This window comes from Cibotium barometz, chromosome 1 (genome assembly GCF_041138505.1).
Source record: "Cibotium barometz isolate CiBa-2024 chromosome 1, ASM4113850v1, whole genome shotgun sequence".
Lineage (NCBI taxonomy): Eukaryota > Viridiplantae > Streptophyta > Polypodiopsida > Cyatheales > Cibotiaceae > Cibotium > Cibotium barometz.
In genome coordinates this window covers 8,887,254-8,959,342 of record NC_141046.1, presented here as the reverse complement: position 1 = coordinate 8,959,342, position 72,089 = coordinate 8,887,254, and the positions used below count along the sequence as shown (strand labels likewise).

Genomic DNA, 72,089 nt, shown 5'->3' with positions numbered 1-72,089 from the left:
AGCACACACACACACACTCACAAAACCCTAATAGAGAACACACAAGGTGAGAGGCTGAAAATCTTCTTCTTCTCTACTCAACACTCAACACACCATATACAAGATAAGAGTACACACAATATGAAAGGTACTCAACCAATACATACACGGGTTCTCTATAGTGTGAACCCGACTAAATGAGCTGGCGCTATAACTATGCCAGTCTCTAGAATGGCTGTCACACAGCCTGTCATCCCACTGGCCGCATATCACCCAAGATCTCACCAACCATGCCAGTGGTGTAAGTGCGGGGCCTATCCCCCAGGCGGGTCATCAGTGTCCACCGCCTCACTAGAGCTCGATATCTCAACACTAGGGGGTCTGGGAACTCTTTTCCTCCGTACCTGGGCAAAACATAACCAAATTTTTATAAAGGAATCCCACCAATACAGTGGTTGCACAGTTAGCTAACCCATGGGTCAGTTGGGGTTAGGCTGGATTGGGGGATTCCTGCGATACAAATAGTTACCATTAAGTTACGTTAGCTAGATTAAGTCCTAGGAAGACCCTTGTTCTATAGGAGGGAATTAGCGGGCGGATGTGCCTCGCTAAAGGGGAAAAAAAGCGGTGATTCTATGGACAACACCATATTAGTTGTTGAGATTCAAGCTCGATGTCAGTGTGAGCCAGCTATGCTATGTGCTGGCAGATTAGGTAGGAACATGTGTGAGACATAAATGACCGTGTGTCCAGCTGGTCATAGTGTGTGGACATTAGCTAGGGTTAGTAGAGTGTGGACACATCTCATTGTGTGTTGTGTGGATTATGGATTAGTGCATTATGCTTTGTGTGAGAGTGGACATGGCTTCCCTCTATGGTTAGGGTTTGGAATATACATTAGGGTTTGCTCCTGTGTGTGTGTCTCCTCCTCCTCTACCGTTCTTTCAACATGGTATCAGAGCCTTGTGCTATTTATTAGGGTTTATGAGTGAGTGAGTGAAGAGGGAGAAGAAGAAGCTGCGAAAAGAAGCTGTGAAGCTGCCATTAGAGCTGTGAAGCTTGGAGCACACCGAATCTTATCAGATCTGAAAGCTAGGGCTACCGGGTAAGGTCTTCTAAACATCCTTGAGCGGATTGCAGGTGAAACAGGCAAAAGCAAAGCATTTTAGAGCAAATCAAAGCAAAGCAAAATTCTGGTTTTTGAAGCTTTCCATTAAAGCTTGACAACATTGATGTATGGTGGAAATACGTGTGATTCTGGCAAAAGACATATGTATTTGACAAAGAGGGATGTATTGGCAACCCATGTGCAAGCCTTGAACAAATTTTGGAGCAATTTGGATGTATTTGATTGAGTGAAAATTCTGGTTTTTTGAGCTCTCACAAAACAGTGAAAAAGAAGCCAAAAATTGATCAATTTGGAGCATGTATTTGACAAAAATCCAAGCATTGATGGGTTACACACATGCCTAGGTGTGTTGGGAACCTATAGGCATCTTCAATTAGCATCAAAAACTCTTCTAAACCCCTCTACAGCAGGTGGCGCAGCCCATACAGACAAAACAGAGCATTTTTCTGGTTTTTTCACCACGAGGAGGTCGATTATCACTCGTTTGCTTGATATCTTCCAGAACTCTCTTAGCAATTGGATGCTTTACATCTTGGAGAAGAGGGCTATGTGATTTGTTTGGTCAATGATGCTTAATTGAGCTGGGAATGAGCTGATTAAAACAGGCTGTCCACTGGTTGGGTTGCAGAGAAACAGAGCATTTTAATCGAGCAATTAATCTTTGGTGTTTTACAATTGGACAAATTCCTCTTACATGGAGTTGATGGACACTATTGCTAAGCCAATGAATGCCTGGTTGCTCAATTTGGTGAAATATTAAAGAAATTAGAGCAAATTTTCTACTGGTTTTTCTGGTTTTTCTGGTTTTTCCAAAAACAGAGAAAGGGGTTTTCAAAAATTGATAATTACACATGTCAAATGGAGTTGATACTCAACATTGAGGTTCATTAGGTGTCAATGCAAGTTGCCTATACTTGATTGCACCATTACATTGCGATCTGGAGCCTTGGAAGGCGTGTCAATTCAGGGTATCCCGCACTGCGTGAGAGTTCATCTTGGATGATTACAGGTTGATTTCCTACATCAAATTTGGAGTTTGTTGGCTACCTTGGAGTATCTGGAACATTAATTGGAGTGTGGTTGAGCTGAGGAAGGCTCATTTACAGATTTGAAGTGTGCGGAAGGTGTATGCATTGAGCAACATGTCGGACAATCCCGTTCAGATTGTTGGTGAAAAGCTGGATAGGAAGAACTTCCAGGCATGGAAGTACAGGATAAAGAGTTTCTTGAAAGGGAAAGGATTTTGGAATCTCATTACAGGTGCTGAGTCAGAGCCTGAGCTACCTCGGTAACCTACACAGCAGCAGCTTATTGCTCATAAGCAATGGTTAGAGAGAGCATTCAAAGTGCTGCATTATTTGTCTATATGTATATCTGATGCTATGCTCATACACATTCAGGATGCTGAGAATCCCAAAGATGCATGGGATACTTTGGTCAAGATGTTTGATACAGATACGAGTGCTCACAAGTCTCAATTGCGACAGCAGATACACAATGTGAAAAGGAATAAAAGGAGCATACATGATTATGTGCAAGAAATCAAGAAGTTTGCAGATGCATTGGCCACAATAAATGCCCCCATGCCCGATGATGATTTGGTGGATATTACCTTGCGTGGTCTTGGCAAGGAATACAAATCTTTTGATACATCTATCTCAGTGAGGAGTACAGGTCTACCCGACTTCGATGAGTTGGTTTCACTCTTGTTGGTTGAGGAAATCAAGCTCAGTGATTCATTTCTGGATGCATCTACTAGCCATGATGATGGCAGAAATCAGGCTTTCTACTCGCAGAGAGGTTTTAGAGGCAGGGGGAGATTCGCATCACGTGGACGTGGTGGTAATGGTCGTGGATGGCAGGATAGACCTCCACAACAGAATTTTCAGCCTTCATATGGTGCTCGAGGTGGTCGTGGATATGCACCACAAAGAGGCAGAGGTACCCCCTGTGGTAGAGGACGTTGGCAAGGCCAACAAAATTCTATGCAAGATGTTGAATGCCATTATTGTGGCAAATATGGTCATATGGCGAGAGATTGCTTTCGCAAACAGAATGATTTGAGAGGGGGAAGAGCACAACGTGGTGGTCATTATGGTGGAAACTATGCACAACATGGTGGCAACTATGCATCAAGTAGCAATGATGGAACTGCAAATCATTTGTTTGCCATGAAGCATGTTGTGGGTTCTATGACGACAAATGCTGAGAATGATGATACATGGTACATGGACTCAGGAGCATCAAACCATATGACGTGTCATGGTGAATGGTTTGAGCACATGAAGCCAATGGATGTCAAAGGCTATGTGGAAAGAGGTGATGATACCCAGCATGTCATTACACATGCTGGAAGTGTACCATTGGTCATGCATAATGGTCAGACAAAGTCTATGTCAGATGTGCTGTATGTGCCTTCGATCACTAAAAGCTTGGCCTCAGTTGGTCAAATGGTAGAACAGGGATTACAGGTTAGATTCAATGAGCATGGATGCTTCGTTGAAGACTTCAAACATGGATGTAGAGTGATTGCTAAAGGCAAGAAAGAAGGAAGATTGTTTAAGCTGGATGCTGGAATTCCTGAGCTAAAATCAGCCATGTTCTCAAAGAGCAGGAATGTGGTACAGGATATTGATATGTGGCATAAGAGGATTGGACATGTCAATATACAGAGATTAAAGAACATGCAAACAAGAGGCATTGTCAATGGATTGCCTAGGTTCAAATATGATGGACATATGCATGTTTGTGAAGCCTGTCAGTTTGGGAAGCAGGCAAGATTGAGATTTCCTAGAGAAGGAAATATGAGTAACAGGCCACTTGAGATAGTACACAGTGATGTATGGGGTCCTGCACAAAACCCATCTATCAAAGGCAGCTTATACTATGTTACATTCATTGATGACTTTAGCAGGATGACATGGATATACTTTCTCAGGGAGAAGAGTGAAGTATTGGAAAAATTCATGGATTTCAAAGCTTTTGTAGAAAAGCAGTATGGCTGTTGGATTAAATGTCTGAGGACAGATGGAGGTGGTGAATACACCTCAAAAGCTTTTGAGCATTTCTTGAGGAAGCATGGAATAAGGAGACAATTGACATGCAGGTATACACCTCAGCAGAATGGTGTGGCTGAGAGAAAGAATAGAGTTATATGTGAAGTGGCAAGGGCGATGCTTAATGAAAAGAGCATGCCAGATTACTATTGGGCAGAAGCATGTGCTACTGCAGTATACATATTGAACAAAACACCTACAGCAGCCATTCATGGAAGCACGCCAGAGATGCGGCTCACAGGTTACAGGCCAGACATTGGACATCTTAAAGTTTTTGGATGCATAGCCTATGTGCATGTGCTTGATGAAAGAAGAAGGAAGTTGGATCCTAAGGCAGAGAAATGTATATTTGTTGGATATGCACAGGATCGAAAGGCCTACAAGTGTTATAATCCACAAACTAGACAAGTGGTCATCTCACGTGATGTGGTGTTTGATGAGCTTGCTAGTTGGTACAAGGCAAAAGATGAAGGTGTTATTGAGTCACTTGAGGCTGATGTACATGTGAACCTGCCACCACAAGCAAGTTCTAGTTCTACTACTATGTCTGGGCCAGCAGCAGAAGCTGAGAGTAGCAGTGTACGTCCATGGTCAGGACGTTTGAGGCATGAGAGTGTATGGATAAAGGCAAAAAGAAAGTCGAAGGAATTGGAATCACAGGATATGAGTCATCCAGTTCTGAAAGTTTGGATGAGGAGCTTGGCATACCTGTTTTACGCACACCTACTGGTGCTAGACAGGACAGATATGTGCCACCACATGCTAGAGTCACAGGTGTACAGAGTGACCCGCAGGCATTGCGGAGATCCCAGAGAGTCAGATATCCTGTTGACAGATTGACATATAGAGATTTTGCTATGCACTATGCATACATGACATCTATGGTGAAGCATGTGGAACCTACATGCTATACAGAGGCTATTGGAGAGCATGTATGGGAAAAAGCAATGGATGTGGAGATGGACGCATTGGTCCATAATGATACATGGGATTTGGTTGCACTACCAAAGGACAAGAATGTTATTGGATGTAAATGGGTTTACAAAGTGAAGTGCAAATCTGATGGTTCTATTGAGAGACATAAAGCTAGATTAGTAGCAAAGGGTTATGCACAGACCCATGGATTAGATTATGATGAGATGTTTAGTCCAGTGGCTAAGATGGGCACAGTGAGAGCAGTCATTGCTATGGCTGGGAAATGCATCAGATGGATGTTAAGAATGCATTTCTGAATGGAGATCTACAAGAGGAAGTATACATGGCACAGCCAGAAGGGTATGTACACCCTAGATATCCCACTCACGTATGCAGGTTGAAAAAGGCATTGTATGGTCTAAAGCAAGCACCACGTGCTTGGAGTGATAAGATGAGCAGATATCTTATCTCACTTGGTTTTCAGATTTCTATAGCAGATTCTTCACTCTATGTGAAGAAGACACGGCATGGGATTGTTTTACTAGTCATCTATGTGGATGACTTGATTATCACAGGTGATCATGGTGCAGATGTGATGCATGTCAAGAAAGCTTTGAGTGGGCAATTTGACATGAAAGATCTTGGTGAGTTGAGATACTTCCTTGGCATTGAAGTGGTGAAAGATCATGCAGGTACTTGGTTAGTACAGCGCCAATATGCATTGGATATGTTGGCAAAGTATGGCATGACAGGGTGTAAGCCTATGAGTACACCATTGGAGCAAAATGTGAAGTTGCGGGCTGATTATGGCGAGGAATTGGATGATCCTTCTATGTACAGGAAGATGGTTGGTAGTCTCATATACATGACTATCACATGCCCGGATTTGAGTTATGCAGTGGGGCTAGTTAGCCAATTTATGCAGAGCCCCAGGAAACCACATTTGGATGCAGTGAGACGCATCATGAGATATGTGAAGACCACAGCACATTATGGTCTATTTTATGAGAGTGGTAAAAGCTTGGACATACATGGCTACACAGATGCTGATTGGGCAGGTAGCGCATATGACAGGAGGTCTACGAGTGGATATGCTTTTAGACTTGGAAGTGCTGTGGTGAGTTGGAGTAGCAAAAAGCAACCTACAGTTGCTTTATCCAGTACAGAGGCTGAGTACAGAGGTGCAGCCATTGCTACTTGTGAGGCTATATGGTTAAAGAGTCTCTTGGCAGATTTATGTGAGCCTCTTGATGGGAAAGTTGTCATTCATTGTGACAACATGAGCAGTATACAGTTGGCAAAGAATCCAGTATTTCATGCGAGGACCAAACACATAGAGGTCCATTATCACTTTGTCAGAGAGAAGGTGCTAGATGGTACAGTTGATCTTCACTATGTGAAGACTGATGAGCAGGTGGCTGATATCTTTACGAAGCCACTTAGCAGGGAGAAGTTTGAGTACTTCCGGACTATGTTGGGAGTACATGGGATGAGCTTGAGGGGGAGTGTTGAGAGTGTTGATATCCCAAGCTCATCTACATCTTCATCGGCAGTACATCATGAGCTTGAGAGGGGCTGTTGAGATTCAAGCTCGATGTCAGTGTGAGCCAGCTATGCTATGTGCTGGCAGATTAGGTAGGAACATGTGTGAGACATAAATGACCGCGTGTCCAGCTGGTCATAGTGTGTGGACATTAGCTAGGGTTAGTAGAGTGTGGACACATCTCATTGTGTGTTGTGTGGATTATGGATTAGTGCATTATGCTTTGTGTGAGAGTGGACATGGCTTCCCTCTATGGTTAGGGTTTGGAATATACATTAGGGTTTGCTCCTGTGTGTGTGTCTCCTCCTCCTCTACCGTTCTTTCAACATTAGTGAATTTGGGAATTTCCCAATTCCCATTTTTGAATACTTAAAAAAGGGGACAAAAGGGGACATGGATAACATGTTTGTAAGTTTCTCAAAACCCTATCATATGACCTATCGTTGGAAAGCGCTTGAAAAATGGAATCTAAAGAGCTATAAAGCGCTCATTTTGGATTAGTGGTGTTCAAGTTATGGTTAATCCAAACTTTTGACCACGTGTCCTAAACTTGTGGGAAATTCCCATATTCCCCAATATGGTGTTGGACCAAGTGCAAGTCTCTTCCTTGATCTGACCATGTGACTTTCAGGTTCGGTCGGATCAGTTTGGTTAGTTAAGACTTTGACTCGTTAGATCAGGTCTCCCGTTAGATGATTTTCCTGGTGGGATCTCCCGCGCCTTCTCGCGAGGGAAGTTTTTTTGGGTTTGGTTTCGGAGGAACCGCTGGGCTAGTCTCTTATCCAGATATTTGTGGGCGAGGCCCCGAGAGTGTGGATCCCTGCCCCGTCGTGAGAGGTTGACGCTGCTTCTGCTGCAAGCGCCCTCGGAGGGGGCGAGGGTCTCACAGTTGGTATCAGAGCTTTGTGAAAAGCTAATAAGGAAAAACGAATTCTTCTAAAAAATTTATAATAAAAAACTCAGAAAGAGCATTTACGTATTGTATTTTCATTCCTTAAGCTTCATTAATGAAGATTTTTAATCAATTAATTTGGTTTTATAGATGGTAGTTCCACGCTTATTCGGTATTCCCGATCTCACTCAATCATAGGATATGACTGCCTTTGCCTTTGAGCATATCGTCTCCTTTGCTCTATGACTCAAACGAGCTGAGCCAGACTCGTAAGCCATTTTTGAGGATTTATATTTCCCAAATCTAGCAGAGAGACGACATCACAAGTGGCACGGAGGGCAATATTTCCATGCCTTCTGCAACCAGCATATGATGCTGAGAATATCTTGTTGGCCATGGTCCTGTTGAGGTTAAAAGTGATTCATGGTGGTATTCTGTATCACCCCACGCCTTGAGATTTTAGACTTTCTTGCCATATCTATAGACTTCTTAGATGTTATATAAGTGATTGTTTATTATATGATGAATTAAAGAAACAAGATCTCTAATAAGATCATTTATCTTGTTTAAGCAATTATTTTCCAAACCTCTTAAGTATTAGGATCTTGTTGACGAAATCCAAATAAAAATTTAATAATGTATCATTTTTTGTAGAGTCATGAGACGAGCGAGAACTATGGCGAATAGCCAGATCCTTTCACTGATGAGGAAGAGCTTGACCCTGACGTTCGCAAGGCCCTTCACATAACTCAGCCAGGTCCCTTCAAAGGTGAAGGGGAGAACTTGGGCAAGGCTGTGGAGAAGTGGGTCGAGGCCATGGATGAATATTTTGATGTCATCGAATACAAACAAGAGGAGCAAAATGGCTCTCGCGAGGCTGAAGATTGTGGAAATAGCTAGGGTGGCATAGGCGATACCAACCATTTGGATAGGAACACCCAGCCATGGAATGATCTCAAAGCTTATCTAAGGAAGAGATTTTGTCCCTCGGATTTTTAGAAACCAATATGAATGAATTCTTAGAGCTAAACACCAGGGGAGTAAAACTATTGATGAAGAATATCACCAGGCATTTGCTCTTCTCCTCAAGTACTCACCTAGCTAGATGAAGAGCAACTCATGGCCAGGTTCATTCGGGGAATGAACGAACCTTTAGACACCGTGGTCAAGAATGCCAAGCCAGTTTCCATGGCTGAAGCTATAAGGATGGCGAAGGACTTTGCCAAAGCCTTCATCGTTCAAGTCCCGCCACCAAAGCTAGCTCCCTTATTCTTCAAGAGATTCAAAACATTGGGAAATTCTTCCAACCTTCCGCCTCCAAAGAGACACCAAGGTCCCAATCAGAATCAGGAGATAGGAAGTTTCAGGAATGAAGGAAGAACTTTTCCTCAAAGCTCTTTCTTAGGAACTCTAGCTCTTTCAAGAATGCAGAGGGAAGAGCTTCGAAGTGAGAACATGTGTTTCGGATGTCAGGGGACTGGGAACCAGCTCCTTTTGTGGGCCAAGGAAGCTAGGGTCCCAGAGTTCAGAGACAGACTCCTTCATATTAGTCCAATCAGGGTCCCCCATGCCAAAATAAGGGCAACCCTAGAAGAGTGCCAGCTTAGCTTGCAGCCTCCATGCAAAGTAGTCTCCGAACTCCCTCCCAAAATTGGGGAATCCAAAGAGAGAGAGTTCCACCTCAGGCTGTTTAGCAGCTAGAGCCATCACTATAGCTGAGGAAGTGGAGGAAGAAAAAGGACAGATCTATGTCGTGATTGAGCATCAGGGGTAGAATCGTCAATTCTCAGTCCTCCAAACTCCAGCAGAGTACCAGAGTAAGCAATTCAAGCTTTTGATTGATTCAAGCAGTACTCGTTCTTTTATTTTCCCAGGATGTCTACGTAGGTTAGTCCTAAATCAAAAATCAAGGAAACCTATGCAAGTGGAATTGGCCAGTGGAAAGATTCTTTTCACACACCTTGAGACAGATGGGAAAAGTTTAACATATTTTGTTTGTTTCTCATTTTAGGATAAAGAAAGGTTGAAATTCTTAATGAAGAGAAGGGGGAAGCCTTTCCATCAAGGCATAACATCCAATTTCATATTTAAAAAAGATAAGAATTCAGAAAACCATAGAATAGAATTAAAAAAAATAGAATTTCTAACTTACATGGAGTTTTGTGAGCTTTCCTTTGGTTTGAGGGATTGAGGGTTCTACTCTTGCTTGGATCAAGAGTGGCCACCAATTCTTTGTAGAGGGTTTAGTAAAAAACAATTGTTATCAAATGAATTCAATGTTTTTGACTCTGTGGGGAGGAGTAGAGTAAGAGAGCATAAACACTATTAAGCTTTTACAAAGGGGGAGGCTTCTATTTATAGGAAAAAGTGAGCCTCTAATCGACAAACTGATTCTAGAATTTTCCAGATTAGTTTGGTCACTTTTTGACCATTTTTAGGTCAGTTTAGCTTACTTTTTGGAACTAGACTTGAATTAGGAGAGAGGAGAGATAAAATATCTCATTTTATTGATTTAAAAATGGAATGCAATGATTAGAAAAAGGCGCCTCCTTCATGAGGGGGAATCTCCATTTTGAGGTGACAAAAATCAGTTTTTTAATTGTTTTCCTTGGTCCTTAGTCTGGTCCTTAGTCCACTCTTTATCTTTTGTGAGTATTTACTCATTTTTGGGGGGGTTTTCTTTATTTCTTCAATTTATCTTCTCCCTACATTTGGATTAATCTTATTGGTCCATAAGAACCTTAATCCAAAATTTTTAAAAAATCTGGACTCTCAAGATAAGGTCCTTTTTACCTATTTTCAATTAATTCCAATTACACATTGGAAAGTTCTTATTGAATTTCTATTTTAGGGGAAACCATTTTAAACACTAGGAGGATTTTTATATCTAAAATTATCTTAATTTAGAATAACCTCCCTCTAGACATTTTCTCTCTCTAGGCCAAAGCAGGGTAAAACAGGATCTTTCTTTTATTTCAAAGAGGGGAATAATTACAAGATCAAAAGGGGAGGTTCTTACACTTGTACACCTCAAAAGCTAGAGGGAGGAATCTTACATCCTACCCCACTTAAAAAACGTGGGATGTCCTCATCTCGCAAAATTAGAGGCTCTTTTCCTTAAGATCCAACTGATTCTGGGGTTCCTTATAGTCTGGTTAACCCAAGAGAATCCTAGGATAAAGATCCCTTATATAGAACTCATCATTAGGTAACATTTCACTCAAATCATACCATTTAAATCCTTATCTCAATAATGATCCGTTAGACCAAACTTTCTATTTGAACATTTCTCCATGGGAATTTTCAATTATACACATTTTTAATTTGACATCCCTTAACTTGATCCACTGGGTCAAATGTTAACAGCAGTAATCTGTCAACACAATCCACTAATCTCATAGTGATTCGCTGAAGTCATTAACGTCATTCCGGTTATGAACATCATCACACAGGGACTCGTCTCATTCATCCTCATTATGGTTTGGTCAGCTTATTACATTTCAACCAAAATTCAGGAATCATCATTTTTCAATCAGAATCCAAATCAACTCATCAATTATCAACGAGAATTTAAAAATCATATCAACCACATTCGAATTCATCATCTGGATAGCATTTAGGCTTATAATTTCAAGTCTTAGATTTACTCGTATATATTGCCAGTAAAGAGCTGCAATTATATCCGCGATATATACAGGTAGTCACGGTCCTTGGAACTATAAGGTAAATACCATCATGTCTAGGTCTCAAGCAAGTCAAGGATTCCATGCAATTGTGGTACTTCTATCTGAAGACCCAATCACTAATTTATGAATTTGAGTTTGAATAACAATTTGTATGAATTTTATCACGCAATTACAATCTTTTACTGCTTTTTCCTAAATTTTTGACATATTTGGCTTCTCGCTTGATCCTCATTAGCCAATTCGCTGTGAGATCCCAGTCCCCACCGCACAAAGAATTCAGGGGTGCTAGTAGTGGAAGTAGCACTTCTTGCATGAGGTAGGGTCCCACGCTCCGGGCCTCGCCCCCACGGATATCTGGACAAGAGACTAATTCATCTATTCTTTCAAAACCGAACCTAGAAAAACTTCCCTTGCCCGGAAAGCACGGGCGATTCCTCTAGGATAAATTTTTCTCTAACGTAGTGAAAAGCCTTAACTAACTGAACTGATCTGGCCGAACCCGTAGTATCAAAGTCATAACAAGGAAAAGATTGTACTTGGATCATAGAGACCAACGCTTGTTTCCTCATTGAGAGGCAGAGCCGTTGATTCTTTTCCATAGAATAATTTTTATCCGGGATTTACTTCATCTATCGTACCATAACAGAATTGACTCTCATTTTAGGGATCCATCAGTCCAACCTAACCCCATTAATCCGTGGGTTAGCCAACCGCCCAACCACTATAGTAATGGGATCCAATTAAGAATTTGGTTAGGTTTTGTCTCGGGTACCAGGGAAAAGAGTTCCAAGGCCCCCTTGCCGGATATTCATGCAAACTTAAAACTAGTCACACCACTTACACACCCAATATGAAATTGCTTTTTTCAAAGAATCAGCTATCTTTAAAAAACAACCTTTTAATGAAACCATTGTGTCATTGATCATAATCCTCAAAATCTTCAGTTGAATTCCTATTTCAAATCATTCCTTCATCCGTGTACCTATGACATCACAACCAGAACGCTCACCACCTGTCCACTCAGGGGTCTTTTCGATAGTTCCTAGCTTGTAGTAACCGGCAATATATTCACATAGCAAAATGGAATCTCCGTTGAAGATCACCAAGATCAACCAACAGATCCATCTAAAAGAGCCATGGACTCATCCGTTGAGGACCAGCAAGGTCAATCAACCAGATCCATGCCCGAATTCAAAAAACAACTCTTACTCCTTGTTCCAATATCTTCCACGATGCACGTGTGGGTATCATTGAAAACCGAGCATCGTATGGTCAGCACCCTCTAGGATCCTTCACAGGTGACCATACGATGCACTTCACTCATAGGCCGCTTCCTTGGTCCCTCGTCCACCGTACCAGAAGCTCACCATTTTAATCAAACCAAGGCTGCTCAAGACCTCGGTTGACCTTGCTACACGAGACGTCCTCCATTGACTCTCTGTCAGCTATTGCAACTATCAAATAAGGTCTCCATGACCTCATTCACAAGACAGTCAAAATGCTTCTCCAGCATTCTTGACATAAAACAGTCATTTAAAAATAGTTCAAAAATACAGTTTCTATAATGAACTCTCATCTTTCCACATTTTCTCCACATCAACCCACATTATTTAATTCCACAACCATTCCATAAGGATTCCTATTCTTATTCAATCAAATTATTTTCATCTCATCTCATCTTTCCTCAATTTAACCTCATCAGATCTCATCCACTCACATCTACCCATATTCACATCTCATCCACTCACATCTATCCATATTCACATCTCATCACATCACATTCATTCACATCTCATCCATTCAGACCACATCACATTCACTCACATCACATCCACTCACAACCACTCACATCTACCCATATTCACATCTCATCACATCACATTCATTCACATCTCATCCATTCAAACCACATCACATTCACTCACATCACATCCATTCAGACCAAATGGCTATCCATTAGTATACAGGACACCATGATTGGGCACATTCAGGATGCTAAGTCCCCCAAGGAGGCGTGGGACACCTTGGTAAAGCTTTATGAAACAAATACCAAGGCACGTAAGATACAGTTAAAAAATGAACTTCATACTGTGGAGAAAAAGAGCATGTCTGTGAATGATTATGCGTTGAAGATAAAGGGTATTGTGGAATCCCTTGCATCTATTGGTGTGTCAGTAGATGATGATGATAAGGTGGAGGTCTGTCTACATGGTCTCGGGCCACAATACAAGGCGTTCAAGACGTCTATTCAGACTCGAGAAAACATTCCCAACTTTACAGATTTGGTGTCTATGCTGATTATCGAAGAGAAGAACTTGGGTGAAGACCAACAGTCTTCACAAAGTAAAAACAGTTCAGAGCAACAGGTCTTCTACACGAGTTCAGGAAGAGGACGAGGTAGAGGAGGCCGTGGACGCAATCAAGGAGGTGGCCGAACAGGTAATCAAAATTATGGCCAGCAGAGCAGCAGCAACAACAACAGTCCCAGAATCAACAACAACAACAACATGCAGGTGGAAGAGGCAAATTCAGAGGCAGGGGGAGTCAAAGAGGCCGTGGAAATTGACAAAGGCAATATAATGATGCACGTGAATGCTATTATTATGGTAAGCCTGGACATGTGCAGTCAGAATGTTATAAGAAGCAGGCTGACATGCAAAATGGGAAAGTGCAGCAAAATAACTATGCATCCTCAAGCAGAAATAATGAGGATAATGAAAGGTTGTTTGTTATGCAGCATGTTGTGAATGCCATGTCTGAAAATGTTGATGCAGCACAAAAAGATAATGTATGGTATGTGGATTCAGGTGCTTCAAACCACATGACGAGTCATGGGGAGTGGTTCAAGGAGATGAAAACCCCGGAAAGACCAGGTTTTGTGGAAACAGGGGATGACACTGCTCATCCAATTGCCCACGTTGGAGATGTGCCATTGTCTATGCAGGATGGCAAAGTGAAGTACCTTGCAGATGTACTTCATGTACCAAACATAACAAAGAATCTAGTTTCAGTTGGCCAAATGATTGAGCAGGGTTTGCAGGTTCGGTTTAACCCTGATGGGTGTTATGTTGAGGATTTCAAAGACAAGTGCAGGTTGGTTGCAAAAGGCAACAGAGTGGGCAGAATGTTTACATTGAATGTAGACATGCTTAAAATGAGTGCTTCGATGTTTGCAAATGGTTCAGGAGTTGTTGCAGACATAGACATATGGCATAAAAGAATTGGACATGTAAATGTGCAGAGATTGAAGTCTATGCAGACAAAAGGAATTGTGACAGGTTTAAAGTGGAAGGTATGCAGAAAATATGTGAAGCATGCCAATTTGGGAAGCAAACAAAGCATGTGTTTCCATGTAACAGATATGTGAGCAGAAATGCACTAGATGTTGTGCATTCAGATGTATGGGGTCCTACGAAGACCATATCTATGGGAGGTTGCAGGTATTATGTGGCTTTCATTGATGACCACATGAGGAAAGTGTGGGTATATTTCATGAAGGATAAGAGTGAAGTGTTCACTCACTTTCAGAATTTCAGAGTTTTGGTTGAAAAGCAAACAGGGAAATATGTAAAGTGCCTAAGGTCAGATGGAGGGGGAGAGTACTTCTCCAATGAGTTCTCTGAATTTTTAAAGAAGAATGGTATTCGGAGACAGTTTACATGCAGATACACTCCACATCAAAATGGAGTTGCTGAGCAGAAAAACAAGCACATTGCTGAGATTGCGCGAGCATTGATGGAAGAGAAGAATATGCCGCATTGCTATTGGGCTGAGGCTGTTTCTACAGCAGTATACATCATGAATAGGACTCCAACTGCAGCCATACATGATGTAACTCCACCAGAGGAGAGGTTTACTGGCAGAAAACCAGATTTGTCTCATCTGAAAGTCTTTGGATGCATTGCATATGTGCATGTGCCAGATGAGCTGAGAACTAAGCTGGATCCGAAAGCTGAAAAATGTGTGTTTATTGGATATTCCCTTGAGCAAAAGGGATACATGTGTTATAACCCTACTACACGTGAGTTGAGGGTAAGCAAGGATGTTGTCTTTGATGAGATGAGCAGCTGGTATGCTGTTGAAAAAGAAGCTGTTGGGGCTGATGTGAGTGGAAGTGTGGTTGCACAGAATGCAGGTCAGCAATCACAGTCTTTGAGTGGACCAGGAGAGTCCTCATCTAGTGGGTCTATTGATAGACCATGGAGTGGCAGGCTGCGTCATAATACCAGTCCTGCAAATGTGATTAGTACATCACGTAAAGGAAAAGAGAAAGTGGTTGAGCCCCTTGGTGTGCCTGACATTTCTGCAGGGCATTCTCATGTTGATGGAGAGTCTGGTGGCTCAGATATGAGCCTTGATGAGGAGCTTGGGATCCCAGCTATGAGAACACCTGGTGTAAAGAAGGCTATGGAAGCCCCCATGAATGAGAAGCTGCGAAGATCTGGGAGAGTGAGAAATCCTGTGCAGAGATTTACCTATGATGGTTATGTGACACATCACTATGCATATATGGCAAAGGTTGTGCAGGTTGTTGAGCCCACATGCATTGATGAGGCTGTTGGAAATGTGTGTTGGGAGAAAGCTATGGATGAGGAGATGGATGCACTATATGGAAATGAAACTTGGGATTTAGTGCAATTGCCTGAAGGCAAGAAAGCCATTGGATGCAAGTGGGTGTACAAAGTTAAACATAACAGTGATGGAAGCATAAACAGGTACAAGGCTAGATTGGTAGCCAAAGGATATGCGCAGACATATGGGATTGATTATGAGGAAACTTTCAGCCCAGTTGCCAAGATGGCAACGGTGAGAGTTGTGATAGCAGTGGCTGCGTCAAAGCAATGGTCTTTACATCAGCAGATGGATGTAAAGAATGCATTCTTGCATGAGGATTTGCAAGAAGAGGTGTATATGTTGTAGCCACCTGGATATGAGGATGTGGGTCACCCCGAGCATGTTTGCAGGTTGAAGAAATGCCTTGTATGGCTTAAAGCAAGTACCAAGAGCATGGTCTGACAAGATTTTTGAATATCTTGTCACTATTGGCTTTCATGTAGCCAATGCAGATTTCTCATTGTATGTGAGACATGGTGATAGAGGAGTTGTGCTTGTTGTCATCTATGTAGATGACTTGATCATTACGGGGGACCATGATGCAGAGATCTTTGATGTAAAGATCTTGCTAAGACAGAAGTTTGAGATGAAGGATCTGGGGGAGCTCAGATATTTCTTGGGCATTGAGGTGATTAGGTCACCACATGGTATTGGATTACTGCAGAGACAGTATGGCTTGGACATGTTGTCCAAGTATGGTATGACAGGCTGTAAGCCTATTTCTGTGCCATTGGATCAGAATGGCAAGTTGAGTGCAGATTTAGGAGAGATCTTGGAGGATCCTACTATGTATAGGAGCATAGTAGAAAGCTTGATCTACATGACGATCACCAGACCAGATTTGAGCTATGCTGTTGGGTTGGTGAGTCAGTTTATGCAGGTTCCACGTAAACCGCATTTGGATGCAGTGAGACGCATACTGAGGTATGTGAAGTCTACTTTGCATTGTGGACTATTCTATGAGACTGGGACAGAGATATGTGGGTACACAGATGCTGATTGGGCTAGTAGTATCTCAGACAAAAGATCTACCAGTGGATTCATGTTTTCTTTGGGGAGTGCTGCTGTTACTTGGAGTAGCAAGAAGCAGCCTACGATTGCTCTATCGAGTACAAAGGCCGAGTACAGAGGAGCTGCTATGGCAGCATGTGAGGTAGCTTGGTTGAGAAAGTTACTTGCAGATTTGGGTCTATCAGTGGATAGACAAGTTGTCATTTTCTGTGACAACATTAGCAGTATACAGCTGGCCAGGAACCCAGTCTTTCATGCTCGTATGAAGCACATAGAGGTCCACTACCACTTCGTCAGAGAGAAGGTCTTAGCAGGAGACCTTGACCTTGTTTATGTCAGCACAGAGGATCAGGTAGCTGACATCTTCACCAAAGCATTGGGTACAGAGAAGCTCCGCAGATTTAGAGCTTCACTTGGTGTACATGAGATGGAGTTGAGCTCGAGGGGGAGTGTTGAGATATCGAGCTCGTCTAGTGAGGCGGTGGCCACTGATGACCCGCCTGGGGGATAGGCCCCACACTTACACCACTGGCATGGTTGGTGAGATCTTGGGTGATATGCGGCCAGTGGGATGACAGGCTGTGTGTGACAGCCATTCTAGAGACTCGCATAGTTATAGCGCCAGCTCATTTTTAGTCGGGTACACACTATAGAGAACCCGTGTATGTATTGGTTAAGTACCTTTCATATTATTGTGTACTCTTATCTTATATATGGTGTGTTGAGTGTTGAGTAGAGAAGAAGAAGATTTTCAGCCTCTCACCTTGTGTGTTCTCTATTAGGGTTTTGTGAGTGTGTGTGTGTGCTTGCAAGAGCTCAATCTCTCTTCCCCCCTGCATCTTTTCACTAACCAGGCAAACTGATTCTAGAATTTTCCAGATCAGTTTGGTCACTTTTTCACCATTTTTAGGTCAATTTAGCTTACTTTTTGGAGCTAGACATGAATTAGGAGAGAGGAGATGAAATATCTCATTTTATTGATTTGAAAATGGAAAGAAATGATGAGATAAATGTGCCTCCTTCATGAGGGAGAATCCCCATTTTGAGGTGTCAAAAATCAGTTTTTTAACTATTTTCCTTGGTCCTTAGTCCACTCTTCTCATCTTATGTGAGTATTTACTCATTTTTGGGGGGTTTTTCTTTATTTCTTCAAGAAAAATAATCATCAAGTTGGCTCAACCATGCGAGTATGATGTGTGCATCCTTTTTGCCATCATAATCCTAAAAAGTAGAGGCATTCCTATTGATCTTGTGTCCCTTTCGAGACTCTTGAGCTCTGAGAGTAGCTCGCATAGTCCTTTGGAATGGGGTCCTCCTCAAAATCCAAGAAATGGGATTCTGAATATGCACTTGTGCGAGAAAATTTCTACTTGAGACCTTCTCTTTAATTATGCTTAGTGTCGAGTTGATCTTGAAGTGCATTTAATTAATCTTGGATAGTTGGCGGTACAGGATAGGTTGCCATTGTAGAAGCCGCAAGAAAATTATTGGCTTGATGTCAACAATTTGGAAAGAAGCTCGTTCAAAATCGCTTCAAAAAATCTTCAAAAATATTGTTGAGAAATAACGCCAAAAATATTTGTTGCAAGAGGTTTCCAAATAATATGAAGAAGTTTGTGTGATTTTTTGCCCTCAAAATTTTCCTTTGAGTTGTGTCCCTTTTCTCCTTTGAAATCCTCAAATTCCTTTGGAATTAATCTTATCAATTAAGCTTTTTAGAACGATTAAAGATTTAAGTTTTAAAGCTTTAAAATTTAAGATTCATTCAAAGCTTAGTAAAGCTTTGATATAAGCTTATCAAGGCTTGTAAAAAGCTTCACAGCTAGCAACCCGTGAAACAATGCGTTGATGGCTAGCCACACTAGTGTGCCACGCTGTCGTGAAGTGTGCGGTACAGCCAGGAAAGTACGAGACTTCTAGCTGTGAGAGTGAATGTCAAATCTAGCAAGGAAACTCACGCACAAAATTTCCCAAGGAGTATTGAATATCACTATTTCCATTGACAAGTACATGTGTTCATTCACCTCAATACATCCTTGAATTCATCCTGATGATTGCACAAAATTGCATGAAATCCTTTGAACCATTCACATGTAGGCATAACAAGGTCTTCCAATTTTTCCAATATACATGTGACCAGTTACATCCTTTACATCCAGTGCCATCAAAACCATTATTTCGAGATGCACTTTATCACCTAAAAACCTGCATTAATATTCTAACATTTCACAAGCAAAAGATAGCATATGGCATAGCTATTTCATGCTCATAATTTCCGAAACTCAATCAAGCAGAAACAAGGCCAACTTCCCGTGATTAAATGTGCTTTGGATTCCTTTTTCCCGCAAAACATCAAGTTCTAAAAAAAACAACCATTAGCTTGTTTACCAAGCTTTTCTCAATTCCAAATCCTTTAAGGATTTATGGGTCTTACCCTTTTCCTAAGTCTAATAAAGTGGTAAAAAAAAGGCTTATCTGAATTACACTTTGTTCTCTTTATTTGTGCTTGTCTCAAAAATCACTTGAACGCTGATTATGCGAAGAGAAGCGCGGGAGCAGCATAGCTTGAGTGTTGATCTTCAAAATGGATTTTCCCAAAAGTATATCATCATGTAGTATTTAATTTACTCTTTAATTCTAACACCTACAAGACACAAACAGCGTGTATATTCCTGAAATTAAAAATACTGGTAGATTTCGACGCTGTTCCTCTCTCTGTAGAATTTTTCCTCATACTGGTTCGCCGCCGTCTGCCTCCGGTTCTTTTCTCTTTTTCCCGCGGAGAACTCGGCGCCCCTTACCATCTTTTGCAGCTATACATGCGGGAGTTTCCAATGAAAAAGGCTGCGCTCGCATTTTTCTCCATGCTATCTAGAAAACTCGCAAATAAAAGAAATGCATTTTCTTTTTCCACGTATGCTGCTAGCCTTAGTGCTTTGTTTCTAACCTTAGCATTAAGGTTAAAATTCCCAATGCAAGGCATAACCTTAGCGCTAGTCCATCTTTCACCACACTATTCTTGTCTTTTAGGTATGATGTTCCCTTCTTTTTAATGGTCACAACAATTTCCTCAAACACTTCAACATGGATTACTCTTTGTGTTCTTGTTGCTTCCAGAGGGTATATAAGAAGTTTCTTGTCTGGCCCCCACATGACATACATTCACCCATAAGGCATTTTAGCCGATGATACTTTGAATTCTCTGCTTTGGCACAAACACAAGATTCCCAAGGCATTCTCACACCTATGAAGACATGCTTACAAGCCCCATGTTTTCTATCTCCACATTAGATATACATAAGATACATGTACCTCTACATGATGATCCATGAAGTCCAAGTGTAGTTTTCTATCTCCACATTTCCCCAACATTCAATGAACTCTTTGGCACTGTGATGTTCATTAAATCTCCATTTCTCTTGACACCTTCATAGTTTATAAATCATCATATCGGCCCATGTGATTTATAGAATCCCCAATTGCTCATTCAAGTATTTCTCCATCCCTTCATAAATGCATTCCTTTGTGCATTGGTATGCCCTCATGCCATCATATATAACTGGATGCTTCTAACTTGCCCATGGGCTCTGAGTAACAGCAAAAACATCATCCTCCATACTCATATACAAAAAACTCCTAAATCTGACTCAGTCTCAGCTTGTCTTATTGAACCTCATATACAATATGAACATATGTACATGGCATCATATAATGACTCGTCATGGCACTTAACCCCATGCATCTGGATGTGTATTTGATGGCCTCACATGCACGGTTTCACATCATAGACGTGCCATGGCACGACATCCACCCCCTCTAAACCTGCACATCCTCTGGTATGTGCCAAATCATCATCAAGGTCCACATATAACTGGATGTCGTCTTCATCTTCTGCAGTTCCAGGAAGATCATCCTCTTCCTCTTCAACCATATCCATACTACCACTGTCAAGCCTCTCATCCTGAATCTCTTGTGAATCAAAAGGATCATTATCATGCCTTCTTTTAAATATCTTGATTCTTTTGCCAGCCACAAGATTCTTTACTTCTGTTCCATCAAGCTCACACAGAGTATACGTAGCAGTTCCATGCACATTCTTGACAATGTAAGGGCCAAACCATCTTTTTGCAAATTTTCTTTGAATAGTGAATTGGTTGTCAAGGCTACTATCATACATTAGAACCCAATCACCTTCTTCAATAGGTTTTGGCCGGAGTCTGTGTCTACTATCAAATCTTTCTTTATTTTTCAACCTTGCATCTTTCAAGCGAGCTTTAGCAAGCTCTATATCTCCAGGCCTCCTCTCCAACTGTCTTATTCGCAATGCAAGGAGGTCATCTCTGCTCAATCCTTCGACCCAGGGCAATACATTCCAAGTTAGAACTACTTCTTCAACTGGCATCACTGGCTTCTGACCATACATCAATTCTGCAGGCATGTATCCTGTCACTGAGCTATGAGTTGTACGGTCAGCCCACAAGGCATATGGTAGCAGCTTTGGCCACTCTCGCATTCTTTCTCTGCATGCCTTAGCCAAAGCTTTAATGATTGGAGGATGTCCTCGCTCACTTTTTCCATTGCCCTCAGGATTGTAAGCACATGTTAGGGACAGTTTGATACCAATTCTAGAGAAGAATTCCCTTGCTTCTTCAACATCTAGCTCACCCCTATCAGCTGTTATTTTCCCAACACAACCATATCGGCAGATCACATCTTCCAAGAGAAATTTGCATACTGTTTCCGTACTCTTTGTTCTAAGAGCACGCCCTTCTACCTGATTTGTCAAATCTTCTCTTGCAAGTGCTATATACCGCATCTGCCAAATTCCCAAAGGCATTGTAACTAGATCCACTACCCATTTGTAGTGCACGGTAGGTGGGTAGGTTGGTTGCAAGCCATCACGATGCCGCACATTTGAGTACATTTGGCATACTATGCATGTTTCCACATATTGGGAAATATCCTTGTACATTCCTCTCCACCAATATTTTTCCTTTATTTTGGTAAAGGTGGCCCACACACTTCTATGCCCAGCCCAGAGACTCTCATGGAATTCTTTCACAAGCTTTCCTTGAGTCTCTTTATCACATATGACTCTCTGTGGCATAGCATTCCTCTGTTTAGGATGCTTCCAGAGATACCCATCCTTTAGAAAGTAACCATATGCTTTTCTGCGGATCCTCTTAAATTTAGAGTCAGACCAATTTTCTTGACACCTTCATAGTTTATAAATCATCATATCGGCCCATGTGATTTATAGAATCCCCAATTGCTCATTCAAGTATTTCTCCATGCCTTCATAAATGCATTCCTTTGTGCATTGGTATGCCCTCATGCCATCATATATAACTGGATGCTTCTAACTTGCCCATGGGCTCTGAGTAACAGCAAAAACATCATCCTCCATACTCATATACAAAAAACTCCTAAATCTGACTCAGCCTCAGCTTGTCTTATTGAACCTCATATACAATATGAACATATGTACATGGCATCATATAATGACTCGTCATGGCACTTAACCCCATGCATCTGGATGTGTATTTGATGGCCTCACATGCACGGTTTCACATCATAGACGTGCCATGGCACGACAACGCGAGTTGGAGAAAAGGAGGAAGAGAAGAAGCCTGATGTCACCCATGTAGAGAAGGAGAATAATAATAAGGAAAAAATGAAATTTTAGCTTTTTAATTCTTCAATTTCCTGCAAGTGTGAGAAAAAAAAGTAAATTTATTCCATGCTTGTAATTCACTTTTGAGCCCACCATAGCCATCCATTATAGAAATCGGATGTTTCCATTGGCTTAGCAATCCAAGAATTAGACCAAAGCCTCCTTGTCATGCCAGTTTCATCTGTACAAACAGATCAAGAAGAGGCTAAGAATCCATGAAAACCACTTCTGGTTGAAAAGGGTGGGTTTTGGGAATCCATGGATGATTTTTTTCCAAGGTGGCTTTCTTCCTAGCCCTTGATACAAGTCTTCATCCAATGGTGCATAAAATTCACATAACCATGTCTTCTTTTGCCCCCAGGTCTTCCACAACTTCTCTTCCTTTATCTCTTGGATTTTTGAGTGAATCCTCTCTTTGTCCAAAGCCTTTGTACCCTTGCTATAGTTTCTCCTCTTTGTCCAAAGCCTTTGTACCCTTGCTATAGTTTCTCCTCTTCCCGTGAAAGTATTTTGAATTTATTAAAAAGCCTTCAAATTTTCTCCAAACCAATAACCTTTGAGTAAAAATCAATTTCTTTATTTTTCTTCAAGTCTCCATGACACAAATTCAATCCTTGACCCAAGTCTCCATGACCCAAATTCAATCCTTGACCCAAATTCAATACTTGAATTTGCAGTGCTCTGATACCACTGTTACAGGACCATGGTACATGGATATTTGAATATTCCACAAAGTAAATAATAGAAGAAATAAACCATGGACAACATAGCATAACTCAAGAGTATCAAAATAAGAGAACATAAGATTGGGTGCAATCTCCCTCCCTCCCTCCCCCCCACGAGACATGTGTGGCTCCACTCCCACACGCGGTATTTAAATCATATTATCATAAATTTAGCCCTTGGAGCCATAAATAGCATATCTTTTTCAAAATTGGGCTTTTACAAAATTGAACCATAGTCCAATGCTTTTAAAGTATCTCATAAAAAATAAACCTTGTCCAATATATGTATGTAATGGGCCAAACCATACAAAATGAAATATTTATCACAAGTGCTCGGCCATATTATCTCGTCCAATGTTCAATGCTTTTAAAGTATCTCATAAAAAATAAACCTTGTCCAATATATGTATGTAATGGGCCAAACCATACAAAATGAAATATTTATCACAAGTGCTCCACCATATAATCTCGTCCAATGTCCACCTTGGTTGTTTCGAACTCATGATCTATACTCAACATAGTACACAATGTTAGATCACAATTACTTTGTAATCACTCATAAAAATTTAGCCCTTGGAACCATAAATAGCATAGCTTTTACAAAATTGAACCATAGTCCAATGCTTTCAAAGTATCTCATCAAAAATAAACCTTGTCCAATATATGTATGTAATGGGCCAAACCATACAAAATCAAATATTTAGCATAAGTGCTCGGCCATATAATCTTGTCCAATGTCCACCTTGGTTGTTTTGAACTCATGATCTATACTCAAGATAGTACACAATGTTAGATCACAATTACTTTTAAATCACTCACAAAAATAATTCTAACAAATGGAAATCACTTTCTACTATGCTTCACACATAAACCATGCATCACACATAATTAATCAGATTCACTCCGCATTGGATTCACTCACAATGTCCTCACACTATGTGAAACATAATTAATTGGATTCACTTGCACATTGGATTCTCTCACAATGTCTTCACATGAATTACACATGTTCAAAGAGTTAATCGTATTCACTGACAATCACACTATGTGAAACTTAACTAATTGGATTCTCTCCCACATTGGATTCACTCACAATGTCTTCATACGAATCACACGTGTTCAAAGAGTTGATCGGATTCACTCACGATCAACATAGCTTGGACACATGTCACACGTGTTACCATTGATTGGATTCATTCACAATCAACTTGACCCAAGATATTCTTTTCACTTATTGGGTCACCCAAAAATTAATAAATTAATTACTGTAACACCCAATCACCTCGGCCCAATAAGTGATAGTCTTAAGCCTAGTGGGACCCTTCATCCAATGGGCTATTGATGTCCCCATGACCAAACTATACACCAAGTACTTGGCTCAATGCTTCCAGGGAGAAGATCTGTTTGGTACCCGGATTCTCCACCTCTACAAGACATCGTTAATTGACTCGAGTAGGAGAACAACCCCCTCAGAGAGAGTAGGTGGCGTATACCCAGATGGAGTTGACCGTGTGGCGAGGGAAGCTGAAAGACGAGCTGCCAACCACTTCATTCGCTTCCTTAACTCACTGCCCTGAAAGATAAAACCCAAATCATCTTCCTAGACACCCATCTCAAGGCCCACACCCCAGTACCATCCGACACTCTGCAAGACGACCTAAATCGTCTCTAGGACCAGCTTATGGTGGATGACTGCTCATGGACGAGCTCCACCTGCTCCTCACCGACCAATGCAAGCAGCTGACAATCGGCCAAAAGAGGACACCGGCTCAGATGATGAAGGGGATGCTCAATCCGAGAAGCACTGAGGAGATGAATGCCCACCCCATAGTAGTTGGTTATACCAAGAGCCCTATAGCTCCGCGACCTAGTCCCCACCCCCAAGAGCATCAACCTCCACTGTTGCCCATGAGGACCTCTTCCTGAAGATGGACCAACTAGAACAAGAGCTTTCCTGCTACATAAAGAGCAGAACGCCAAACTCACTGCTCTGGGAGGGGGGAGCCACATGAAGCTTCTAGCTCCTCATGCCAGGCACACAATCATATAGAAGTTTCTACATGCTCTACACCTACTCTTGTCAACACCCAACAAAAAACCGATGAGTCTACGTCTCCCCTTGTAATAGTATCGTCGGAAACCATTTCCTCCATTCGTCAATGGGAGCGTACACTACCATCTCTACAATTGGATGTGGCCACAAGGGTCATAAAAAGCTATCTGCCCACATCACAACCTATGACCCGCTGGACAAATTGGTTCCAAGAGGCTGCAACATCATTGCAAATAATATGATCTACCCAAGGAAAGGGGGAGCATGTACTCACGCTCGACATTCTAATGCTTCCTCCTTAACCTTCTCCCCTAACCATGTAATTGCCAAATTCAAGGGGATGTATATATATAGCTTCATACATAAAACAAAACAAAGAAAAGAAAATAAAAAAATAGTAAAAAGAGCAAGAGCACGTTAAGAGCAGAGATATCCGTATACAATCAAGAACTAGATTGACCTGTCTCACAAACCTACTGATGCTATATCTGTGTTTGCAGATATGGCAGATGCACGATCATCATACACTTCATCCACTCCCGCCTTTGATGAGAGGTATCATTTGTACCTTTCTCAGATATTTCACATGTGCTATCCTGTAATTGAAACTGAATGGGATCATATAGATGTATTAGCCAGAGAGGAAAATGTTGAGGAATTAGAATGGTTAATTCGCCTATTAACCATGACTGACCCCTACTCCGTAGAGGACATATCCCCGATAGCCCAATGCTTTCCTTTTCCACAAGATGACTATCCTCGCATGGTTACATTCTTGATGAGTCTATGTGGATGGGAAAATGAAAAGGAAATATCTGACAATGATGAATGGACGGATGAAACTCAGGGCACTACTGAGGTTGATTTTATTTATTTGGATGATGCGGATAGAGGCTTAGCCTTAGGGCTAGAGCCAGGACTCTACAACATCCTCTTACCGTATCCTCAGTAGTAGTGTGGTAACTGGTAGGTAGGTTAGTGTTTTCAAGTTTTTTCTAGTTTGGATTCTTTAAACGAGTCTTTGATTTTCCACACTGATGTGCCTCTCGAGGTATAGTGCTTGTTAGTTGATTGTACAGGTTAAAAAGTTTGAAGTGGGTTCGCTTCCAAGTCCAGAGACTGCCGCAACGTTCATCAAAATATATCTACATCAAATTGCAAGCTGTCTCGTCAAATCAAGGAGATCTCCAATTACAGGTGTAATTCTTCCATACCCACTCTCTTTCGTTTTTACTGTTCAATCAATTGCATAAACTATAAGGCATGACCACATGGGAATTGTCAATGTACTACTTAGTTTTTGAAGTTGCTTGCATGCTAGTGTAAATCATTAATGAGCTTAACTTTATTGGAAATATTCCTAGGCAGCATGATGTCTTTAGTTAACCTTGGAATACGATTGTCTTAGGTCTAGGGTCAAACCATCTTAATGTTTGAACACCTGGCTGTGTGTGTGTTGACCTCTAGGACATAGCTTTTACCCCTTGTCGAAAGGATGTAAGAACACATTTTAGTTCAGGAGCGAAGATCAAAAGAAACTTTTTTTAAAAAAAAAGCCTACAATAAATGGCAATACAAGTCTATGATGTGCTTTAATGTTGGCCTATCGCCTTATTGATACTTGGTAGGCGAGGAGTATTCTACTCCAGACCGATGCCTTGGTTGGTAGGGGGTAGCCTTGCCTAAAGTGAGCTAATAGATTCCTGGATAATGCCTTGTGTGAAACATGGTACCAGGATCGATGTTAGTTTTGCCTTAGGAAGGTCGCCATTGTGTATAAAAATTGTCATGTGCAAAAAATAATAATAAAGGCAAAAGGCTCCTGTAACTCTGATGTTTCTTGTGTCCCTAGGCTCGTGGTAACTACTTGTTCTTAGAGTAGACACAGTATGGTCATTTGTTTATTTATTAAGCTTGGTTATTTCCTTGACTTAAGCCAGTTATAAACCTTGATTAACCTTTGACACCTTGCTAACTCTTGATTTACTTTCAATAATTTTAAACTCCTGTTAATTTACTACACTAGCTCATTCATGTAACCCTTAAACTAAGTTCTCATCATCCATTGTGGTCTAGCATGCTTGAATTTCTACACTTTATATCTTTTGAATTCTAGCATACTTTCACTCTACTTCCCTATTTTGCAGACGGTCTACCACAACAACCCTCTCGAGCTTACCATACCATAGCTTCCGAGGACGGAATCTACATCAGGAAGGGGGGCATGTTAACCCATGGCGGACGCACTATGTTTTATGTCACTAATTTAAATATTCTAAGTCATGGGCCGGGCTTGTCGGCACCATATGTTAAGGATAAAGGGATTGGGTGATCGCCGATGAGAGGCGCACCTTGGATATCAGTAGGATAAGGGTTAGGGTCGGCCGGCCATGTATGGGCGCCCAAGTGTGAACGGCCAAGTCACCTATAAGAGTCAAATGTAACCCTAAAATCCTCATTCTCATGTGTTGTGAATACAAGAGTGCTCTTGCCTTATCTCTTTGGTTTCCTTCTCCTGCGTGTGTGAGAGAGAGAGAGAGAGAGAGAGAGTGAGAGAGCGATCGAGCACTGTGTAGCGGCACGGTGGCGGAGAGGCGGTAGAGCGGCGCGACGGCGGCTCCTCCTTCACGGCTGCGACGCGGGAATCCTTCAAGGCGGCGGTTGAGCGGTGAGTGACACACCCTTTGGCATTCTGTTTGAGCTTCCTTCCCTGGTTGTATGCTTGCAGCCATTCGTGGCTCGCATACGGTGTCTGGCAAGTCCCCAGCTACGACCTGTGCGGCAAAAGCGCACAGTGGGCCAACAGTCTGCCACTCTCTGGAGTAGAGTCATCATGCCATGGTCGGGTCCTGGTGCTCGAATGCCTAAGGACCTGCATCTCTCTTTACCCCATGATGATGATCCGAGTTGTGATCCGGGGGGGGGGGGACCACCAAAGTGTGTGGCTAGTATGATATAGTCAGGATTAATGTGTTTAATTGGCTTTATGTGCTGACTAATATTGTTTTGATATAGGTGATGAATTGAGTGGTGCACTATTTGTTAGTTGCACGGATGAAACATTTGTTGGACCACAATAAAATACTATGGAAGACACGTGCACACCTATTATGGTTACATATTTTGGCATTTATATTTTTGGAAGGTTAAGGCCTCAAACCTTTATACATACCAGTTAGTATTTATACTTTTGGTAGGCCCAAGACTTGATATTTTCACCTTGTTATATTTTTGAAAGAGCTTGTATGCTCAAAAACTCTTAAGCTTTCTTTTTGGAGTTGTGTTTTTGAAAAGCAAGCTTTAATATATTTAAATATGGATGGGTGGTACAACAGGCCACACTTATCTAGAGGAGATTGAACCCAATCTTGTGTTGACAGTGATCTCTCTTATTTTCAAGCTTTCATGTTTATTCACTTTGGTAGAAATTTGTTTACATAAGATTCATGGTTTTAATTTGTTTCAAGTCTATGGTTTGCTCTAATTTTTGTGTTTGAGAAAAAGAATTCTTCTCTAAGTGTCATAAAGGTCCTAACACCATGTTAACGTATAAAGTGGTTGCACTAGTCTACCATGATTCCATGGCCTCTTGAGAAAGGATTTGGCCTCACTTTATCAAGTGATCTATTGTAGAGATCAAAGATGTTTGGGTATGCGACATCATAGAGAGACCTTCAACGCCGCTCTCTCTCTCTCTCTCTCTCTCTCTCTCTCTAGCTTTGAGTCTAAGTACATGTGTGAGTCTAAAATCCATCTCTTTCTTTCAAATGAGAATATTTCCATGCATTTGTAACATGTATAACCTACGGTTTCTTGTTGATATATTGAGAATTCTCTAGCTATTGCCAACTCATCCATAACACGTATAACTTAAGGTTTCTTGTTGATATATTGATAATGCTCCACTTATTGCCAACTCATTGGCACCTCACATTACACATTACTGAAATCATTCCAATCCATGGTCATCACATTCCACTTTGTGGAACCCAACCATCAATAGCATGAAGATGGAGAGAGGTGTTACATAAATCTTAGTAAATAATTTCAAGGCACTGACCAATCCAATTAAGGGAGCAACTCATGAGAATGATAGGCTCCTTACACAAACCTCTCTTCTTAAAATCATCAATTAATGGTCTCTCTTCTCCAAGGTTACCCCATTAGCACAAAAGTGTACGAAAACCTTGCTCTCAAAATTATGGCGATGCATATAATTACAAAGAAATGCCATTTCTAAGACAAAATTTCAGTGAATAATAGTTTTTTTTTTGGGAGGGAGGGGGGAGACAAGCACTCTATCACACCTTTCTGTGGTGTGGAATGGGAGCTCCAAGTGAGCCATATTTGAGTGAGGGGGAACATATTTCATTCTCTAGGAACTAGAAATTATATTGACAGAGTGCCTATGACGAGTACTTGATTAAGTGGAAGAATAGACCACAGAGGTTCGCAACATGATGGGAATATGTCAGAAACTTAAAGCCTCAATTCCTCGAATGATGTTACGTCCACATCATAGGGTTTGTAGTCCTAGGCATAGGGTGTGTCTATAGGCCTTGGCTGGGTGGTCTAGCCTTTGGGCTGAGTCGGATTGGGTGTCTAGTGTCCAGGGGGCCAGTGTAGAGGCCTCATTTTTGTGAGTGCTAGTGTGTAGGGTGCGGCACGAAGAAGGATTGACCCTTAGTAAATAGATATTAGATGTCACAAATTTCATTAAATAAAAAACTAATAATTGAGAGAATAATTAGGGCCCCAAAATCTTTTTTCCAAAGGTTTATTAATTTCACAACACTCACTCTAAGAAAGACCTTTTTTCAAAGGTTTATTAATTTCACTCGCTCTACTAAGAAAGACCTTTTTCACAATTCTGCCGTCTTAATTTTCATGAACTATACACTCACGAGTGTGGGCTCTTTGAAAGTTTTGAGGTTGGTTTCTGATTTGCTACCATGTTGCCCAGGAGAAGAAACAGTGGCAGGTCTCGGAGGAGGTGGCTGCTTTCTTTCAACTGTCTACTCAGCCGCCTGTAAGCATCTGAACCTTAAATTCTCTGAAAAAGTAAGAAAGAATGAACAAACTAGCAATCATGCGATTGTTAAATTGTAAAGTAAATTATGGTATTGGGCATTCAAAATTCTTCTGTAATTTCGTTCTTGCTCATAAATTCTCTTGAAAAATGTATTGGGCAATCACAAATTTTCTGTAAATGCATGCGTGCGCGTACCCGTGTACGCGCGTGTGCTCGTGTTTTTTTTTTTTAATGCATCGATTTTTTTAAAAGAAATTTACTGTTTATCAAACCCAAAAACCCTCTCCTTCCTTTCAATGCTGCAGATTCGTTTCATGGGAAACTGAGGTTTTCAACGAGTCCCTCTTCAATTGGGGTGTACGGTACTCGAGGTTATGCAACGTTCTCTTATCATCGATTATGTTTTTTCTTTAAAATTTTAATTGATTTTTAGTAATTTTGGAAAGGTAGTTTCTACATTATTTAACATAGGCATGTGTAAAAGCTCACAAGTTCATAAGCAAGAAGGGAACTTAGCAAAGTTGTCATAATTAAGTGTCCTCCAGGTCCCAACCCTCTTCTCACGTTCTCGCTCTCCGAGAGCCGTTGCCTATTCATTGAGACGTTTGCATCTCAACTTACCAGCCAATGCTTTCCAATGGCATTGAGAACAGAGTTGGAATACATTGGGAGAAGCAAGTTGGGAAAATTGGTTAGAAATGCCACATTATTTCATAGGATCCTTTGGAAACATTGGGAGAAGCAAGTTGGGAAAATTGGTTAGAAATGCCACATCTTTTCAGCTTGAATTAGGAACCTTAAGTGACACCTACTTGCCACAAGAAGATATTGTGAACATTGTTTTGAAGGGCTGAGTGCAGCCATGTTATGGCTATTGAGGACCGAGGTGCCCCACCTGCACAGAGACCATTGAGGTATCTGCACCCTACCACTAAAGACAGCAAGCGTGAAATGAACCCCTCCATTTGTACTCAGAAGTGCATCAAGCAGTAACCCTGTAACCATTGCATGCTGTAAGTGTTTGGAGTCGGTGGGCCATCATGCATAGAATCACCCTGGTTTTGGATCGGAAAGTTGTTCAAGACAAGGGCGACCACATCAATGCTCATGCTTTTCTCCGGTGATGTGAATTAAAGGGCTGCAGTTCACATTTACTGTCTCTAGTTGTAGGGTGTAGACACCTCAATGTTCTCTGTGCAGGTGGGGTGGTAGGTGTGCCATTTCAAGTGGATGCTGATTGTCTCCAACTTCACATGCATCATCCCGCGACTGCGATAAGGATGCACTTGTCATGACGAGTAATGTACCACTCATGACTAGGGTCAGGGTTCTGCAGAGTGCTGGCCATTTGTGAGCCCTAGTTGATAAAAGGGAGAACCAAAGCTTAAGTGGTGGGGAGGTTTAGAAGGCACATGGCAATGGCCTATGATATTTTTATTATTATGATGAAGACTTGAGGTATACAAAAAAACTCATAAAGGCCTGAGGTACTTATTACTCTTAGCATGCACTTGTTTGAAGATCCACACTCTTATACCATTCCCAAAACTAAGGTTTTCCACCAGTTTTTGTGTGCATTGAAAGTAGCTTATATCAGCACAGAAACCTCAGTTCTTTGAAGAGAGGTTTGGATTATACAATATCCAATGGAATTTATATATTTAAATTATTCACACCACAAAGAATGACTTTTGCTAATGCATATGAGGACCTTAACAGTTGGGGCTTTTAAGTTTTGGTCTCCTTTGAACATATTGCCCTCATTAACAAGACTATGGGGTGTGGTGGTGTCTATAGCACCTAGGATGTATTACAATGGGGTCTTGTCTTCTCTCTCCATCAGCACATAAACTTTTTGGAATAATGCTTCAGCAGAATATTATCTAAATATCTGTTTTTCAATGCAGGTATTTGAAGCCTTGGTTCAGTCTTGGGGTTGGACTTGGCCTGGTATCAATGACGATGATTGTGTTTGTGGTAAGAATGGCATTATTGGAATGCAAGATTCATGTGGGGGCATTGATACCTTATTTTTGTAGGGTGTATCTTAGTGCTAGCGAAAAAGATCGTGTTTGCTCTTGTCAAAGTATATATAGCAGTGTGAATAAGATTGCGCTAGACAATTTGTTTTACTTGAGTTAGGGTTGAAATGACAAAATGCATTGCACCAGTTAAGCTGTTCTTGTCTCAATATTTCAGATGCTTTTATGGGTGTCTAGTTTGTTTGTCAACTTGGGCGGTCAGAGAACTGCGAGTGGAGTTACACAAGAATCCAGGCAGATTGTTACAGTGGTGGTGAGCACCTTTTCATATGGGAAGATTTTGTTGGTTTTGTATTTATTTTCTTTATTTTCTTTATTTTGAAGGCTCTTTTTTGTTTTTCTTTGTTTTGAAGACTCTTTTTTGTTCTGCATAAAAGTACTTTTTAGAAGTTAATAGTCAAGGGCTGAAAAAGTATGGTGAATCTATGTGCTCGGTGAGGTGTCATATGTACGCAAATGGACATGCTCATCCCAGGGCTAATCCCTGAAGGGCAGCAGATAAACAGAACATTTAGGGCTTGAGCAGGGCACTGGAGGACACCAGAAAAGACCCCTTTGGATCAGGACCTGGTCAGCAAGGTACTGGGAGTACTATCTGGCTGGTCGGCAGCAGTTCTAATATTTTATGTATTATTACTGCTGGTCGACAGCACTTCTAATATTTTATGTATTTTTACTGCTGGCCGACAGCAGTCGGCCAGCTTATGGGGTTGTCCCAAGTGCCTATAAAGCGTTCAGCCAAGAAGTTGTAGAGGATTCAGTCCATTAGGGATTGGGTCTCAGACTAGGACTTCATGGAGTTGATATCACCTTTTTAAGGCATGCCTAGGGCTGCCAAAGACTTGTACCTTTTTGTACAATATATATACTGAAGACACAGCTATCTCTCTCTCTTCTCTCCATCTCTGCTTTGCGTTTTGCATCTATGTGTACCCATGAAAGGTGTTTAGGGTTGAAAGAAGATGCAAAGCTTCCGTGCATGTGACATTGGTATCAGAGTGTCAGGCTGATTCTGAGATATTGTTGTTGTCCATGTCCTACCCACCCTTACTGCATCGTGCATGGATGAAACCATGGCTTCTGTCTCTTCTGTCTTGATCCTTTGGTGGTGTGGTGACCAGGCAACATTGTATTAGCTTCAGGTTCAGCAATGCTAAACACTGGTGGTGTCCGAGATGAAGGTGCACAGTCGAAGGAGAGTAATGCAGCATTGCCCTCCCCCCCCCTCCCCCCCCCCCCCCCGCCCCCGCGCGAAGCTGGTTGGTGTCAGGCAAACCCAAGGGGAGAAGACACAGAGCTTCCGAGCATGTGACATCAGGCTGGATGATGTTACCATTCCTGTATATATGGGAACCCTTGAGAATCTGTGAGGTGGGGGACCGGTAGGGCCAGCCATTGGTTGCTAGGTGGTTTAATCGATTTGGTTGAGCATAATATGAATGTAAGATGCTCAAATGGTTCCAATGCATCAAGGAAGCAATAATTAAGCAAAGATTAAAGAAGCCTTAGATAAAGGAGTCATATTGCAGTCATTTGTGCAAGGGGGAGAGAGCAAGTAGTAAAAGGATTGATTGTGAAGAATGGCTAATGTTTTTGCCGGGTCATGACACAAAGAGAGCCCTTTGATAGTAAAAGCTATGAATTGCTCCTTGTCAGCTGTGCGAAGCTAGGCATCTGAGATTCAGGTTTTGTTGGGCTGGCTAATGTTTTTGCTGGGTCATGACACAAAGAGAGCCCTTTGATAGTAAAAGCTATGAATTGCTCCTTGTCAGCTGTGTGAAGCTAAGCATCTGAGATTCAGGTTTTGTTGGGCCAAGTTTGCTTTATATGCGATGCAGATGAAGTTACATGATATTGTTCCTGTAACATGGAGCGGAATTATGCATAATAAGGGGATCCTGCCACACAAGTCTCACACCGCCTTCTTTATCCTAAGTTTTGTGAGTCTTTAGCACTTCAAACATTAAGAGATTAGAGAGAGGGAGAGAATTGCACACTGTATTGGGTCCCAAATTACCCATTGAAGGGCCCCCTCCTATTGGTAGGAGTATTTGCTTTATTATCTTTGAAGAGAATGACTGAGGACTGACTTTAGATTGTAGATAAGCCAAACACAAGATCTCTGAAAGACCAAGAGTCGGGCTGAACTATACACGGTTGTAGAAGCACCAATGATGACCGATCTCAAGCCTATGCACTCTTCTAATGGAATGTAGGAAGGTTGCAAATCTGAGGCTGAGAGATGGGCAACTTTGGGATTGTTTCTAGCCTGTGAATGAATGATGAAAATGATTGTATGAATGCGTTTTACCTTCATCGGAAGGGCTGTAGCAAAATGATGAATGTATGAATGCTGAAAACTGTGTATATGCTGAAACGCGAGGCTGAATGCTGAATGATGCTGCGTTTTGATGATGAGGAGCTGGACGCTCAATCGTTAATGCTTCTTGTGCTGAAGGATGAAACGCTTGAAGGCTGATTGCCGAATGATATGAATGAATGATGGGATGAGCAAGTGATGCTATTTATATGCTCTTCATGAGCAAGTCGACTGGCTGAAAGCTGTTTGACTGCTTCATGTCTTACATTAAATGAATAATGGTGATAATAATATGGAAAAATGCCAGATAAATGATATAAATTATGGGAAAAAATACTGGATGATATTTTGAGTGTTCTGCAATGATCTAGATGGTCTACATGCCTATGGGGTGAATGCTATGCAAAAATGCAAACATGTCCTGATGCAAACCCTTAGGCTTCTATGACTTCTATATGCATGACTGACTGACTCTCTAAGGCTGAGGAATGACCCACGTAGCTTGTGCCTGACATATTCTGGACTGAGGATTACAATGGGGTCACGACGTACGACAAATATCAAATCCTATAGGGTTCTACTGCTGTACAGTGTTGCACTGATGATGAGCCATCTTGTCACCACGCACTACATTGTAGAGTGCATGTGACATTCCCTCCTGCTTACCTTGGTGGTAGTTCGTGGCTTCCAAGTAGTCCGCCAACAATCGGGGATACTCTTGAAAGAACTCTTCGTCTAGCCAAACTGCTTCTTGGGCGCCTCAATCTTGGAACTTTGTGTAGAACCCACGGAGTCTTCGACCAGAACCATGCTTCCAACGATGAAGAAGGATCTGCTCAAGCTCAATGACTTCTGATTCGTCGACCATGTCTGGCTGCTATTCATCTGAAACATCAAACACTTCTAGTCCAACATATGGTTTTAGCCAAGAAACATGAAAAACATCATGCATCGTTCAACTTTTAGGCAACTTCAACTTCATGGAGACATCACTTATCTTTTTAACTATAGGAAAAGGTCCAAAACTACGGAAAGAAAGCTTGGGACAACGTTTGCCCACTTGTTTTAATGTCTGTTTCATGATGCACAAATAGACCCAATCCCCTTTCTTGAAGTGGACATCTCGTCTAGACTTATTTGCCTGTCTGCCATAAGCTTCTTGGGTTTTTGTCAAGCGGTCTTTAACTGACTCAATGATTTCGGAAAATGCTTATGTTGTTTTGTTAGTGTAAACCGGCCTCGGTCTTCAGACAAAACCAAAGAGTGGTGCAAAAACAAACTTGCACACACAACACTTCAACACCTTTGAGGACCAAGAAAAGGAAAACAAACAGGGGGAGCTAGAGTGCTCTTGCAAACAGTACACGGACACCGATTAGCCCCAAAACGCAGTGGCGTCCCTTGCGGTATTTCTTTAATTGATTATAAGAGAGCTTTGATTACAATAAGGCTAGAAACTCAACCGTCACAGTAGAACTCCTGAAGCCCGCAAAGACCCTGTATCATGGCTTCATATCCACTCGGCAGCATCCACAAACAAGTCCAGCCATTGTTCACATGAAAAGACTCTTTCACATGAGTCCAGCCATTGTTCACATGAAAAGACTCTTTCACATGAGTCCTGCATACAGAAGTTTTCAAGCAGGAAGAAAGCAATATGCTCCATGGGTATGCACCCATGAGAGCTTGCGTCGCTCCCATGCCAAGAAACTTAACCAGCCAATAACCCATGTACATAGTGTACTTGCAGCCAAGCAAAACAGCCCATAAACAGTCTCAAAACAGTCCCGGCTATGCGCCTCCTTCAGCCCGCTCCTTCCCTTCCAAGAGAGAGAGAAAGACAGAGAGAGACCTGCTCAGCCATGCGCCTCTTGTCTTGCAGCCGAGAGAGAGAGCACCTGTGGGTGAACCTGCTGTCCAGCTCTGTACTCCCTCCTACAGTCCACGCTTCTATGTCTAGCACTATTTGTATGAACAGCAGTTCAGCTGACAGTCAGCTTCTTGCCAAAAGCAAAGGAGAGAGAAGAAGATTCTGCAGGCGCCTGTATGTACTGTTGCACAGCAGCCAGCTTGTCCTCCAAAAGCCAAAGAGAGAGAGAAAGAAGGCATGTGTTCTCTGTAGTGCAGCACAGCAGCCAACTAGCCTTCACTCTCCAAAAAACAGATCAGGGCCTGTATTCAGCAGCGCCTGTATACACTACAGCGCAGCCCGCCTGCAACTCCTTCCAAAAAACAAGAGATCACCAGCAACGCAGACCCGCCAGTAGCCCTTTCCCAAAAAGCATGAGAGAGAAAGAGGCGCGTGTCTCCAAAAGTGGTGTAGCCTCCATAATTAGCCTAGGGGCCACCAAAGGTTATAAAACCTTTAACAATTCTCTTTGTCCCCTTCACACTTGGGGTTGTACACATGGGATTATCAACATTAATTCCCTTTTCGACCGCAAGAGTTGTACCAATCTGTCCATGAAGTTATTGCCCCAAACTGATGCCATTAACACTGTCCACCATGTCCCCGTGCACACCTGCATATTGTCCAGAGAAAAACACAGGGTCGTGACATACCCCCCTCTTGAAAAATTGTAATATGCGGAAGCTTCGGAGAAGAATCGGTAACTTCAATACTCAGAATTCAGCACTCTTTTCGCGACGGAAATTAACGCACAAACTGTAAGGAGATGTGCAGAAAATATAGGGAGAGAGAGGGAGAGATGGAGAGGACACAATATTGGGTCCCAATTACCCTCTGTAGGGCCCCCACCATGGATGGTGTATTTGCTTTATTAGAATGATTAGAAATCTGAAAGAAAATACAGCAATCTTGGACCTTTTTTTGGTTGGATAATCCCTGCCCTTGACCTTCAGTTCTCCACCCCTTTGCTTAGCAATTCCCTTGGCTTGTCTAGCCCTTGATTTGCTTGAGCTCTTGGTGAATAATGAGATGAACAATTGGGATTATGGACTCTCCTATTTATACTACTCCATCTAGGGCAGTCGGCCAGTTCTAACCCAGGCGGCCAGCATAAAATACTCCCACGACTGAATTTCCAGCATTTAATGCTGAAATAAATCACATAAAATGCTGTGTTTTTTTCCTAACTGGTTGGGCATCATGCGCCTGCTTCCAGATGGCTGGGCACAGCTTTTGCCCACAATCCAAGGGCTGGGCAGCCTGTATGGGCTGCCCCATACTTGCCCTACAGCCATATAAAGGCTGTAAACTCCTGGAAACTGCCTTAATCTTGCCCTAGGGCTGTCCTACAGCCCCTCCAGGGCTGGTGGTTTCAGCCTGGGCCTTCCTGGCCCTCATGGGGGTGGTTCTACACCATTTCCATGCCCACACTAAGATCCGGGGTAGCCCTATGGGCTGTGTCAAATCTCCACGGATCTCCTCGTGATTGTTCTTGGTACGAGACTCGAATCCTGCAAACAAACGAACAAACAAACAAACAAACAAGGGGGTGCAGGCCTGACTCACCTCCCAACCATGACAGCCGTGGGCGAGCCCACAGTCTTGGCTGTCCCCACCGAGCCACGAGCTGAGCTAACTAGGTTGACGTATCGACCAATCTCCTCCTCGCGACGTCCCATACCGCCACGAAGCTGCCCTCGCGGGCCTCGAGATTGCTGCCGGCCTCGGCTGCGTAAAGTAGGTGCACGTCTGCACTAGATCCAAGCTCCAAGACCATAGAGCTCTCACAAACTTGCGAGTCTCTCTATATCCCAATAACTAACCTTGGCCACCCTTTTATAGGCTCTTGGCCGGTCATCGGGCATCCACACTTGGGCGCCCGCCCGTCCATACTTGGGTGCCCGCCCGTTAGTATATCCCTAACTCAGCTCGTCAATCAGCCTGCCTAGCTCCAAGCTTGCCCCAAGCCTCGAAACTAGTCTTGCGTGCGTGCAGCACACGGTAGATACACATTGTGCACATGACATGGAGATCCGTGGGGATTTGATAGGTACGTCAATTACTGTACTTTCTCGCCCTAGTACTTGTTCTGATTGTCTACTCAATTCTAAAGTATTTGGCTTGCATGATCTTCTCCGAGTTTATGGAGAAGTGAATGGCCATAAGATTCACATTCTTCTAGACCCTGGCAGCTCACACAACTTTGTTAACTACAAACTTGTGCAGAAATTGAGTCTTGATACGACACCCAGCGATCATACCTATGAGGTACGCCTACCTGCAGGAAGGCAAGTTTGAGATCGAAAGGTGGAGATGCTTCCAATCTAGATTCAGGACTACAAAGATACTCTGGAATGCTATGTTATGCACCTAGAAAATGTAGACTTGTTATTAGAGATTGAGTGGTTTAAGACTCTTGAAGTCCAGATAGATTGGTCTAGTCATATTTTTTCTTTCAGCATAGGGACACCCAGTATAGTATTTTAGGTGATTGTATTCATCCCTCTCAGGGACCTCTTGTAAATACAATTGATTTTGGAAATATAATGGATTCTTCCTCGTATACCGCTTTCCATTGTGTATTGATTCCACTTTCTTCATTTCTCATACCTTCCATGGATGTAAATGAATTAAGTGTGTTTGAAAGCAAAGAATTACAGAAGATACTTGATTCGTTTCAAGACGTATTTCCTAAGGAACTGCCATCGGGTTTACTACCTGAACGGGCAGTAGATCATCGTATTGACTTGATCCCTGTCAGTATTCCACCTTACAGGATGAGCCAAGCTGAGGAAGATGAGTTGGCAAAACAACTCGAAGATTATTTGAGGATGGGTCAGATCCGTCCAAGTAAATCACCTTGGGGTGCACCTGTGTTGCTTAGGAGAAAGAAGGACAATACCTGGAGAATGTGTATAGATTACAAGAGATTGAACAAGCTGACCATTAAGAACCGTTATCCTCTCCCTAGATCAGATGACCTGATTGACCGGTTAGTAGAAGCGAAATATTTCACGAAGATAGATTTACGTACTGGCTATCACCAGATATGTATTCATGAAAGGCATGTCGAAAGAACCGCCTTTCGGACTAGGTATGGCCATTACGAGTTTCTCGTATTACCTTTTGGGTTAACCAATGCTCCAGCCACTTTCCAGCAGATGATGAACGATCTTTTTCGTGAACATTTGGGGAAATTCGTGGTGGTGTTCCTGGATGATATTTTGATATATAGTCGTACTCTTGAGGATCATGTCAGACACCTCACGATTGTCTTATCTATTTTAAGACAGAATCGACTATATGCTAAATTAAGTAAATGTGAGTTCTTTATGACCAACATCATTTACTTGGGACACAAGATCACTCGAGATGGATTGAGCATTGACTATGACCGAGATGGATTGAGCATTGACTATGACCGAGTTCAGAAGGTTCTGGACTGGCCTATATCGCGAACAGTGAAACAACTTCGTTCTTTTCTCGGTTTTGTAGTTTTTCTTCGGAAATCTGTGCGGGAGTACTCTCAGCTCACACTACCGATGACCGACTTATTGAAAGGTCGTGGACGTAAGTCAAATCAGCCTATCACTTGGAATAACGATTTAGATATGGCCTTCAGACTTTTGAAAGATAAAGTCAAGGAAGCACCTATCTTAGCATTACCCGATCCTAGTCGGCCTTATGTTCTTGAAACTGATGCCAGTGACTATGCTATCGGGGCTGCTCTATTTCAAGATGGTAGACCGGTTGCTTTTGAAAGTAAAAAGCTAGACGACACTCAATCTCGTTGGCCAATCCTTGAGAAGGAGCTTTATGCTGTGATTCATGCTCTCAAGGTTTGGAGACATTATTTATATGGCTCCAAGTTTGTGGTATTGAGACTGATCATTTTTCAATCAAGTATGTGTGTGATGCGGATGATTTGAGAGGCAGGAAAGCTCGTTGGGCGCTTTGATTTTGAGATCCTTTATCGGAAAGGGTCCCTGAATAGTGTTGCAGATGCGCTTAGTCGAATTAGAGAGGTGAATACTTTGTCGTTCACCGAGATTTCTACTGACTTATTTCAGTCATTGAGAGGGCTTTGCAAGACTGATAGTTATTTTGGTCCATTTTGGCAGAAGATCTAGGACGGGAGCTCATTGATTGACCAAGACTCGATGACTGAGCAGTCTACCATTCAGGCTGCAAGAGGCCAATGGATGATTCGGAATGGTTTACTGTTCCGTAATGACAAAATATGTGTACCACAGATCCCGGACATTAGGTCCAAGATTCTTAAGGAGTGTCACGACGCCCCTTCTGCTGGACACCCTGGGGTACACAGGACACTATCATTAGTGAAACACACTTTTTATTGGCCAAAGATGAAAGGGTATGTAGAAGATTATGTTCTCAAGTATCAAATTTGTCAGGCAAATAAAGCTGAACGCTTTAGACAGTCTGGGCTGTTGCATCCTTTGTAAATCCCAGGTAATAAATGGGAAAGTATTTCCATGGATTTTATTACCGGATTCCCAAGAACACATCAAGGCCACGATTCTATTTGGGTTGTGGTAGATCGCTTGACAAAAATGGCTAGATTTTTACCGACCCGGAAGACTATTACGGCTACGCAATTAGCACGGCAGTTTATCGAGCAATTGTTTAGACTGTACGGGTTACCGCAGGATATAGTCAGTGATAGTTTACGAGTGACTTTTGGAAACTTGTCTTTGAGAAGTTGGAAACAACTTTGAATTTGAGTTCCTCAGATCATCCTCAATCTGATGGCCAGACTGAAAGAGTGAATCAGATTTTGGAGGATATGCTTCGAGCATATGTATCCAAAAGACAGAGTTCATGGGAGGATTATCTTCCTATGTTAGAATTTGCATATAACAGTACTAAGCATACGAGTATAGGGTTTAGTCCTTTCATGCTTATGTATGGTTTTCAACCTAGATCACCTGTTACAGTAGGATTCTCAGGACTTCAGCATGATGCAGCACGTAATTTTTTGCACGATATGCAGGAAATGTTACAAGTTGCGAAGGAATCTATTAGAAGTGCTCAAGACTGAGACAGGTTTTATTCTAAAAGACATCGTTCACCCAGAGAGTTCTCTGAAGCTGTACCAAACATGTGTCCACTCCAGTAACCTCTGCTTGCATGTGACATATCTGTTTCCACTTGAAAACATTCTCGGCACATACTCAAATGTAGTGCCAACACAACACAAACAAAAGAGAGAGCTCTTGCTGTATTTCTGCCCCACAACTATGGTACATAGGTTTGCCTAAAACTGCAGGTTCCTCTGTTCCTTCCAAGCAGGAAGAAAGCAATCTGCTCCATGGGTATGCACCCATGAGTGCTTGCGTCGCTCCCATGCCAAGAAACATAACCAGGTGACCTTGTACTTGCAGCCAATAACCCATGTACACAGTGTACTTGCAGCCAAGCAAAACAGCCCATAAACAGTCTCAAAACAGTCCTGGCTATGCGCCTCCTTCAGCCCGCTCCTTCCCTTCCAAGAGAGAGAAATACAGAGAGAGACCTGCTCAGCCATGCGCCTCTTGTCTTGCAGCCGAGAGAGAGAGAGAAAACACCTGTGGGTGAACCTGCTGTCCAGCCCTGTACTCCCTCCTACAGTCCACGCTTCTATGTCCAGCACTGTTTGTATGAACAGCAGTTCAGCTGACAGTGAGCTTCTTGCCAAAAGCAAAGGAGAGAGAACAAGATTCTGCAGGCACCTGTATGTACTGTTGCGCAGCAGCCAGCCTGTCCTCCAAAAGCCAAAGAGAAAGGAGGCCTGTGTTCGCAGCACAGCAGCCAACTGGCCTTCACTCTCCAAAAGGCAGACCAGGGCCTGTATTCAGCAGCGCCTGTATGCACTACAGTGCAGCCCGCCTGCAACTCCTTCCAAAAAGCAAGAGATCACCAGCAGCGCAGACCAGCCAGCAGCTGTTTTTCCAAAAAGCAAGAGTGTAGTGCTGCCCGCCAGCAGCCCTTTCCCAAAAAGCATGAGAGAGAAAGAGAGGCGTGTCTCCAAAAGTGGTGTAGCCTCCATAATTAGCCTAGGGGCCACCAAAGGTTATAAAACCTTTTAAACTTTAATTCTCTTTGTCCCCTTCACACTTGGGGTTGTCCACACATGGGATTATCAACATTAATTCCCTTTTCGACCGCAAGAGTTGTACCAATCTGTCCATGAAGTTATTGCCCCAAATTGATGCCATTAACACTGTCCACCATGTCCCCGTGCACACCTATATATTGTCCAGAGAAAAACACAGGGTCGTGACAGTTAGCCTCAAGAGATGGAGACACCATTCTCGTCAAAAGAGAAGAGAAACGGCGACCAAAGGCTGCCTCATGCGGAGTCCATCTGACACTGGATGAATGAGTATCATTTAAGATGGCTTGGAGATGGAGACACCATTCTCGTCAAAAGGGAAGAGAAACGGCGACCAAAGGCTGTCTCATGCGGAGTCCATCTGACACTGGATGAATGAGTATCATTTAAGATGGCTTGGACCAATGGAAGATAATGTTCCCATTTGGATTGCTGGTCATGACAGTATGACTTGAGAACATCAAAGGCCAACTGGTTATAATAGATTTCTGTCTGGCTGTCTGTCTGTGAATGGAATGCACTAGACAATTGTAACTTGGTTTCAAAGTTCTCGAATAATGCTCTCCAAAACTGCGAGGTGAACTTGGAATCCTTGTCTGATGTAATGGTGCTAGGCAAATGCGACCGCTCCCTACTACAGGAGGCCTACAGATTGGAAGACAATATACACATATTTAGAACACTTAATCTAATTATTATTAATCAATCGAAACAACATCAGCAACACAAACACTGGAAACATTGAAAAATACAAATGACACCAGCACTGCACTGGGGCGGGAAAGGGCCAGCCCCCCCCCTCAATACTTATCAGCATTTTGGTCATAGAGGGGGGATTCTCTCTTTATTTCTAAATTTAGTTTATATGTTGAGTCAAGGGTTCTCTACCCGGGTTGTCTCCCAAAATTTGAATCTTTTATACTTTTCAGAATTGTTGCATCGCCTTGATGCTATAAAAGGCATAGGTGGCTGTCATCATAACTGGCATCGTAAACCACCATGAGTAAGACCTACGGAAACTTGGATGGTCATCATAAACAACATTGTAAACAATAACTAGAGCTAGCATTGACATCATAGTAGCCATGGATATTTTGTTGAGAGTCAAAATAATACGCCAAAATATCATGTGACATTGGAGATATGGGCATATGGTTCATTAGGTCTATAGCAAACTTGGTGTGAACTATCTCTTAATTAGAGTCAAAAGATAGGGTTTGGTGCCTATAAAACGGTATTGTACTTGGTGGTTTATTCATATCATTCATAATACAATCATCTTGTATTTGCCCAGTTTGCTCTTTATTGTGTGTTCAAGCTTCCTCTTCTCTCTCTTCTTCACACTCAATCATGGAGAGATTTCATCCCACCATAGCTCCATGATTGAATACCTATGGTTTGCCAACATAGCAAACTGATTTAACAACAAATAATGGCGGGTCCAGTGGCTAGGGAGCAAGGATCATAGAAGACTCAAGCTTTTGATACTACAGGTATGGCTACTTGCACGTCACATTGGACGGGTTAACCAGATTAGCAGTGGAAGGTGTGGTAGAGGATCACTCGAACAAATCAACTTCTTGGTGGTGAGAGGGTACAATATGGATCTATCCTTAGTGTATGTATGACAGAGTGCTTGGCAGGCTTATGATTCAAAGAGTGGAGTGTGTAAAATGGAATGTGTAAATTCTTTAACTTTAAATTGATGCCATTATTGCTTCAGCGTAGAGGTTGCATTTTACTTCTTTGTCATTGACATGCTTCAGAAAGCTTATATTGGCCCACTTTATCGGAGATAACCTTTCTCCTTTCTGAGCTGTAGCCTTGAGACTGAAAGCAAAGCTTGTCTCGTTGCTGTGATGTGCTAAAGGTTCCTGGAATTAACGTGCCTTGGAGCGATTTTCCTTACATGATATTGGCAACTACATTCGCAGTGGGATTTCACGAACTTGGCCATGCAATTGCTGCTGCAAGGTTGAGAATGCCTTTTTTCTTAAATTATATGTATTAGAAAATAATAAGAGGAGGCGTTAACATCTATTGCGAGCTCATTCGAGGGTTTGTTTAGATTTGTCTTCACCCTCTTTTGTTTTGTGGCTCTTACAAACATTTTTGCAGGTTTTATGTTCCTTCATCACAGCGAGGGGGTTCCTATTGAGCATGTGGCTGTATTTCTGGCTTGTCTTGTCCCAGGAGCTTTAATTGCTCTTAATGAAGAGAGTTTGCAGCTTCTACCTCCTGTTCGAGCACTCCGAATATATTGTGCAGGAATTTGGCACAATATTCTGGTATGATATGTATATCGTCTCCAATATTTTAGGCCATCTTTGCACTTGAGAAGTAGTGTGTTATTTTGCATCAGCAAAAGCTACGCCTCAGTCTATTTCTGCACTAAAATCTTGATTTGCTGGATGGCCAGTGTTGTGCCGGGTGCTACCTGCTGCTGATGCTGTTTCCGGTGATTTTATATCCATTTTATATTCAAAGACAAAACCCTGTGGTAAGAAAGTGTGGAGAATCAATTCGATTTTACTTTAAGAGCATGCTCAGGACATGCTAAGGACCCATACACATAAGGCCACAGACACAGATGGTGGGTGAGGCTTGACGGGGATAATCTTTTGTGCAAGAGCTGTGAGCCATACAGACAACACCCCCCCCCCCCCCCCCCCCCCCCCCCCCCCCCGAGGCGTGCGCCTTGGGTTGCACTCATGCACGTAAAGCGCCTAATATTGACGGTGAACTGACAATTGATAGCTGTATATGCAGAGTGTTCATACCACACAGTAATATTCTCTGACTTCCTCATGTAGTTTCATTTTCTCATATCAGGTGTTGGGCATTGATTCAAATTTGCCTTTGGCCGGACATTTGAGCCCCGGGGACTCAGTTCTGGAGGTGCAAGGGCGACAACTGCAAAGCCCAGAAGATTGGGTTGAGTTTCTTCACAGTCTCCGTGTACAGGAGCTATCACACTTGAGTGATACGAGTGGAGCCAGCATGCTTAAAGAGGACTCATCATTGAAATCATCTCATCATATTGCAACTCAAGGGTTCTGCGTCTATCAGGAGAACTTCACAAAGCATCAGAATAGTTTGCGTGGTTCAGCTTGCTCAAAGGATGCACTGCTGTTTTATGAGCTTCCTTGCACTGTGACAATATCTGCTAGCGAGAATTCATCACAAGCTATCTTGTGCTTAAAAGCAACTGATGTGGTTAAGTGTCCCACATGTAGTCGATTACAAGAATCAGAATTCTCTTCTCATCCATGCAGGTGCTCAGAGGTAAGCTACCATTCTTACACTTCATGGTTTTTTGGAGGGAAATGTTTATCATCTAAAATTATGCACTAGCAGCAGTTATATTGTTATTTTTCAATTTCCTTAGTGTGCTGTTATTCCGTCCTCAATATTGAAGATAACAGAAGAATTCAAGAGACGAGAGATCACCCATAAGATGGGAGTTCAAGGAATGATAACAAGCTTTACGTTTTACACTCTTTATAGTAGTTTAGAGGTGGTGATAACTTTTTGACTAGCAAGAGCCAGAAAGTCTTATCCAAATGGCCATGAGCTTTAACTTATAATGATGAGTCCACGTGGCCCTTCATCCAAATGACATCATGGCTTACATGAGTGGCTACAACCATGACTAAGGTCGATTAGAAGATATATCCAACAAATATCTAGCAAAGGAGGATGCATAAGATCTCTCACTCACATCGGAGACGGTGCCTACACCGGAGGATTTAGAGCATCATTGCGAGGCATCGGGCTCGTCCGACCAGGCATCTCACTATGGCAGATATCCAGGCCATCCAGCAGAGACCCATGCTAGAGCTCCTAGGATGATTACGACTCCAGCCATATACTGTTGTACTCACTGTCACTTTTGTACTCCCCCATATTCATGTATTCATGTATCCATGTACTCATGTACCCCATTTTGACTAGTAGCATTAGCTTCCCACTCTCCCTAGTTGCTGCTTCCGGATGCCCCCTACTTTCCAGACAGTGTATCAGATGTCACATGGTTGTAACTTTGGTCTCATAGGTTACTTTGGCCTTTTGAAGACGTTAATATAACATTTCATTTCATTTTCATTTCTCTCTCTCTCTCTCTCTCTCTCTCTCTCTCTCTCTCTCTCTCTCTCTCTCCTATTTTCTTGGATGATGATCTCACGAGGATGCAGCTTGAGCATAGGAGAGCTTGCATGCCACGAGTCTTACACGCGAGGAGAGAAGGCAAGAAGGCCTTCTATCGAGATGGTCGGGTCATCATTGATGGCCGGCCCATGGATTAGCGGTTTGGGGCCTATGGGACACAGACTAGGCCCCACTGACAGAGATACACATGGCAGTATGGAACTGTAATGGTTCACTATGGGTGCAGCCTGGACGACTGGAGCATGTTATGGTGGGGAGAGACATCATACTTCTGACAGAGACACATCACAGCCCAGAGAGAGGGCTACCTCGAGTAGAGGGATTCTAGTGGGAGTCAGCATTCAGGAGGACCACACGCCAGGGTACCTCGAGAGGGTCGGGGGGAGTAGCAGTTCTATTCAGACGGGAGCTACAGGGGAGACTGAGAGTGGTAGCACAGGATTCAGAGGCTAGATACTTACAGCTCTCACAGGACAGGGTTATATACATAGCTCTATGTTACTTTTCTCCATCAGGATCCTCCTATGTCATTACAGAGGACATGCCACAGGAGGAGGAGGCAGGAGCCTCGCCATACACTTGTCTGTCAGAGGAGATTATGCATTATTCTACACTAGGGGAAGTATTTCTTACGGGCGACTTCAATGCCCACACACAGAGCAGACAGTGTGAGGTGTATGACTATGATGACGTGGAGATCCTCCACCCTGTGGATGGACCGGACAGAGGACATTATGGGGACCACTTACTAGAGTTGGGAGCCAGGCATCGTCTCGTTATTTATAACGGGATGCTACAGTGGCTGGGATCAGGAGGGTTGACATGCTTCCCACATGGGGGTCATACACGGACCGGAGGCATGGTGGTAGACTACATTATGGGGTCTTTGGAGGCATCATAGCTTGTCACCTCATTCTCCATTCCACCTCGTCCTATTGGGGCAGATCATACATACTTGGCATTTTCACTAGCCGGATCACCAGTATCACCAGTCCCCCACATACCGATGCCACACACTACCATCTACTTCACACATGACATGGCAGACATATACACTGGCAGAGTAGAGGATGGGCTCCTACTCATGGATCCCCTGGCACCTATGGATACCATTACAGCCCAGCTTGCAGCACTCCTACACACGGCTGCATTATAGAGCTTCCCACATCGTGTCCACTCAGGAGAGCCTGCGAGATCTGGGACTATGCCCCAGAATAGATGGTATGATGACGAGTGCAGAGCCCTATACTCACTGCTCCGCATACAGAGAGCCTTGGGAGCCATCACAGAGCAAGAGTCGAGGAGAGAGATGAGGAGACTTACTCGCCGCAAAAGACGGACCTTCGCAGAGATACACGAGCTAGAGATCTTTCATTTCTTCATGAGTAGAGATAGCCCTGTCTCATGGCGGCACTTCAGAGAGCCCCGAACACCGACACCTATTGCAGACCCACAGACATGGCACACATATGCAGAAGGCCTATACCACGCTCCACAGCAGCCACCTATACCTCAGCCACAGGAGCCTCGACCTACCACAGCTAGCTTCTTTACCCACTCAATGGTACAGGAAGCTACCCGCCGCCTACAGCATGGACGGGCCGCCGACCATATGGGCCTGCAAGTTGAGCATCTCATATATGCAGTAGATTCTTTGGCTCCTTTTCTTGCACACCTGTTTAACAGGGCACTAGCAGGGGGTTTGCTTGCGGAGTGGACGATGCACACCATTGTGCCGATTCACAAAACAGGGGATATGCTCGATCCGAGCAACTACATGACGGTTATGGTTGGCCACGTGCTGGCCAAACTCTATGGTGCAGTGTTGGAGCAAGAGCTTAGCTTATATGCTGAGCGAGCAGGTTTACGCTCATCAGGGCAGGCAGGCTTCAGGAGAGCTTTCTCTACCACTGACCATGTATTCACGTTGAGATGTATGATTGATCAGGCCAGAGTGAGGAAGAGAAAGCTCTGTTGCTGCTTTGTGGATTTCCGCATGGCATTTGACACAGTACCACGAGAGAGGCTCTTTCAGCGCCTGCAGTCTCTTGGCATACCAGCAGATATGACATGGGGCATTTATGCATTATATGAGCAGGTTTTTGGGCGAGTCAGATGTCCAGGAGGTATGTCCGAGACTATTGCTAGCACCATTGGTGTGAAGCAAGGATGCCCACTTTCCCCCACGCTATTTGGGTTATACATTGATGAGGTGGCTGACTTCATTACACGGGAAGGCGGAGATGGAGTTGATTTAGCAAGTACCTCAGTACATATTATGCTTTATGCTGATGATATTGTATTAGTGTCTGAGTCTCCAGGTGGTCTACAGCAGCATCTACATGCACTCGATGATTTCTGCACACAGAGGGGTCTTACTGTGAACCTTGGGAAAACCAAGGTTATGGTCTTTCATACATCGAGACAGGGCAGGAGTCAGCTGACATTCACTCTCGCAGGACGCCAGGTGGAGGTGGTGACATCATACGTGTACCTAGGGGTTACCTTCTCTGCAGCAGCCACACGCTTCACCATGGGTTCAGCAGCCAGAGCTAGATTGACACGGGGATATGCAGCATTGGCTGTGCTAGAGAGACAGTGCCACCAGGCGCATTTTCAGGAGCCCCGGACGAAGGGGTGGCTATTTGACACATTAGTCACACCGGCATTGATGTATGGAGCAGCGGTATGGGTGCCGGGCCTTGCCACCCATTGGTGGACACAGATAGAGAGACCACAGGCCCTCATGATGGCACGCATGATACACAACAAACCGTTAGTACCTCATGACATTATCCGAGCAGAGTTTGCTGCGCCTCCTATGATGGTAGAGGCCATATTTCAGACTATATGCCTGCTAGACAAATTCAGAGAGATGCCACAGGACAGATTGTCATACAGAGCTTTTGAGGCATCTAGACAGCTGGCTGAGGCAGGAGATAGAGGATCATGGTATGCACAGGTCACACATTGGTTCTTACAGCATGGCCTAGACATGGATCATCTACCACCATTCCAGTATGACAGGGATGCACCACATATCCGTCTCTCTCATAGTGAGAGAAACAGAGTATTGAGACAGGACCTATGGCAGCTCTATACACGAGAGACATGGATATCGCCTACACAGCCTCTTCCACCGAAGATGCTATACTACAGAGATCACTTCATGAGTATCACTGATGATGGATTTATTGAGAGGCCTAGATACATGGAGGGCTTTTTACCCATAGTTACGGGAAACGGAAACGGGAACCATGGAAACGGAAACGTTTCGAGATTTTTGGGAAGGGGGGAAACGGGGAAACGCCACGTAAGCAAGGGTTTTATAGAGAAGGGTAAAGGAGGCACAAATGAATATTAAAAATTCACAAATAGTGCTCACATGTCATCACTTAGTCTTTTAAGTTTTAGCTCTCTATTTATTATTTGACATCCTTCATTATAGATTTGAAATAGTGAAACTTCAAAGTTCAAACAAGTTTTAACTTTCAAGAGTCAATTAAGAATCTACATAGTACAAAATGGCAGAGCAATCTACTATGCTAGATAATAGATTGCAATGCTTAAAGCCTTAAATCATAATTTATAAGTTTCGCACTTGCCCTGCAAATCAACTTGTCTCCACCAATAATCCGATTGGGTCATCTCCCTCTCTTGCTCAACATGCTCCTCTGATCCACTTGTAGAAGCCATAGCAAAAGAGGGCAATGGGATTCAAGCTTCAAAGTTCCTGCAATTGTAGATTGCAACCAAAAAGTGAGCACTCACCAAACCCATTCTTGAATGATGAATCTCAAGAATCAAGATGCTTCAGCCTTATAGGCTCTATCAAGTTACAAATTGCAATAGACATAAATGATAATATGTGAGTGAACATTGAAACATGAGAAGAGGGCAAAGAGAATCTAGATCTGAAATTTCCTACCCGAATGGTGAGAGAAACGTCCAAAGGCTGAAGCTCCAAGGTCTCGACTCTCCAAGCCTCAAGGCCAAGGCTGAAACGTGAATCAGGCTGGTCAGAGCAAGGCGAAGCAAGGGGGGTGGGCGATGTAGGCGCGAGCAAGAACCGGGCAAAAACAGGGCGGAAATAGGCGGAAATAGGCGCGCGGTGTTTTTTTTTACTGTTTTGCTTTGTTGCATGCTGCCAGGGGGAAACGGCGCATTTCCCCCTTGGGAAACGTTTCAGTACCTGGGGGAAACGTTTCCCCCAGCCGTTTCCCCCTGGGGGAAACGTTTCTACCAGAAACGCCGTTTCAGAATCTGGAACTGGCTGAAACACCGTTTCTTGAAAAAATGGGACCGAAACGCCGTTTCCCCGTAACTATGTTTTTACCACACGGCTCCCGAGTGGCTATTGGTCAGCTTAGAGTTTCATCACACTGATTGGAGATTGAGACTGGCAGAGCAGCACGGATCCCCCGAGAGGAGAGGGTATGCAGATTGTGCAGAGAGGAGGTGGAGAGTGAGGAGCATTATGTATGCAGATGCAGAGCATATACAGCCATCAGAGAGAGATATCCCATTTTATTTTGAGAGCCACATTCCCTACGCCAGATCTTTGAGGCAGCAGACCAGCGCACACTGGGGAGATTCATTCTAGACATACAGCGCCACAGAGAGACATCATTACAGGCTCAGACAGCTCCAGAGGGGGGACGACAGACACAGATTACTACATTTTTTCAGAGATCCATCCCACTCCCAGCCCCTACACGGCAGGGAATTACTCTCCAGAGAGCAGAGACACTCAGAGCCCGCAGGAGACAGAGGACACCTAGCTTTCGGACACCATGCCTATACCAGAGAGAGATGACAGAGATCAGAGCTCAGTTTCACAGAGAGGGTGCGGAGCGACTGGCTCGCTTCAGGCATTGTAGCCGAGCATTTCATACATGCTAGAGATATGATTGCAGACTTGCCAACTCCAAGATGTGGAACCTAATGTCTCCCTATCCACCCTCACATCACAGCTCACCACCATACTCCACACATCCGCCACCACTTCTTTCATCTGCACACGGCGGTCTACCGCCAAGCCACCTTGCCATTCCATGCCCCAGAATTGTTGGTATGATGACGAATGTCGGGCCACACGCTCCCGTCTTAATCATGAGGTACGGATTGGGCAAATCACGAAGCGCCAAGTGCAACGGATTTCTCAACGGCTCACCCAACGCAAGAAACTGGAGTTCTATGCTTGGAAACAGGATGAGTTATACCGATTTTTCTTAGGGCCAAAGAGGCCTGGAGGAAACTCTGAGAACATCGCCCTCCTACACCCATCACTTGCCCGGACAACACTGAAAGAGTGCACAGAGCAGAAGCGAAGGAGCACTAGAGTGTGTTGAATAGAGAGTGCAAGAGAGAGAGAGATATGGAGCAAACTATGCTGAATATACTGAAGCAAAACAGTCCCAAGCAAGAGACACTAGAAGTCTCATTAGTGAGGGAGCAAATATGTACAAGATTGAATGAAAAGTGAGAGGCCAGCACCTCCTATTTATAGGTGAGGTATGCTGGCCGACTGGGGATGCTAATGCTGGCCGACTGGAGCATGCATGCTAGCCGATTGGTAAAATACCAAAAAGGCTGAGAAAAATCCCAGAAAAATAGGAGAAAAAGGAGTGGCCAGCCCACAATCAAGGGCCATACAATAGGGACCAAATGGGCACCAAAAGTGAGCAGAAACTGGGGATGAATGTGCTAACACCCCCTCTCAGCACCAGATGCTGAACAAACTCCGAGAAGCCGAAGATGAGGAGCCAAGGAAGCCTGAGAAACCGGCTTGGTGAACAAATCTGTAGCATTCTCCGCTAAAGGACAATACTCCAAACGCAAATCTCCAGCAAGAACCCGTTCACGAACATAGTGATACTGTATCTCAATGTGTTTCATACGAGCATGAAACACATGGTTCTTGGCGATCGTGATGCAACTCTGATTGTCACACCAAAGAAGAGTAGATCTGGTAGGAGGACAGCCAAGCTCCTCCAATTATCTCCGCAACCATATCGCCTCACATGCAGCATAACACACCGCACGGTACTCCGCCTCAGTAGAGGAAGCGCCACAGTAGGTTGCAGAACTCATTAATCCGCTGATACCAAGCCGGTGGAGCCTGCTTCAGACCATATAAAGCCTTCTTCAGCCGGTACAGATGATCTTGTTTGCCTGGAACAACAAATCCCGGCGGCTGATCAACATAACCCTCCTGTGTAAGCTCTCCATTCAGGAAAGCCAACTTGACGTCCATCTAGAAAACGGGCCATCTATGATGACCTGCAAGAGCAAGAACGGTGCGAATAGTAGTCATCCGGGCCGTCAGAGCGAAGGTCTCATCGAAGTCGACTCCAGGGCGCTGAGCATAACCCTTGGCAACCAACCTCGCTTTGTGCTTGTCCAAACTGCGATCAGCTCGGAACTTCGATTTGAAGATCCAACGGATGTAAACTCACCCCCTCCGTCGAGCCTTGACTGAGTGACCGGTCTCTTTTTCCACCTCATCTCTCCAATCACAGAAGTGCTGAAAAGCCTCATCCTTGGTCTTCAGAAAGAAAACCCAAGTATATCTAGAAAAATCATCCACCATCACGAGCATGTACAACGCCTTACCCAAAGACACAGTACTCATAGGACCACATAAGTCTGCAGGAATGAGAGCAAGTGATGTCGAAGATTTGTGTGTCGCCTCCTTCGGAAAGGCGGCTCAGTGTTGCTTTCCCTATAAACAAGAGGAACAAGCAGAAGACCGAGCCTTGATGGTTGGTAATCCCTCAACCAACCCATCCTTCGAAGCTCGCTACAAAAGCTGATAGCTCAAATGGCCAAACCGAGCATGCCAAAGAGCAGAAGAAGCACCAGAAGAAAGCAGAGCAATCAACTTGTAGAGACCACTTGTCGGAATCCTTGGAGTTCTTGTCAGAACCCCCTTTCCCTTTCTTTTGTTGATTCTTCCCTTTGTCTCGCGCTGCCAAAGCTCCATCAGGGCCACCAGAGGTGCCAGTCCACTCCTCGAAGTGAGACTCAATCTGCATAACGGAGGGGAGAACTTCCTCCCAAGTAACTGGAACAGGACGAGGAGAAGAAACAAGAGACTGAAAGTATGCATTAAACCTCTAGGGAAGCTTGGAGAGAAGCCGAATAGCCGTGTCCTCTGTAGAGATGTCCTTGCCACAAACAGCTAGCTCGTCCCGGAGATCTTTTATCTTCAAGATGAAAGCAGATACAGATGGAAAGGCAGAAATTGATAAGTTCATAAGTTGCTTTTCCAATGCCAAAATCCGACCTGGAGACTTAATCTCGTAGAGATCTACAAAAGCCTTCCAAACTTCATGTGCAGCATTCGCTGTACGCACATGAGAGAGAACAGAATCCTGACAGTTCAGCATCAGAAAGGAGAAAAAGCGTCGATCATTCGACTACCAAAGATCAATCTGTGCCTGAGTCGCACCACCGGAAGCAAGGGTGGGAGGGGTAGCATTGGCCGGTGTAACTAACAAGCCAATCCCAAAGATCCACGCCACGCAAGGCCAATTTCACCTTCACCTTCCATAGGGTGTAGTTGGAACCATCCAACTTTGCAGACTCAGAGAACATATGAAGAGAAGTCGGTGCAGCCATCACAAAAGCTTGGGCTCAATCTCAAGAAATATGCACAAACTCAGAAGAAGAAGTGTCCTCCACAGGTACCAAGAGTGCCACCAAAGCCCGGAACACCACAGACCCCCTCTGCAAAGGGGAAAGACCACTGGAGAGGAAAATGCAGCACAAAGAAGGCTGCTGTCCTGAAAAAACAGGCCGCCTACGTCCAAACTCCACGTGGAAAAGAAAACGCTGATCAAAGAATACATGATGGCTGTGTCGGTGAAGCCAATCTGTAGGAGATGTGACCAGCAGGTGCTGTCCAAAAAACGCAGCAGCAAAGGGGCTGCAAATCTGAGAAAAACGCAGAGGAGAGGGTGCTGAAAACAGGGTTGAATCTGGGGCAGCAAAGAGGTTGCTAAACCGGGAGCGATGATACCATGAAAGAGTGCACAGAGCGGAAGCAAAGGAGCACTAGAGTGTGCTGAATAGAGACTGCAAGAGAGAGAGAGATATGGAGCAAACTATGCTGAATATACTGAAGCAAAACAGTCCCAAAGAAGAGACACTAGGAATCTCATAAGTGAGGGAGCAAATATGTACAAGACTGAATGAAAAGTGAGAGCTCTGCCAGCACCTCCTATTTATAGGTGAGGTATGCTAGCCGACTGGTAAAATACCAAAAAGGCTGGGAAAAATCCTAGAAAAATAGGAGAAAAAGGGGTGGCTAGCCCCCAATCAAGGGCCATACAAAAGGGACCAAATGGGCACCAAAAGTGAGCAGATACTGGGGATGAATGTGCTAACAGACACATGGCACTCCTATGCACGCTCCCTCTATCATATCCCCCATCAGCCACCCCTACCCCCACCATCAGATCCCCGTCCCACCACCTCCACCTTCTGCACAAAGGGCATGGTCCTCAAGGCCATTCGTAGACTACGCAATGGGCGAGCCTAGGATCATGAGGGACTCACTGCCGAGTACATCTCGCATGCCGATGATACCCTGGCGCCCCTATTAGCCTACATGTTCACTTGATCCTAATAATTACAGGACGATCATGATTGGCCACACATTGGCCAAACTCAATGGATCAATGCTTCAGCTCAGTTCATTTGCAGAGAGCCAGGGATGCAAAGCCTCAGGACAGGCTGGCTTTCGGAGGAGCTACTCTACCCTTGACCTCATCTTCACCCTCCATGCCATCATCAGGAGGGGAGAGCACGACATCAGAGGATTTACTGGTACTTTGCGGATTTCCGTAAAGCTTTTGATACTATACCCCGAGCCCTCCTCCTACACCGTCTACAGGAGATAGGAGTCCCATCTGCCATGGTTAGGAGCATCATCGCCTTCTATGAGTCCGTCACCGGACGAGTGAGCGCCCTAGGAGCTACATCACAGGAGATTTCCAGTACTATTGGGGTGAAACAGGGCTGCCCTCTATCACCCACTCTTTTCGGCCTCTAGCCTTGAGCTTACTTGAGCAGCAGTGCTTCCAGGCACATTTCCAGCAGCCCAGGACGAAGGGCTGGCTTTTTGACACCCTCGTCACACCAGCCTTGATGTATGGAGCAGCCTTTTGGGGCCAGATTTATCCGATGAGGATTGGTAGCGAGTTGAGAGGCCCCAGGTCATGATGTTCTCCCATATGATCCCAGGTCATGATGTTCTCTCTTATGATCTGCAGCAAACCATCAGTCCCACACTAGATTATCTAGGCAGAGTTTGTTGCAGCCCTGATGGTGGTGGATGCACTCTTTGAGACAGTCACATACCTCCATCGCATCCGTCACATGGATCCCCACAGGTACCTGAGGCTTGCCCTGGCGTCCTCAAGACAGCTAGCACTTGAGGGCCACTCTAGAGTATGGTATGCACTAGTTTCCACTTGGTTCTCAGTATATGGGCTCCGCATGGACCGCCTACTCCCCCTTCAGTATAGTTTGGACTCCCCTTTTCTCCGGCTCCCTCACGAGGATACCAACCGGGTTATCCGGTTAGATCTTCTCAGCCTCTACATCCATAGCACATGGATCACACCTTCGGAGATCCCCACGAAGATGCACTTCTATAGAGATCACTGCCTCACACTCACTGAGGATGGATTCATCCAGCAGCCGGGGGCTACTTGAGTGTTCTCATGTCCCATGCCATGCGATTGTGATTGGTTAGATACAGGTTTCATCCCACTGCCTCGGGATGGAGACAGGTAGAGCTGAGCACATCTTCAGAGCCGGGAAGCTCATATGGAGACCCAGAGAGGAGAGGATCTACTGATTATGCCACAGAGAGCTTGATATGGATATGCCGCTGCCCAGTATACTATGAGATCCGCGGGAGGTTTCAGTGTCTATTTTGTGAGGGATTTGGTCCACTCATTGACTTCCAGGACCAGCGTTGCCTAGGCCTCTTCCTGCTTGAGCTCCGTAGACACAGGGACACCTTCTTGAGAGAGCTTTGGCCCCAGCCACCCTGCCCTCTCCCTCGCTAGCCAACCATCACCAGTTCCTTTCGGACCCAGGAGGTGGAGGACGCCGATACAGTGGATCTTGTGGACCCTCCACGAGCTGCTCTAGATCTACCTTGCCCGGGAGGAGTTACCTCGGACCGAGCCTCCGCACTCCAACGTGCCCGACGCCCCCGGCCCCCCCGTCGGCGACGATAACCTCATTAGCTCTAGATCCAGGACATGCTCCACCGCCATTGAGCTACCTTTCCACGTGACATAGCTGAGGGAGACCTCTTGGCCATACTCATCTACTCAGAGCTGATGCCGCTCTCATGTTTCTATGTTCTTAGTATTTTCATGATGAGTTTCCATGGACAGTTTTGTATCACCCACAAGTGAGATAGCTATGTTTATGTTTTCTTTCTGTTTTATTTTCCATTCCATGATGAGATATGCCATGGACATTATTGTATCACTTTGGTCTCATAGGCCCATTGGGTCTTTAGTAGACGCTTAATATATCTTTCTTTCTTTCTTTCTTTCTTTCTCTCTACACAATCATGGCGTGAGCACCTATGTGCGCCCCCCCCCCCCCCCCCCCCTTCTTTTTGCTTGCGCTTTTTGCTGTTGGCCTGCCGTGATGACAATGCATGCTGCCTGCCCAGTTGCTGCTGCCCCGGTGCGGCGACGTGATGCCGCTACACACTGTTTGTGCTCCCACCCCGATGACGCTTGCTGTGCATACAGTTGGCTTCCCTGCCGGACCCACCCTTCATCTTATCGCACAGGCCATTCATCCCTCGCCTTTTCTCTTTTTTGCAGAGAAATCAAATGACATCCTCACCGCATGAAACACGGAATAGGAAGCGATGGGGGCAGTTTGGAAAATCGAAAGAGGCACTGCAGGAGCTCAAATAGCCATTCAGTGCATGGATGAAGGCCAGCTGGTGGGGGAAAGGAGTGCTCAGTTCAGGCCAACTCTAAGGAAAGAAAAGCACCGTGTCTAGGGCTAGCCAAGGGCTGCCAAATCAGGCCAGCCATGGGAGGTGCAGTGCGCAACCAAACCAGGCAGCATGGGCTGGGAAAGATGGCGCCCAAGACCACAGCCATGCGTGGGCAGGTCAACCCTATGTAGGCCGTATGGAGGAGTGACGTGGGTCTGTCCTCTGTGCGCAGGGCTGAATCACAGCCAGAAAGAGAGAGAGGTTTGTGTATGCACAGAGGGAAGCTTGCGGGTATGCACAGAGAGCAGCTTGCAGGTGTTAGAGAGAAGCAAACAAGTGGCTAAGAAAAGAGCAAGCAAGCTTTTTTAAAGGGGTGCCAGCTTTTTTCTATAAAAAGAGCAAGCAAGCTTTTTTTAATGAAGTGGGGCAAATTTGTTTTTTAATAAGAGAAGTCTACTTTGGGAGTTTTACAATAAAAGATTTGCTTTTTTTTTAAAACACTAAAAGAGGGACAATTTTTTCCCCTACTTTTTATTCCCATAGTTCTCTTATAAGGCAGCTTGGCCTCATATTTATGGGTGTGCACAAGTGCTTCTCTCACATATGAGGCGGATTTGTACCTTCTCCTTCGTGGAAATTCTCCTCGTTGTGCCCTTCTCATCCACTCTAAAATCTTTTCTATAACCTTTAACTTCTTTCCCGTCCATAATTTGTCACCTTTCTGTCACTGCTTTTCTCCAAGTTAGCACACACGTTTTGTGTGCACCGGAGATATATGGAGTCAGTGGGTAGTAACTCCGTGCAGTCATCCAACAGTAAGATGTGAAGTTGGTTGGCGATGATGATTTTGAGCAAGTGAAGCCACTGAGATGGTTAGGATTTTATCCGCCATGAGTAGCAAGGCTGGAAAATAAACGGCAGTGGGTTATCTAGGATTCCTGAGGGAGCTCTCCTGGCATGCCTGTGCAATAGTCATGTGCTCTCTCTCGCTCTCTCTCTAGAGGGGATCTGGAGGGGCTACTGTCCTTTACAGGGAGGAGCTACAGCATGTCGTGTAGGTCATGAGGAGAGTAGGGGTTCCTGTCCTTTACAGGGAGGAGCTACAGCATGTTGTGCAGGTCATGAGGAGAGACGAGGAGGCCCGTTTCATGTGGATCCGCATACATACTGATCGGCCATGTGATATTTATGTTGCCATATGCTACTTCGTGCCCAAAGGCTCCACCTACGCCACCCATGCAGAGGGCAAGTCACCATACCTCCCACGCACTATTCTAGCATTGGAGATGTACTGTTGGCAGGTGACTTCAACGCGCATACGAAACAGCATCAGGTGCCCTTTTTTGAGAGTGATGAGCCCATGTACAAAGATCTAGCACCAGAGGAGTTGGGACTTGATAGGACTTCCCAGGACATGGAGGATTCAGATTATGGAGATCATCTGCTGGAGCTAGGAGGAGCACACGGATTGGCCATACTCAATGGCCTCGCTCGATGGCCAGGTTCAGGAGCCTTCACATGGTTTTCACATAAGCATGCACATAGCAGGCGACCGAGAGCACGCTCCACGACAGATAGACCCAGTGCGAGTACAGTGGACTAATTGCTGGGACCATTATCTTTCATACCGAACATACAGTCTTTTACAGTCTCACCTCGCCCCATCGCTGTAGCTGCCGATCATATATACCTTTCCTTCAGCATTGCATGCTGCTTTGATCCGATGCCACCACCGAGCGGCCCCCAGAGACACCTGCGATACCACTTCACCAGAGAGACGGCATCCAGCTACGCCAACCACTTGTACAGTGCTCTGCAGGACATGGACCCACATGTACCGCTGGAGGACTTCACGACACAGTTCGCCTTGACACTCCACACGTCAGCTGCCGTGTACTTCCCTCACGCTCGACCATTCGTCACACCTCCGAGCAAGAATGTCCCACGGAAAGGCTGGTATGATGGTGAATGCTGGGAAAACCATGCCTGCCTCATCTGAGAGGAAGCGCAGGGGATCTGAACACATCGCCAGGCACGCATGATCTTTTACCGCCTCATGCGGAGGAAGAAGCGAGTCTACTTGGCAAAGTTGGAGCATGAGTTGTACCACCTTTTCTCGGAACAGCTCTTCGGGCTATGCATTGATGAGATCTCCGACTACATTGACAGACTAGGAGGACCTGGAGCTGGCTTGGGAGGAGTATTGATCCCTGTGTTGCTCCATGCCGACGACATTGTACTTATCTCAGATACACCAGAGGGGCTGCAGAGACACCTGGATGCATTACAGACCTTCAGCCAGGATAGGGAGGGCTCCATATCGACTGGTCTCTATCCTCAGCTGAGGATGTATTAGGGTGATATGAGAGCTCTCTGCTCATGTACCTAGATCAGATTTTAAAGTTCTGGATTTTTGTTATCTTTCTTTATTACTGTTTTGTACCCAGGATGATGTACCTCATGGATATGATGTAACCTTTTGGTCTCATAGGTCATTTTGGCCTTTTGAAGACGTTAATACGACTTTCTTTCTTCTTTCTTTCTTTCTATCTGCTCCTTAGCCATGGGTGCCCATTGCTTCAAACCTCCATACCTAAGCTCAGCACTGAACTTTACAAAACCACCATAGCCTGCTTGCTATTGTGCAACCCTAGGTCTAATTGCCAATAGTTGCCAGGTCCCACTACTTAATCTAGATGACCCTATCAGACTACAAGAGCTGGACATCACTGACATCGGGTTACAGAGATCATCACAAGACCCTAAGGAGGTCACAGTTTATGGGAGCTCAAGCTTCATTGATAGATTAGGCGGGGCTGGTCCCACATTGGCAGGCAGATTGATCCCCCTACTACTTTATGCAGATGACATCGTCCTCCTTTCATATTCACCGGATGGGTTTCAAAGACATTTGGATGCTCTACAGGGTGTTTGCAATCAGCGGGACCTTACTAAGATCCCAAGGGTCTAGGAGACTAAAGAGTAATACAATAGCTCCATGACATACTGATCCATGGGGAAAACTGAAAGACTGAATAAGCAACTACCTACCTATGCTATGAACATATGTCAAAAGTAGGCCAATAGCCATGTGGCTAACACAAGGTGCCAGTATGTACAATGGGTGGGAGGAACGCATGCCTCATCCAATGTGTGTGTGTGTGTGTGTGTGAGAGAGAGAGAGAGAGCGCTTAATTTGCTAATGTGGTTGGTTTGCAGAGTAGTTCATGTTTGTTGCCAATACTGGATTATGGAGAAGTGTTGATTAATATTAGACTGCAGCAATCAAGTTTGGAGCACTGCTCTTTAAAGGTCACTAATGCTAGTTGCCAACAAAGCTTGGTGTTTGTTGGAGACCCCAAAGACCTCTTTTATTGTGTGCAGTTGACTAAGTATTGGCCACGGCAACTGTTGTTGTTTGGCCGATTTGCCGTTTCATTGGGGAGATGGTTTCCAAATTTGCTGGAGAGGCTACTCTCTTATACATTTTCTATCTCAGCAGCAATGGCCATGTTGAATAGTGCTCCGGTAATGCCTAGATATTTCATTTAAAGGCTCATAATCTAATGCTGGTTTCATTCATGGCAAATGGCTTCACTAATATTTGTTGCTTTTGTCAGGCATTCTATCTGGATGGAGAGGCTATTTTTCAAACTTGGCTTTTATTGAGCAAGTCCTTTGTCCATCCCAAGAAACACAGAAAGGCCATACAAGTTTTGCTTACAGTTGGAAGCGTTTTGTTGATTTTCTTCTTGGTATCTGGGTTTCATAGCATTGTTCTTTGAGAATGGATCTGTACTTGTAAACATTGCAATCACGTGCATAGGACTTCACAAAACATTTATCTCAAGACAAATAATTGGTGCCCGTCTAAATGGTCATGTTATGTGGTTTGCTGCATAACCCAAGCTTCAATTTCTCAAGCACCAGGCACCTTTATCTTTCAAATTAGACTGGTCATTAGTAATACAGCTTGAAACTTGTCATCATTATGGAATTTCGTCTGCCACATGCTGGTGCAATGTTTGGAAGGAACCTAAGGATTTATCAATGATTTCTTGAGCTTGAGACGGTTGGTGTTGTATCAACTTGAAGAGCTTGTATATCGTGTCATAGCAACAATAACATCAATCAAATGTGTTGAGCGTCTGGGTGAAGGAGAGTGGGAAATCTTTTCAATGCTGTCGTTATAAAATGATATTCTCAATTGTGAAGATGGAGATTGTACATATATGGCTCAACAATCATGGTGTGATTAGAGAGGGAGTCACGTGTTTGGTTAAGAATGTATGTCTCTGTTTATCCTATACAAAAAGCCAACAAGTAATGAAGAGTTGAAAGCAAGTGAAAGCAAGATCAAGGAACTTCAGGTAACACAAAAATTATATTGCAATGGATATCATTCACTCTCTTGTTTGCTTAGTTCTCGTAACATTATTGGAAATATTTCTTGGCCTCTTTGAATTTGCATTTACTCTCTTAGGTGTAGGAGGATCTTTTCATGATGCTTCACCCAAGTATTGAAACCTGAGCTTTACTTTGGGAAGGTTCAATCTAGTGGTCATAGCCATAACAATCCTAGTTATACCTTGCAAGAACAAGGGGCATTTGGAAATTCACCTTAAAGCCACTTGAGAAAGTCCATAATGGTGGAAGGTACTTGCACCCTTAATGTTGTCAATCTATCGTGGTCCCAAGGCAATGTGCAATAGGGAGAGTCAAAGCTATGTGGAGTCTCCCTCAATCCCCATCACCATGCTTCCTCTGTTGAGGCAAAGAAGAAAGAAAGAGACTGAGAAAAGGGAGAGGAAGAAGAGGATGCTATGTCAAGAGGATAACAACAATTCCACACAGTCACATGCGTACATTTGAAACAAGCTATCATGGAAGCAAGGGCAAAAGAGAGTGGAGACGACAAGTGTGCGCAATGGGATTGTTCCTTTCTCATTATTAACAATTTTCTTTTTTAGCTTCTCTCCACATTTGGTTGAACATTTAAGTATCCCATGTACGTTGTATGGTTAGTTTTCTTTCTCATTATTTACAATTCCTTTTTTTAGTCTTTCTTTTCACATTTAGTTGCACATTTAAGTATACCAAGTGTTAACCACTCCATTGGTTAACATGATTTCGTCCGTGTTTGAATAGGTGTGATCATAGATTTTCCTCTTTCATTAGCTTCTTCTTTCCTCACCTTTTGTGAGAGAGAACTATCACAAAGGACCATCTATTCTTGCCTCCATCTATTCATCGATCGCTCTCCGTTTACGCCTTTCGCAAGGAGCATTTTGGTGTAACAACGAAGTGAGGACGCGACACGATGAGCTAGCCCACCCATAATTGGATGTTGCATTAAATTGGGATTAGTCTAGGGCTTACCTTTGTTTTTCCACCGTCCATTCCAAGCTATTGGGATTATCCAATATATTACTAGTGTTGATTAGGAGGTCACACTTTGAAAGCATTGGATGTATTTGTTTGTTTGTTTGATTTTGATTTAAAGTCTATTTTGCATAGAATTTTCTATTTTCATTTATTGGTAGAGCAAAACCTTGGTTTTTTAGCTATTTACATGAAATTGGAGTCCAAGAGGCTTAGATTTCATTGCTTTGATTCAAGGATTACCATAACACTTGTGATTAGGAGTGAAATTCACTCCAAAAACATGAGCATTGAGCTCCATTAGGTTGCATTAGAGTGCGATTTTGTTCATGCATTTTATAATTTCTCATAATTTAATCATGCATTGTTGGAATTGGTAGATTAGAAGCATGCTAAACCATTAAAAAACAACTAAAGATTACAAAAACTAGGCCAAACCAGCTCTTAGGTAGAGGATGTGAGTCCACAATATCGTGCAAAAAGAGTCTGGACAAGTGAGCCTGAATACTATTGTGACCTGAGCCTAGACACGTGAACTGTGAGTCTAGACACCTGGACTTGCAAACGTGAGCTTGGAGATATTAATTTATGTTGAAATATATAATGTACAAGTGATAAAGGGTGAGAGAAAGAGATCATGTAGGTGTGAACACACCCCTATATAAACAGCAGGAGGCCTCACTTTTTGTAACACAACACAACCAACACAACCAACGCATGAAGATGAAGGCTAAGCCAACTTTGGAGTGGCTGAAATAGAAGGTAATATAGAAGCTTTTTATACATCTTGTGTTCTTGCTCTCTCTCATATATGTTGCTCTATCTTGCCATCAACTATTGCTTACGTTGTGCATATTCCCTATAATTTTGACATGGTATTAGAGCCTTGCAAAGGCTAAGTTTCCCTTCAATCCCTTTTTCTTTTTCTCTCACTATCATAAGCCATTCACATCTTCATCAAACAAGAAGAAGGTGAGACGTAAAAAGGCGTCAAAAAGGAAGGCAACAAAGAGCTTCATCAAAGAGAAGATTATGTCATCATCAACAAGCTTTTGAAGCTTGAAAGAAGAAGAAGACAATCCTCATCATCAAAACAAGAAGAAGAAGAGGTCAAAAAAAATTCCTTCAATGTTTTTTCTGTGATGGATCGTCTTTGAAGGTGCATGGGAGCATCTTTGTGATCATTTGAAGTGTTGGAGCAGCGAAGAAGAGGTATTTATGCTGTTGTTTTCTTTTCTTCGCTTCACAACCAAAGAAGGAGGAAGACAAAGGAAAGAGAGAAAAAAAAACACAGCCACCATCTCTGCAGTTCCATCAATGTTTTTTCAGCGACGGTCCGTTCGTCATTCCGTCCGTCTGCGTTTTTTCCGTCGACATCTTTCTTTGAAGCTTTGAGCCGTGAAGAAGAGTCATGGGAGCCTCTTTGCAAGCTTCTAAATCTATGGAGTCTCTACTGGGTGGGTCTTCTTAGGTCCACACGAGAAGAAGCGGGAAGTCTACAGCAGCTGCTACCATCGTCCATCCACAGCACGTCAGTCTCGTCGTCCGTGAACGACCGCCATATCACCGTCCGTCGACAATCGGAGTGTGTGGCCGGGTTTCTTCCACTGTAGGATCGGCATCGACGCCATCTCTCCTCTTTGCACAACGAGCTTTTCCAAAGCTCTTGTAGCTGTGTCCGGCAAGAGCGCAAGGCATTCAGCTACGGTGCATCCACGCAGCAGCAGCAGCAGCAGCAGCGTGCCTTTTTTTTCACACACACACACACAAAAAAAACGCACTCTCAAAGGTTTAAAAACCTGTGTTTTTTTTCATCATTTCTTTTTTTTTTTTTTAACTCCACCCTCTTTTCTAAGTTTTTGGAAACCTTCAAAGCACTCGGCTTTAAACCTTTCAAAGGTTTTCTTTAAAACCCTTCTACAAGGTTTTCCTTAAAACCTTGTGCTTTTAAGGTTCTCAATAGCTTTTTTCTCTAAGTCCTCAGAGGTTCTACAAAAAAAAAAAAAAAAAAATCATTTCTTTCAATCTTGAGGCAAGTGACGGAATAAATTATTATTTGTGCCTTTCAAAGCACTCAGCTTTAAACCTTTCAAAGCACTGAGCTTTAAACCTTTATTTGAGGCAATCTTGAAAACTTTTGGAAACCTTTCAAAGCACTCAGCTTTAAACCTTTTAAAGGTTTTCTTTAAACCCTTCTACAAGGTTTTCCTTAAGGTTCTCAATAGCTTTTTTCTCTAAGTCCTCAGAGGTTCTACAATTTTTTTTTCTCATTTCTTTCAATATTGAGGCAAGCGAGACGGAAGAAATTATTATTTGTGTTGTTCTCGCTTGGGAAGTGCAAGGTATGCACAATTTCTGAAACCAAACAAATCAACGTATCAAGCATGAATTTTGATCTTAAAATTTTTTGATGAACTCATGTGCATGGAAGTCATCTATTGTATTGTAATGGAGTTAGACACTGTCCTTGTGTTGATAAACAAGTGGTAAGACCTCTCCTAAATCAATGTTCACATTGGTGTATGTATTTCTACATCATAATAAAGTGAAAGGTGGAAGCAAGAAGCATATTGAGAAGCATATGCATAAGCTAAGGAAGCTAGCATGATTGGAAGGAGACATGTACGCATGAAGCGTGTCTAACACGAGAGAAGCACAAAGATACAACCAATGAAGCCCATGTAATGAAGAATGGTACATCCAAATCCCACTTGAAGATTGCAAGAAGATGGTTTCATCAAAGTGAAGGATCAACAAGGGTGGTGCATGAAACCACTATAAAAGACATGGTACCAAAGATGTTACTAAGGCTGAGGGGAATTATGTAAATTTCTCAAATGTTCAAGATAAACAACTCTTCTAGTTGAGGAGTGGAGCATGTTTTCTAGACTTGGGAGTAAACCACATTTCTCTATAACTGATCACTTTTGTAAGAGCCTAATTTATAAAGGCTACCTACCTTGTCATCTATCCTATGGTTGAGAGGGGGTCATTTTGTTCTTGTATGTCTAATGCTCATCTTTCTCCATGTTTGGCATTGTCCCATGATGGCATTGAGAGGGGGTGTTGAAATATATGATGTACAAGTGATAAAGGGTGAGATAAAGAGGTCATGTAGGTGTGAACACACCCCAAATAAAGTGGGCATAAGGGTGAAAAAGGGATCTAGGATTAGCCCAACCCTGGCCCTTGGTGGACCCTATATAAAGGGCAAGAGGCCTCACTTTTTGTAACACAACCAACACATGAAGATGAAGGTTAAGCCAACTTTGGAGTGGCTGAAATAGAAGATAATATAGAAGCTTTCTCTACATCTTGTGTTCTTTTCTCTCTCTCATATATGTTGCTCTATCTTGCCATCAACTATTGCTTCCATTGTGCATACTCCCCATAATTTTGATAGTTTGGAGGTAGGTATATCTAATATTGTGCATACTCCCCATAATTTTGATAGTTTGGAGCGAATTATTACTGCTATAAAGACTTGTACGGACGAATTATTACTACCATAAAGACTCGTACGAACACACCTACCCATGTTCTTGGAAGATTTTCTTGTCATAAAATCTGTACCAACTATCAATTTAAAGGATCCTTATCATTCATAATTATTAGAAAATTAAGTACACTTGTTACCCAATAATTGCACACCAAGCTTGTCATAAGTCTAGTTCCTAGATTTTCATGTCCCAAGTAGGCTTCATTTCATACAAGGGAAGTACGTGAGTCGATTTTATATCAAAAAGGTGTGTGAGCATGCACGCATGAACCTACATACATGAACCTAGATATGTGAGTCTAGAGATGTGAACTTGGACACGTGAGCCCAGAGACGTGAGCTTGGACACGTGAGCCCAGAGACGTGATCCTGAACACGTGAATCTATAGACGTGAGCATAGAGACGTAAACCTGGACACATGATTCTACCTACGTGAGCCTAGAGATATGAACCTAGATAGGTGAGTCTAAAACAATTCACAGACCTACATTAGAAACACCAAGTGAACCTAATTTGGACTAATGGTTGGAAACAATAATATATAATTGGAGTGCATCAAACTACACCTCAAACCTACCAACCCTTCGATCTCAGCAAATGACCATCACTTAGTAGAATGCTCCCATGTTAAGAAGGTTAGACTCCTTCAGGTCCACCTCAAGCGAGGAGATTTGGAAGGAAATGAGCCAACAAACCACAAACTCGGAACACTTGGAATAGAAGCCGCCATGGGCCTCTCTAAGCTTTCGATTCACCAACTAGCTTTGTTAACAACACCTTAAATTTTATGAAGAAGAAGTTTAACCGCTCTATTTTTGGGCACAACTCCAGTGAAGGAGCGAGAGTAAGACCTGGAACCTCAAGGTTTGTTCCCATAGGAAGCGGTCAAACCATGTCAGATGCCACAATGTGTCAAACATTTGGTGTTGATCTTGAGCTGAGTTTATCCCAAGCAGCCCATCAGCTGTAATTTATGGTAAACGAGACATGTCTCTTTTTCCCTACCACCAGGGATAAATGTTCCATAGTACATGCAATATCAAGCGTGCACAGTGCAAGTAAGAGTCCCTCTTTCCATAGGAGCCCATTATAGAAGCGCCTTTACCACGGAACCAAGTTCCATTTCTTCTCCGTTTTGGATGAGGGGACAATTAAGATAGGGAGGGGTAAGGAGCCAATGTCTAGGACTACCTCAACACAAAGAGATCCACAAGGATATTCGCAAAATGTGTCCTCAGCCTCAGCAGCAAGCCTGTAGTCTCAAAGCCAACTTAGCAGAGGATAAGGTGCCATCTTAGTAGAGGGTAAGGTGCCATTAGAAACTGCACAGCCCAACCCCATAAGCCAAGAGATCCTATACTATGAAAACTCTTTCTAGTGACATCTCTCTTCAAGCAACACCAATCTCTCTCAAACGCAATAATAGTAGGGTCCTAGACGTACGACCTTAGAGTGGATAGAAGAACAGAAGAGCATGAAAAGTAATAATAAAGCAAACACTCTCAATAGTAGATTTTGAGTGTTGCTACGACCATAAGAGAGGAGTGAGAGAGTTTCGACCAATGGATCAGTCCTTTATAACTACAAAACGAGTAGTGGTTTCTCAAGATAGTAATCTATAGCTTGTAGTCATTGTCCTCCTCAATGAAATAGTGAGCTACAACTATAATTGTTGGACCATATTACATTGCTTTTTGCAATGCCTTCCATACCCAAGACAAAAAGGACAACCAAAAATGCCCATGAACAAATTGGGACGCTACTTTGAAAGCAACAAAATGAACGTTGTGTTACCTATCATTTATAAAGGACGATGGTCTCCGCAATTTTGGATGGTGGTGTTGGTGCCAACATAATCACCAAAGACTGTTGGGAGGCCAGGGGAAGGCCACTACTTTTACAAGCCTCGTGGTCAAGAGTGCTGACAAGAGATAAACCCTTGGGCATCCTTTAGGATGCAAAGATTAAGACCTTTGGGCTAAGCTTCCACCACACATTCATGGTGATGGATTTTCATAGAAGAAAGTCATACACCATGATCATCAAAAGAAGGCGTTAAATGAGAGATACAAGGCTGGTTCACAATTGGGAAACCAATCACATTTATATACGTAAGAGTAACTAGTCTTTGAAAATAAACATAAAAATATAGAATACTCATCCCATGGTTCAAGGAATTCCCGCTAATGAGTCTAACATAACCGATCAAACTGCTTTAGTTGATATTTGCAAAGCATACAATGCATCCCATGGGTCGAGGCATCCTCACCAATGAGTCTAACATAACTACTCGAACCGCTTCAGTTGCAAAGCATGCAACGCAGAAGCTCACACCACATCAATTGATATCTGTAGAGCTTGTACCAAGATGTTGGATGGTGAAGACAAGGACCAAGAATATGAGCCCCTTTTGAAGCCTGCTAATTTTTGAGATTGGATTCACATTCTTACAACCATGGACACTCTTCCACAGAAGCTTGGGACATGGTTTACACGATTAGTGGTGCCGAGCAATGGTGCCATACTCCCGGGGAGCCACCTCCAGGGAAGACTCGTCGGCCATGGCCCTTATGAAAGACTATGCAGGACCCTCCACAAGAAATATGACAAGTTGCACAACAAGATGGTGCACCCCATGAAGATTGTAAGATTCCTCCCTCCGCCTTTTGAGGTGTGCAGGTGTAAAAACCTCCCCTTCTGATCTTATAATTATTTCCCTCTCTGAAATAAAAGAAAGATCTTGTTTTACCCTGTTTTGGCCTAGAGAGAGAAAATTTCTAGAGGAAGGTAATTCAAAATTGAGATATTTTTTTTTGGATATAGAAATCCTCCTAGTGTCTAAAATGGTTTCCCCTTAAACAGATATTCAAAAAAAATTTCCAATGTGCAATTAGAATAAATTGAAATCTGGTAAAAAGGACCTTAGCCTAAGGGTCCAGATTTTCTGAAATTTTTGAATTAAGGTTCCTATGGACCAATTAGATTAATCCAAATATAGGGAGGAGATAAATTGAAGAATAAAAGGAAATTCCCCAAAAAATGAGTAAATACTCACATAAGATGAAGCGTTGACTTTATAGAAGAAATGATACATTTTTTACACCTCAGTGTGGGGGAGTTCCTCTCATGAAGGAGGCGCCTATTTTACATGTGTGGTTGAGTTTTAAACTCACAAATAATGAGATATTTTCATCTTTCCTCTCTCCTGCTTCAACTAGATTAAAAAAAAAAGCTAAACTGACCTAAAAATGGTCAAAAATTGACCAAACTGATGCGAAAAATTCTAGAATCAATTTGCTTGGTTAGAGGCCCACTTTTTCCTATAAATGAAGCCTCTCCCTTTGTAAATGGTTAATAGTATTATATGCATTGTTACTCTACTCCTCCCCCAGTGAGCCAAAAACAGTGAATTGATGAGGAAAAATGGAAATATTGTTGAAACTCTATTTGTATGTGAAATCTGTTTTTAAATGACTGTTTTATGTCAAGAATGCTAGGGAAGCATTTTGACCGTCATCTGAATGAGGTCGTGGAGAGATATCTCTTAAAGTTGCAACAATTCCTAAAAAATTGGGTAGCTAAATATCTTAAAAACTTGGGGGATGACCATCTCAAAAGAATAGACACAGAGGTCCTAATGTAAATACCCTAATGAGAGCTTGAGGACAAGCCAAGGTGACCTTCCTCAAGGAACATCCTCTAGTAGGTCTCTCTTCCTTCCTCAAGGAACATCCTCTAGTAGGTCTCTCTTCCTTCCTCTCTTCTCAGATCCAGATCCCTATTACCACCTTGATTCATGGTATCCCAAGATTGGATAGAGGGACAAACATGCAAGAATCTCTGGAGCTAGATAGCTCTAGTGAGACAGAGGAAGATGAACTCATTGAACCCCATGAGATCACTCGCACCCCCACAGTTGGAGTCAATAAATGACGAACAATATTTTGAAGGCAATGAGCTCAATGCTGCATTGCCAATAACCTTCCATGGCCTCTAGGTCCTCACTGCAATCCTAGATGGGGGGGAGGGAAGGAGTGTGCATTATCACCAAACAATGCTGGGAAAAATGGGGGGCACTAGCCATGGATGACACGACATTATTGGTAAAACTCATTGACAAAGCCACTGCTAGACCCATTGGTCTATTGAAGGCTTTAGATATAAAGATTCTTAGAACCACCTTCTGCCACACCTTTGTGGTGATGAACTTTGATTGATAGAGCCAGTCTCATATGATTGCGTCCTTGGATGACCCTTCTTGGGGGAAACTAAAATGATCCATGTGACTAGAATACCAACCACACATACATTTGGAGGAAAGATCAAATAGTTAAGATCAAACAATGCACGTGGAAGGTTCATCCCATGAGCGGCCAACCCTTCATAGAGGACTCTGTAAACAACTACCCAATCCAGTGCAGTAGTCCACTTGTGTCAAATGTGCCATAAAACAATAGATGATGAAAAGGATAGCAAGGAATGGAAACCTCTTCTAGAGTCACGAAAGACTTTGAGAAATGGATGCATATCCTTGCTACCTTGGACATACTTCCAAGGCGCATGGGAACCAGGTTTGCAATAGCCGACAGGTAGGAGATAACATCTCTCTACATGCTCAACACTGCATACTTGCCTAATGTCGCCACTCATATGAACCTAAAAAAGGCCGATCAGGCGGCGGAACCATCACAGGGAGCACGGTCACATAGAACTTGCAAACCTGATAAATTCCCTAGCCAAGAACGCTATATTTTTGGATCTAGATACTTGAGATAGATGGCACACCGGTAGCAGTAGCCACACACTGGCAATTTGAGGGCCTATCACAACCACTACAGCACGTCGAGAGCACATCAGCGTTTTCTAGTAGTAGTGCTAATTTTATTATACTACATCAAGATTTAATTTGGGATTGGTTGGGTTACAACCTGTTGACAATGTTAAGGTAGTACGAAGGTATCTTTCTCATCATTCCAAAACTTGGTGGAATCAATTTGGAAGAACCCATTTAGATGTTTCTTCACGGTTGCTTGAGCACCTCTATATTTCACCTTGAACCATTTGACATCAAAGATGAATATATTAAATGCTCTAAATCAAACCTCAAGAATATTTTGAATAGTTTCACAATACTCACAAGATTGTCCTCTATGACATTGGTATAATGTCTAGTGGCTCTATTTTCTTGCTCAAAAGTTGCCATCACACCACAATCAAATGTGTTTCCTTTAGAATCCACGTGCTCCATGCGAAAGTTCCTTCCCTTTGACCATATTGCATTATATAGTTTGTACTAACATTAAACAAAAGCGTGACATTTAGTATATATAGTGCATTAAACAAGGTATATACGTGAGATAG

General features: G+C 43.3%; 1 protein-coding gene across 1 annotated transcript; it reads left to right on the top strand.

The window, feature by feature from the left end:
• Window positions 1–30,129: 30,129 nt before the first annotated feature.
• On the top strand, window positions 30,130–61,834 carry LOC147641577 (membrane-bound transcription factor site-2 protease homolog). Its single transcript, XM_086790190.1, has 10 exons — window positions 30,130–30,306; window positions 30,615–30,680; window positions 32,217–32,286; window positions 32,509–32,604; window positions 44,566–44,669; window positions 44,836–44,983; window positions 45,115–45,195; window positions 45,528–45,980; window positions 61,066–61,374; window positions 61,467–61,834. The coding sequence occupies exons 1-10, from the start codon at window positions 30,230–30,232 to the stop codon at window positions 61,629–61,631; spliced, it is 1,569 nt and encodes a 522-aa protein (XP_086646316.1). The 5' UTR covers window positions 30,130–30,229; the 3' UTR covers window positions 61,632–61,834.
• Window positions 61,835–72,089: the final 10,255 nt, after the last annotated feature.

What these genes read in the sequence shown, in the direction of transcription:
- LOC147641577 (XM_086790190.1), top strand. Translation starts at nt 30,230, where the DNA reads ATGTTGCCCAGGAGAAGAAACAGTGGCAGGTCTCGGAGGAGGTGGCTG. An exon ending in AACTGTCTACTCAGCCGCCT is followed by an intron (nt 30,307 to 30,614) that starts GTAAGCATCTGA and finishes TCAATGCTGCAG; the next exon opens with ATTCGTTTCATGGGAAACTG. An exon ending in ATCCATGCAGGTGCTCAGAG is followed by an intron (nt 45,981 to 61,065) that starts GTAAGCTACCAT and finishes GTTGGTTTGCAG; the next exon opens with AGTAGTTCATGTTTGTTGCC.